The sequence below is a fragment of the Zosterops lateralis genome (genome assembly GCF_965231275.1).
Source record: "Zosterops lateralis genome assembly, chromosome: 1".
Taxonomy (NCBI): domain Eukaryota; kingdom Metazoa; phylum Chordata; class Aves; order Passeriformes; family Zosteropidae; genus Zosterops; species Zosterops lateralis.
The window spans coordinates 133,447,511-133,511,033 of record NC_139762.1 but is presented as its reverse complement, the minus strand read 5'-3'; the positions used below and the strand labels follow the sequence as shown (position 1 = coordinate 133,511,033).

General features: G+C 39.7%; 2 protein-coding genes across 2 annotated transcripts; one reads left to right on the top strand and one right to left on the bottom strand.

Annotated features, from left to right (window-relative positions):
• The first annotated feature begins 7,163 nt into the window (after positions 1–7,163).
• On the top strand, positions 7,164–40,584 carry DPYS (dihydropyrimidinase). Its single transcript, XM_083859395.1, has 10 exons — positions 7,164–7,579; positions 10,836–10,994; positions 13,143–13,322; positions 14,158–14,347; positions 20,942–21,098; positions 22,079–22,220; positions 25,880–26,022; positions 35,375–35,582; positions 37,687–37,792; positions 39,611–40,584. The coding sequence occupies exons 1-9, from the start codon at positions 7,310–7,312 to the stop codon at positions 37,759–37,761; spliced, it is 1,524 nt and encodes a 507-aa protein (XP_083715521.1). The 5' UTR covers positions 7,164–7,309; the 3' UTR covers positions 37,762–37,792; positions 39,611–40,584.
• Positions 40,585–48,306: 7,722 nt separating this feature from the next.
• On the bottom strand, positions 48,307–60,987 carry DCSTAMP (dendrocyte expressed seven transmembrane protein). Its single transcript, XM_083863924.1, has 4 exons — positions 60,740–60,987; positions 52,574–53,636; positions 49,151–49,471; positions 48,307–48,420 (listed from the first exon to the last, which is right to left on the bottom strand). Exons 2-4 carry the CDS (start codon positions 53,597–53,599, stop codon positions 48,349–48,351), a joined length of 1,419 nt encoding a protein of 472 aa, XP_083720050.1. The 5' UTR covers positions 53,600–53,636; positions 60,740–60,987; the 3' UTR covers positions 48,307–48,348.
• Positions 60,988–63,523: the final 2,536 nt, after the last annotated feature.

The window sequence follows — 63,523 nt, the reverse complement described above, 5'->3', positions numbered from 1 at the left end:
AATCACTTTCATCTGCCAGCTTTGAAGAATCTAGGTTATTGTGAGGCAAGTTTTCTCCTCATGTAAAGTTATTTAAACATGGAAAGAGTTTGTCATCATTCTTTTTCACATAACACACTTTTTTTGTCATTTGATTTGCACTGAAACATTATGGGGGGCTGACTGAGCTTCAGATGGTGCAAGGGCTTGTTTTGTTTTCAAAGTAAAGTTCATTTTCAGTACAAGTTCAGCAAGTGTTGCTGATAACTCTTCTTCCAAAACAGGTTGCTGGAGCGGATGCTGGAATTAGTTACTGTTTCGTGTGTTCCACTTTCCGCCCAAATGCCAAAGCATAAACTCGTGCCAAAGCTTGGGTTCAGCCCAGGGAAATCAAGTTCAGGTTGGGACAAAAATACTGTTTCAGTGAAGTTTATATAATAAATACTCACTGCAGATCAAATCATGGCTTTTCCTGTTGGCATGCGGTTTTACTTCCTTTCTGAAAAGTGTGTGTTTCATTCTCTTACGTGCATCTCCAGATATTCAGCTGTGACAGTTCTCCTGAGGAAGTGTTGCACATTTCCCATAAATCTTTGGTTCAGTCAAAAGTTTTAATTTTCCTTCAGTTGTGATGAAGCTTTTTGTGAAGTGTTTTTTCAGTTTGTGGGATTTTTTTGGCTGCATCTCTTTACTTCCTCCCTTGTGAGTTTCTCAAAATAAGCAGTTGGTAACTGAAATCCTCCAGGACATCAGCTACAACTCAATTGGCATAAATGGGGTGTGTTTTGAAAGGACAAGCGAGAAGTCTGTCTTGTTCCTTTACCAAGTCACCAAAAGTACATAGAGGTAAGCAGACTGATAGTTAAAATTCTCTCCCTTCTATCCTCCACTGGGATTTCGTTGTTGTAGTTAGCTTTTCCTTCATCCAAGTAAATTAAAGTCCAAAAATGTTGGACTTGATAGAGAGAAGTTTTATAGCACAACATTCATGTCAATATGTCTAGTTGAGGTTTCTGTTTATATGCAATATCCACTATCTGGTGAGTAGTAACTTGGGGGAGGAGAATGTAATATTCACTAAACTGAAGTATTTATCTAAGAATTCAGATGGTCCAGACCCTGCTCATCATCGTTGGAGGAAATAAGAGACATTACTCTGAGCAGTTTCAGTGTTTCCTAATCACATTTTGAGAAAGGGCATTTGCAGTAAACAGAATTTAGCTAATCTCCAGGCACAAATTGATGTTTGTGATACTTTTACATGCACACTGAAATCTAGGAGAAAAGTTTAGCTTCCAGCATTAATTTCTCCTCGTGACCAAGTTGCATCAAAAAACCAACTAAAAGACTCAAATGCAAGTGAAGTTTTTCAGATTGGGATTTTTTCAGATCACAGTTACCCTGTACGCTGCTTCTGCAGGAAAGAAATGGATGGAAAACACAGGAAGTAAAAAAAAATTAAAGATGAGTCACTGGATTTTAAATTTGAATTTTGGAAAGGTTGTAGTAAAACAGACTAGAAGCTCTAAAGGAATATTATTGTATTACATTGCACAAAGGAATTTTTTTTGAGACAAACGATTGCAGGAGACCTTCCCCAAAACAAGTCATAATCGGTAGAACATGTAAAATGAGGAATATATAAGAAAGAAAGGACTTACGGTTCAGTGTGGACTTCCTAACAGATAATAAGGGTTTCTTATGAAAAATGTTAAGGACAAAGAGGCTTGTTTCAAGGAATAAGGACATGATCCCTGAAATAAGCATATATTGTGCATATTATCTAACAGGAAGCAGGTGTCTGAATTCAGAGTAGAAATCTGAGATTTCATCACAGCATTGTTGACTTGTGGTGTTAGAGGTTTACTAGAATTGCATTTGCACCTTTGCAATGAAATAATTGTGCATTTCATGATGAAGGTATGCCAACAGAAGTTAAGAAATAGGTTTATCTGCTTCTTCAGGTGTATAAAATTGAGGAAAAACAACTGGGAAAATGTATTGGTTTAAATCTGTTGTTTTCCCTGTGATTTGTTAAGAACCACTTTGAACAGCCACAGTTGGAGGAAGAAGTTCTGGTGCACCAGAGGAAAAACAGGAGCAATATACAGGATAGTGAGGAATGTCATAAACTGACATCGTATTTCTGCAGTGGCATGGCAAGGAATGGAGATGTTCAGTTTTGCTTTCTCTCACCTGCTGTGTTGGCCAGCAGTTAGAGTTCTTTGTGTTCCTTCAGTAGATGTTGAGTTTGAGAGTCAGGGAGATTACAGCTAATATTTTGCAGTGTTTTTTAGATAATGCATTAGTAAAACTAACCATTTCCAAAGATAACTGATCCTTGTGCTTTTGTGGTTATGTTTCTTGGAGTTTGGAAAAATCCCACCTAAGAACTTAGTTTCTTTGAATGAGATCATACACCAGGAAGTAACTGATATTACTGGTATTATTAATGAATTATAACTGGTATTATTAATGAGTAACAGGTATGATGAGGGTTGTTTGTTTTTTTTTTTTCCCAGAGCATTGTGAGCCTTGGAACTTCACTGCCTGAGTTGAACTGTCTCACACATATTTAGAAAGTGGACTTTTTATTGGATCCTTATTGAGACAAAAGAATAAAGAGCGCAGTATGAAGGTCTCTTAGTTGGTCCTGTGCTGGATTCCTGGTCATTCTTTTTTCTTTATTGTTTGTACAGTCTCTGGTTCACCATTTGTGTTGATCAAAGAGGACAAGGCAGTTGGCCTTACAAAAATGAGAGAACAGTCACTACTTATTGTTGCTCAAAAAAATAGGATGGTCTTCAGCACACGCACACCTTTAGCTGCCTTGCTTTGTGTCGCACGTGTGGGACCCAAGGCTGGATGCTAATGGGCTGCATCACTGCTAATTTATTTGGGGAAAGACTGCCACTAGTATCTTAGATGTAAATATGCTCTCCAGTATTTAGGAGAGCATATTTATAATAGTTGAGGTGATTTGGAACTAGAGGATTGAACTCCTTTCTTAATGTTCTTTAGCCTTGTTTTATTATAGAAAACCATGGGGCATGCTTGCTAGTTTTGGAAAGCATTTACAACTGAAGAAAGCTTTAGAGATCAGGTTTTGAAATCTCACCACTTGTTTGTGTCTGAAAATCCATCTCATGAAAGTAGCCAGCAGACTCCTCTGAAAATTTGTGAAGTTTTGACAAGGGCACCTGACTGGTCTCACAATTATAAAGACTTTGCAAGTGCAATTACATTTAGACCATCTGGTTTTATTGAATGAGTATTAAATTCCCACTGCAGAGGAGTGTGAAAGTAAATCCCAGGTCAACAGACATTATGGATTTTTATAGGAGTTGCAAAGAAATGCCTACCGGGTATTCAGTCCTGACTTTCTGAATATGGGAAAAGATAACTATTCTTTCATCAAATCCAGTGTGCACCTCAAATTGACACATTTTTGTACAAATTCTCCAAAACCTAGTGCTTTATCCATCATTACTGAAAGTTGTTGGTACCATTTTTGTTAATTTTCTCTCATTACACATGTGGTTTGTGATCTAGTCTTTCTTCCTTGGAGGAAAGTTGTCAAAAATAAATAATATTATTCATCACCCATCTTCATTAGCTGACCTTTGTTCCTGCTGCTCATTATCAATCTGTAGTTTCTTTCACTAAATGTCTCTGTTCAAAAGCCTATTTGTCTGCTGCTCCTGCATTTTGAGATACATTTCAGCTTCACCAACTTTAATTTGAAGGTTAATACCAGCAAGAGTCCTGGAGTTCAGAAAAAGCTGAAGACTCTGTGATAAAAGAAGAGCTTTACAACACTAGGATATGGTAAGAAGAATGTGAAATTGAAGCAAAGGGGGGAAGACAAGAGTAAGGTGTGATAATTAAAGGAGAAGTTTAAAATTAATAGTATTTTATGTGGGGGCCGAGCAGTTAAAGGTTCCAGGATGAAGTGGGTAAGAGTATGTGCGTCTCAGAAGACTTTAAACGGATTGTGTCTGCATAATAATGGCTTTTACAAAATGTCCTCAAGTCTGCTGGATGTTCCAAACTTCAGTCGTCTGTTTCTTGCAAACTTTTTCCTAAATTTGCTAAATTACTTTCATTTGGTAAATCAAAGATACGGATTATATTTCCTTCAGGGTTGTTCAAATGGAATCAGTTAATCATTAGGCTACTGAGAAACCTCTTATGATTGCACTTCTCTGATAGCTACACTAAACAAGACACTCCATGTTTAGAGTTCTAGGATTATTTGCTTTGCTAGACTCAACAAAGTTATTAGCATACGATTCAACTTCAGATTTGTGAGCTTGGGAAGACTTTTGCAATGGCTCTCAAATCGTTGAGCTACTATGTAACATTTTAGGTTCATTAAATGTTTCCTAACAGGAAACTTCTCTGCAGGGTTGTGGTTTAAGCCCAGCTGGTAGCTGATCGCTGCACAGCCACTCGATCGATTTGGAAGGGTGATAGTGTGAAAACTCATGGGTTTGAGATAATGACAGTTTAATAGGTGAAACAAGAGCTGCACTTGCAAGCAAAGCAAAACAAAGGAATTCATTCCTCACTTTCCAGGGGCAGGGTGATGTTCTGCCATCTCCAGGAAAGCAGGGCTCCATCATCCACTAATGAAGACTTGGGTAGACAAATGCTATATATGCTGAATGTCCCTCCCCTTCCTTCTTTCCTCTTTATGTGCTGAGCATGGCACCATACAGCCTGAGGTACCCCTGTGGTCAGTTGGGGTCAGCTGTCCTGGCTTTGTCCCCTTCCAGCTTCTTGTGCATCCCCAACCTCCTCACTGATAGGGCAGTATGAGTTGCAGAAAAGCCCTCGGTGTAGTGCAGGTGCTGCTCAGCAGTGATAAGAACTTTCCTCTGTCACCAACACTGCTTTCAACACAGATGCAAAACACAGAGCAATACGAGGTACTATGGCAGAGTTTAACTCTGCCAGCCCAACCCACTACAACAGTGCAGAGTCAAACATTGACTACAGAGCAAAGATTAGTTTTAAACTCTGCAAAGAGAAGGATAAAAACACAAAATGTTTTATGGGTAAGTAAATACTACAAAGTCAATTGGGAGCCAGAAGCCCTGTTGGTGCAGCAGTTGTCTTCTCTCAGTATTTTAAGTATTATTTCTGTTCCACCAGTGGTATTTGAGACTATTTTTTCCAGGGACAGCTGAGAGGTGAAATATTAAATATTTACCAAATATGCATAAATGCAACTGATGTGAGATTATCTTTCTGGTCCAAATGGATTAAATAAAAGGGCTGCTTAGACAGAGTCTTGTTATATATCAATACATTATATAACATGTTCAAAACCACCTGTGGGATAAATTCATTTTTCCTAGGCACAGAATTGTAAGCTGTTGCTGGTTTGTAGGCAGCTCTGCAACTCTGCGATTCCGAGCTGGGCATGAAGTTACAGATAGGAAGGCTTAGGCATTTAAGAATAGAATCCACAAAGTCTAAATTATCCTGGAGGAAATCAGAGGAGGGGAAACAAAGTTCAAGCTGGTTCTTCCTCAGAAACAGACATAAAATAGAATTTTGAGCTGTGCTACTCTTCATGCATTTATGTATCAAAGTTGTATCAGCTCTTTCCTATGCAACACACACAAAAAGGGAAGTGGATATCCCAGTGCACGCTACTATCTGCTGTGGTGTGGCTGATCTGCCTTCAGACCTCCCTCTGCCCAATTTGGTGGAAGGATTTGAGCAGTAACTAGTTTACGACTGCCACTAGCCCAAGAGCCTATGCAGAGATGACTATCTAGTTTCTGTGAAACTCCTTTCATAAAAAATACTAAGTTATCATTGACCAGGGAGAAATGACAAGAAAGTGACTATTTTAGGTTGGCAGTTTAGGTACTGGAGTGGTAATGAAACTTCAGGCTGAAGTCTCTTTGCCAATAAATACTGCAAGATCTATTGATGCTGTTCTACATCAAATCATTAATTATCCATTGGGGTGGGCATAGGAACTTGGCTGCTATACTCCACATGACTACACATGATCAAATGAACCTCTGACTTTACTACTCCCTCTCCTCACTTAACAAAGGTAACTTCATTTATACAAAGTGAAACTGCTTTTCCAAATGAGTTTTGACCTGTTCTGTTGCTGCGTCTGGTTATGAATCCCAGTGGGTCTCTGTCCTGTTGCACAAACATGAGGTGGAAGACAAGATACGTTGTGATGAGCAGATAGAAAGGCAAATGTAATGTAATGCTCTCCTACCCATCATGAGGGATGGAATAAAAGTGACATGCTGCTGGGAAGGTGAGTTTTTTCCAAATCTTGTGTCCCTTGTTTAAATGAGTGCACCCTGTCACAGCCCTCAGAGACAGTGTTCTATCTTGCTAAATCATCACCACTGAACTGGAAGAGGTGAGGGGATGAAGATGCAAGTGCTCAGCAGATTTGGGGACACACTTGAGCAGTGTCATGTCACTGCTGAGTATGTAAATCCAGGGTTATGGGAGGAAAGAAGTGGGAAAATGCTATAGTAACTAGTGCCTCTGAGATGGTACAGAGTGGGTCTTTCCTCTTCAGCTCCAAACTTTGCACGTGGATGTTGGCTCATGCACCCTGGCTTCCCCCTCGGCCAGAGCGCTGTCCATGTAGTGTCATTGCAGGGGCAAGCTGTGTTTGGATCCTGAGGGTGATGTGTCCCAAATCCTTTGAGAAACAGCTTGGGAGCAGTGTGAACCCCTCCATCTCCACTGAAAAAGGAGATCCAAGTGCAACACTTGGCTCACCAGAGCACTGCACTCTGCCTTTACCTCTGCAAAGGCTGGAGCCACAGGCTGTCCAGACATTGCTGCAGGAAGCTCAGGTCACCCCTGGGCTCCCTGGCTTCTTCTGTGGAGACCTCAGGTCACCTTTGGTTCCCTCAAATGCAGCTGCAAAGCACTTAGTTTGCTTTTGGGCATCACAAGATGATAAAATAACCACATTTTCAAAGCAGCTCAGCAAGTTGCAAACCCCCAGGTGCACAGGGCAGGCTGGAGTGAGTGCAATGAGAGCAGCCCAGAGCCCCTGAAAGTGTGGCTCACTTGTCCAGGCAGAGTCCAGAGCAGAAAGGGCCCAGTGCCAGCACTCTGCTCCCATCTGTGTCACTGGGCTGCATGGGAGGTGGGAGGTGGAGCTGCCGGGGGCAGCGGGGGCAGTTCCTCCAGTGTCTGTTTAAAGAGCATGGTGTGGTGTATGTTTAGGGCCATTTGGAGATAACTGCTGCTCTGGGAGGAGGGGGCAGTGAAGTACTCTGGGGCAAGAGCAACTTTCTGAGCTGAGGCCTCACTCTCACCTGCTGGCATGCCACCCCAAACCCAGGCTCGGCAGAGACTTTTGATCAAAGGGGGAAAAGTTGTGAATGATGACCTCTCTGTGGTGGCTGATGTGTACGTGGAGGATGGAGTGGTGAAGCAGATGGGACCAAACCTGAATCCAGAGCCCTCGACTGGACTTGTTGTGCTGGATGCGACCAACAAGCTGGTGATCCCTGGGGGCATTGATACTCACACACATATGGAGTTCCCTTTTATGGGTAGCAGGTCAAAAGATGACTTCTATACTGGAACCAAGGTGGGTGCACATCTGTGTATGCATCTGGGCTTTCTCAGAAGGGATGTCTGCTGTTCATCCAGTGTTACTTTAAAAGTGAGAATAGATTGTGAATCAAGCATGGCCAATTCTTTCTGTCCCTTTGACTGGGACATTGTCATAAAGCAGTTGGGGTACTCAGAGGACCCCCCTCAACCAGTATGTTACTTGGGCTCGTTCAGAAACTACTGTTGTTGTGGGGGTGGAGTGGGGCATGCATTTACCCTGGCTGTCAGCATGCAGACTACAGCCTGCTTTGGTACATGCATCAAGCTTCATGCCTTTCTGAGCAAAGGTTAACTAAAGCAACAGTTTAATTCGCCAGTGCTGTTTGAGCACTTCTGTGGTAATCTGATCCTTCTCCTCTGTTGGCATGAGGGAATGCAGGCTTTTCTTCTGTCATTCACTTTGATGCTTACTGTGTCCCTCAATTAAAGTCCATTTCAAACGCACTTTATAAAAGTACCTAATTTCTCCCAGTTTTACACTTGGAGTGGAGGTTTTTTTCAGCTTTTTAGTTTCCCTGCATATGACTAGTGTATCAATTATTCATATTGACAGTATTATGCATCATCTCCATACAGTTTCCATAACTAAAATTTTCAAAGCACTTTTCTAACAGCTTTGTTGTGGAGACTGAGATCCTTTGTTCACAGAAAGGATCACATTGCTCTACTTGGCTTGTCTGCTAGCCATCACCTTCACAGAGACTATTATACCCAGTTCCTCTCACAGGAGAACTGGAGTTTACTAAAAAGCAGAAAATAAGTTTTTAAGGTTTTCTGAGTAACTCTGAGGTAGTAACTTGTAGGAGAGGGAAGCTGCAAAACAGAAGTTACATACACAAAACAGGATGTCCAGATAGCCACTTCAATGCCTGCAAGATTCTAGATCCAGCTTAGCAATCAGATGTCAAAAAGTTAGATATTCTTAACCCAGGTCAAAGTGTGGAAAATGTTCAGACCTATTCACAGAAGGTCATTATCTGACAAATATTTTGGCAAGAAATTCAGGGCAACAGAGTTGTATTCCAACTATTGCAAAATATGCTACAATGATTAGCTAAGATTTACCCATTCAGTTGAATAGGGAAAGGCACCTCTCCTTAGAGATAGAGGGGAGAAAAAGATGTAGGGACTAAAAAGAGACTTCCAGTGGAGTTGTGGAACCCATGACATTTTTTTTTCTTGAAGTCTATAAATTTTCTTTAAATCCTGTTTAACAAATAAGTCAATCAGTCTTGTTTAAAAATATTTGACAGTTTGAACAACTTTTCCTGGAGAAAATGTTTTGCACAATTCATTGGAGATTTACAAATATTTGTGTCTCTCCCCACACTTCTCTTTTTGCAAAATATACTGACATATTTACAATTATTCTTCTGATTTCTAAGTGAACAGAAGAAAGAAAGAGACTAGTTGTTGTAGAAAAAGGAAGAGTAACATAGCATGATGGACCTGGACAGGCTGGATAGATGGGCCATGTACAACAATAAAAAGTTTAACAAGTCCAAGTGCTGCATACTGCACTTTGGCCACAACAACCCCCTGCAGAGTTACAGGCTGGGGACAGGGAGGCTGGATAGTGCCCAGGCAGAAAGGGACCTTGGGCTACCTTGGGTTGACAACAGACTGAATGTGAGCCAGTGTGTGCCCAGGTGGCCAAGAGAGCCAATGGCATCCTGGCCTGGATCAGGAATGGTGTGGCCAGCAGGAGCAGGGAGGTCATTCTTCCCCTGTACTCAGCACTGGTGAGGACACACCTCGAGTGCTGTGTCCACTTCTGGGCCCCTCAGTTTAGGAAGGACATTGAGATGCTCAAATGTACCCAGAGAAGGGCAACAAGGCTGGTAAAGGGCCTGGAACACAATCCCTGTGAGGAGCAGCTGAGGGAGCTGGGGCTGTTGAGGCTGGAGGAGGCTCAGGGCACAGCTCATCTCTCTCTACACCTCCCTGAAAGGAGAGTGCAGCCAGGTTGGGATTCGTCTCCCAGGCAACCAGCAACAAGAGGACACAGACTTAATCTGCACCAGGAGAAGTTAGACTGGACATTAGGAAAAAATTCTTCACAGAAAGAGGGATTGTGATTGGACATTGGAATGGGCTGCCCAGGGAGGTGATGGAGTCACTGTCCCTGGAGGTGTTTAAAGAAAGATTGGATGTGTCACTTACCGCCATGGTTTAATTGATAAAGTGGTGTTAGGTCATAGCTTAGACTTGATCTCAAAGGTCTTTTCCAACCTAGCTAATGAATTCTGTGATTCTCTGATCCTGTGAATTTGAACTGTGCATATTTTGATCTGAATTGGTTGTTACTGTTTTGCAAAGGAACATTGTTCAGAGCAATGGGGAGGATTTCTTTGCTAATCTGGAAGAAAGCAACAGTTTCAACCAAGGAATTTCTGTATTGGATCAATATATTTTATTGATCCAATAAATACTCAAGGATCTGGTATCTGAGTAACTTTTTTCCCCTCCAAAAGCAAGAAAAGTAATAATTCAGTTCTCCATAAAGGAGAGTGGAAATTAAGGGTTAAAAAGCAATTTTTGATCACCATTCTGCTATTAAGTAACATTGTAGTTTATTTATTTAATTGATAAAATTTATGTAGAGGATGTAAATTCATCATTCTATTTGGAACCCTCTATACAGTTTTATTAAATTATATCCTGTTACCAATAAAAATACACTTTTAAACACTTCAAAAATATTTTGGTGTTCGATGAGAGTTTGGGGGTTTTCATTTTGTATTTTCAAACTCAGTAGGCATTTTGTTGTTGTTGTTGTTGTTGTTGTTGTGTATTTGCCCCTTAATACTTGCCTATCTCTTGGGCTTGTTTTTTCTACTACATAGACTGTGAGGAAGCATGTCTCAAGTTGACAATGCTCTTCTTCCTCAGTGATTCCACACTCATGAGGAAACTCACTGATGTATCAACACTAAAGACACATCTCCAAATCTTTGATAAGTTTTTGTACACGACAGGAAGCTTCTCCTTCAGCATGTGAATTTCACTTGGGTTTTCCTGAAAACACTTTTAAGAACATTCTTCTCAAAGCAAATGAAATTAAATCAAATCTCCATAATCATTTTTCAAGTCTGGACTTACTCAGGGGAACTCCTCAGTGGCTTTTGATTTTTCAGTGTATCCAGATTAATTGATGTAAGGGAGTTGGAGAGGGTAGGAGGAAATTTGCTTTCTTTCTGATTGCTAAATATTAACTTTCTTCTTTTCAGGCAGCTATAGCAGGAGGAACCACTATGATCATCGACTTTGCCATCCCTCAGAAAGGTTGTTCTCTTTCTGAATCTTTTGATACATGGAAAAGCTGGGCAGACCCTAAAGTCTGCTGTGATTATTCATTGCATGTGGCAGTTACATGGTGGAGCAACAAGGTAGACACAAGATTTGATTTAAATTCCACAAATTTGTACCACACTTGTTTCAAATTAGTCTTCACGTGTTAAATATAGCTTGCTGGTTAGTGTTTTTGTGATTAAAAACAACATTTGAAATAGCCCTTCTGAGAGTAATGTATTTGAAAAAACTCTGGAGATAGCCTATAATATCTCTGGATACTGCACAAAGTTAAAGGCAGGGATTGTGCAAGACCAAGGCAGGTCAGAGGAGGAAAGAAGTGTTTGCAATAGTTTTGTCTTTTGTTGCTTGAACACTTGATATTTTATGCTTCTGATGAGAGTTTTGGTGGTTTTGGTTTGTTTGTTTGTTTGTTTTGTTTTTAAATAAGGGTATACATGAAAAATATGGTACTTGACTTCATTTGTAGAGGAAGACTTCTTTTCCTGAGTGACTGCAGTAATACCCCCTAGAAAGTAAAGCAGCACTGTAGCTAATAGTAAACTGAATGTGAAATAATCTAAAAAACCTTTTTTTTTTGAATTTACATATGGGAGAATCTGCTTTGCTGAGTGAATGTTTGTTGATAGCCTGAAAGTTTTACTGACAAATTAATTTTTCAGGTGCTTGATATCTATCAGAATGAGATCCATGTTTTACAAGATGACCTTGGATTCTCAGAGAACTCTGCATCAGCACACAGATGTATTAAGTAAATTGCTGTTTTATATATGAGTAATTATTCTAATCATTAAATTCTAAAATATATGCACCAAAGCCTTCACTCTGCAAACAACACATTTTTGTTATTCTGTGTACTAAGTGCTAAAATAGGCTGACCACAACTTCTAACTTAGGGCAAAGACATGAAGTAAATTCTCCAATGAAATTTAAGTAATGTGCATTTGAAACAGCCTCAGCAGACAATAGTGGAATTGTACTGACAAATCCAATAAAACTGGGAGACATAAATCAATGAAATGTTCTAGTTTATATTAGGAATGTAACTGTTTTTAAAGGCCAAGATGATTAGAAATACAAAGCTTGGGCATTTTGTAGCTGTAAAAGTCCTGGGTGAAGAAGACTGATATTTCTGCCCATCTGATCAGCTCTCATCTCATCAGGATTTGAAATATTAATTAAAAGCATACATTCTTTACAATGCTTTCTGTTAGTTGTAGTAAATAGTAAAGAGGATAAATGACATGCCTCTATATTTGTGCCAGAGCAGGGCCTTTTGTCAAATATTTATTTGGTAACTCCCACTCAAGATGTGCTCCCATCCCTCCTCTGGATAACTAAAAGAATTTTCCTTGAGTTTTTTGTATATCTTACCCTTCTTGGGCAGACTCAACCAGATTATTAGAGAGAAGATGAAAAGTAATATTTTACTTTTTGAAAGAGATTAATCCCATGGAAATTATTATAGCATTACAGGTACATGTCAATTACTGTGACCATCTGGGAAGGGAGAGACAAAGTTATGTAATATATGTTTCCAGCTAACCAATTCTGCAAGAAGTCTTGAGATTAAAATAATGTGTCTTTCTTTCTTTGTGACAATGTTTTGCTGGGCTTTATAGGCTCTAGTAGAAGCAGGGAATTCTAACAAGTAGTAAATACAAAAAAACAAACAAAACCAAACAAAACAACCCAAAACAAACAAACAAACCTAGCAGGCCTTCACTTACTATTTTGGAGCTGTTCTGTTTGACAACAAAATGTTTCAAAAGGCTGTGTGTATTGTTTAGAGTCAGGACAAAGCTCTAAAAGATGAAATCTTTTCTGTCACTTTGTTGTTTCCTAGAGGCTGCAGCCCATTGCAATCCAATTTTGAAAACCAGTTTTGCACAAATGTCCATGTTATGTGAGTTGGATACATTGACTGTAAGATTAGAATGGGTGTTTTCAATATCAGGAGGTTTATTTGAAACAAAATTCTTCCTCATTACTTTCTGTGAAAAGCATTCCCTCCTGCAATTAGCTCATGCTTCCAATATTTGCACTGCAGTACTACCCTTTTATATACTTTGAGAATCAATTTGATACAAGAAGAATAGTCTAAGTTAGTTTTTAAATATGTGACTTGGGCTATTTGCACTGAACATACATTTGATGGATAAGTGAAGGCTCACCCTACAATTAATGTGTAAAATATAATACATACTAATTGTTGTATTTTTCAGGTGAAGCAAGAAATGGAAAGTCTTGTTAAAAACAAAGGTGTCAACTCCTTCAAGATGTTTATGGCCTATAAAGATGTATACATGGTCAAAGATGAGGAGCTGTATGAAGCCTTTTCCTGCTGTAAGGAGCTTGGGGCAGTTGCTCAAGTCCATGCAGAGAATGGGGAACTAATTGCACAGGTGCACATTTGACATTTTGTCCATCAAAATCAGGAATATAGATGGTCCTAACCCTAGGTCTCTCCAGACACTGTCAGCTCATATAACAGAAGCAAATCCAGAAGTATGGAGAAAGCTTCACTGACAGGGCACAAAGGTCTCAACATCCCTCTATGCATAATTAGCTTCACTTTATACTTGCTACTGCCACCTTAGTGCTGTGTGGAGGCACTGAGAGTTCTGAGGCCCCAAGGGTATAACTGCACTGGTTATACTCCACATCAGTGATAACTCAAGTGGCTGTAGTAGAATAGTTTCTTCAACTATTCCAGTCAACAGTGCTTTGACTCTGCCCTGGGTCCCGTAATGGAAATTAATTCATTGCTAAATAATCTCAAATCAGCAAATCTTAAATTCCTCGAACAGAGTAGGGACAAAACTTTTTGCCTCTTAAAACCTTGGAGTTTTCAGAGACTCTGGATATGCATCTTTGTGCTTATTAATGATTTTTCCTTTTTTTGTCTCCAATGAGGGTTAGTCATTGGACACCATTGGCCATGATATTTAAGTGCACCTATTGAGAAGGGCGAAGGGTTTTCAAGAGCAGTGATTTAATCCTGCAAGCCAGTGAAGTGTGTTCTCTGAATTTACTTAGATATTCTGAGACCTGATTTTATTGAGAGATATATTAGATTTCAGATAAAACTACAGTAATCTATTTTGGAAAATAATTGTAAGGGCCTAGTTATTTTTTTTTCCTTGAACTGGCTGCAGTGGCTGGTTCAGAATCCATTTGACTGACAGCATGCTCATGACACCATAGATACACTTTAACATGCTTTTGTGCTGTCTTCAGGGTGCAAAGAAGATGCTGGCAATGGGAATAACTGGCCCTGAGGGTCATGAACTGTGTCGTCCTGAAGAAGTGGAAGCTGAAGCTACACAAAGAGCCATTACCATAGCAAATGCTGTAAACTGCCCCCTTTATGTAGTCCATGTGATGAGTAAATCTTCAGCAAAGGTGATCAGCAATGCACGAAGAGAAGGTAAAAGTCCTAATTCTTTTATGCTTGGACAATGGTGTCAGGGGCAGGGTCATGGAAAACCAAACACAGCATTAGTGTTTTATTTTTCATGGGTGTCATAAGCCTCAGATCATGGGCGAATTTCTTGGAGGGGCATCTCTAAATGGCGAGGTTGGGGGGATGTGTGTGGATGTTGTTGAGCCCAATGGAACAATATGGAAGAACAGCAACCAGAATTGAGACTTTCCCTTCTCCCCAGAGCAAACCTCTTTCTCTTTGTATTGTACCTCCAAGGTCAAAGTGGTGGCCAGGACAGCATTATTGCATTAAAAATTATGTGACAAGTTCAAGACAATAAATACTCTGCTGTTCTCCTGAGTTTGTCTGCAAGACTTTACCAGATACCTTGATGAGAAATTCTATAACAGAGACCACACCATATTTTTACAGACTGTGTCATGATATGACCATGACTCCTATTCACCAGGCACTTAAAAATCATGTTGAAGATGACAGTGTCTGAAAGCCTTGATTTCCACCAGTGCAGGGCTGCTCAGGTTTACACTGCAGTGTTCACAAATAATTCTGGTCAGCCAAGGGGGCCTGACTTTCCTGACCACCTGTTAGGTAGACTAGAAGCAGCCTGAAGGCTGTAGGTATTCAGGATATTTTGACTTCTTATCCATAAGTTCATCCAGGGCAGCATGTGGAACAACAGCACTATGAGGAGACATTTTCAAGGTAGAAGGAGCAGGACAGAAGCCCAAGATTTGGAAGACCTAAAATTATCTGTCCTCATTATCTTTTTACATCTTTTTACTCTGTTTTTACATCTTTTGCATTTACAGCTTGTTTTCACCTGACTTGATATGAATTTCCTACAGATCTCAGTTTCCCTGTTTCTTGTCTTTACATAATGCCTACACAGGGGGCATAGAATGTTAATATTAAAATGTAGAGTATGAGATCATGATAAATCAAAGCAGTGTGATGTCATTGTGCTAATATAGATGTATATGGTTATGCATAATATGTACAACCATGACTTCTAGTAAGATTTAGCAGTAATTAGGGTTAGTAAAAGAATTTACCAGAATATATTTTATTGGCACATCTTTTTGTACTGTGCTATATTGGATTCCTCCACTAGATGCCAGTGCTGCCAGGAATGTGGATTATATCCATCAGTTGTTTGTGCCTTCACAGGCGTCGCGTGAACATTGACTACAAGAAGCTATGACAACAGTTGAAATACCCAGATTAAAGATGCAAAACTGCCTGTGAACATAAAAGGGCTAAGACAGTGTTTTATAATACACTGTTCAAGTAAAGAATTTAATGCTGACAGTAAATACTGTAAAATATTGATTAGGTGTGTGGTGTAAGAATAGTCTGCAGAGCCTGTTTGATTACTGAGGATAGATGTACGCTTTTCCAATATGTACTAAGAAAAGGTCGGGACAATTGATGCACATTGTGGTGCAAATTGTATTTTATAACTTCCTGAGCTGATGCAGATTCACCAATGCTTGCCTTTGTGCAGAGCAACAAATATCTTCATAATCCATATTGATCTGCATAGAAGTATACTGTTTAGAAAAAAGAAATCTAAGATTGATTAAGAAATTTCAAAAGATAACTAGAGTACCACAAAGGTAGTTACAAGAATTGTAGTTTTTCATGAGATTGATCTGTATAAATTTTGGTAATTGGCAATTCACTATTGTTGGTTTCAGTAGAAATGATTTCCCGTTTTTCAGTAAAGAGTGGTAATAAAAAGCAAGGAGTTCCAGACAAAAAAAATATATTCTCAAAGTATTGTATGAATGACATAAATAAAACTCAAATATTTTGGTGAAAGATGCTCAATTTGGACAGGTTAAAAACCACTCCAATGTGAAAACTGTGTAAACTCTTAAATACTGTAAACCTCTCAAGCATTTGAAATATTCACTCTAAAACAGTTTATTCATCTTTTTGAGATTATTTCTCCAGGACTTGATGCTAGCTTCCTGCTATTCACAATTGGGAAATTTTTCATGTTCTTTTCAAGCACTTAGCATGAAATACAAAGTGTGTGTGCATATTCATTGCTGCCCATGTCAGAGGAAGATTGATATTCCTTCCAATTCTGTCACTGACCTCAGAAGGGGAAAAAGGGATCTTCAGTGAATGAAATCTATTTTCTGGTTGACAGTGTGATACCAGAATTGAAGCATTGCTTCTCAAATTCTATGGCATCGTGATTTTCCTAGTCAAAAATGTAAGTCAGAGCCCAATTCTTCCTTGTCCCTCATTTAGCTGTACAAGGTGAGAGCTAATATTAGAGGCTGAAGACCTGATAGAGCTTGGTCAGGACAGTAGGCATAATTCTGTTGTCTTCAGTGAGCTATGGCTGAGACCTTGAAGGTTAAATCAGTCATACCCACTGTAAAGAATCAGCAGTTCTTATTGTAGATTAAGCAAAATTTAAGAGAAGGGGGTGAGCAAAAGTCTTTCCTTCTCTCTTCCATGCCAGAGTTCACCATCTATGTCTGCTCTGATCTCCAGCAACACCACTCAAGAAAGGAAACCTCCAGATTATAGCAGCATGTTTTTCAATTACATCTTTAATAGCTGCTGAATGTTCAACAGGGAATCCAAAATTCCACATTGTGACCATTGTTGGAGAGGGACAGGCTAATTAATGCCCCCATCCTGTTCTTTTTGAGGGGCCCTACCAGCCTGTTTGCCAAAAGCAATGGTTTATCAGTTCTCCACTGAGAAGGGGCAAAGATAGCACCTCTCTGTGAAAACAGTCTCAGTGCTTGCTTGTCTCAGTGGGCTGCTTCTTCATCCCTGCGCAAAACATGGTCTTGAATCTTGACACAGTAGGTAGAGGAACTGTATTCTTTTATAGAAGGGCAGTCTGATTGTGCATGACACTCTCATTCCCTTAAATGGGAAGACAAAAATGATTCCATTCCTGCAATTGTGTAAAATCTTCCCTCCAGTGAGAATAGAAGGGTGTAGAACTCTCGTGTGAGGCAGTGCAGCTCCTTCTCCTTATTAGGATTACCTGATGTGAACTTACTGGGGAAAATTAATGTGGCCTTGTCACCCATTCCTACCACCAGAAATGCTTGTGGAGAGAGTGAAGCTAATAAAATAGGGGCACATGATTTATACTATCTCCCCCTAAAAAATGCTTTCAATCTAAGCTAAATCTCAGCTAAAGCTGGAGACCACAGAATCATAGAATGGGTTGGAAGGGGCCTGAAAGATCATCCAGTGTGATGATTAAGGATCCTGTCCCTTTTGTCATTTAATGTGCTGCTACAGCCGGGAAAAAGGGACTTTCTAGTCAAGACCTGGAGAGCACAATCTTACTGAAAAAGTAATTTTTAAAAAAAGTTTCTCCTTTTTTAAAAAGTGCATACAAAAATATGTCCTTGTTCAGATTCTAAGAAGCTCACTTGGGCTTATCAGATTCCTACCAACAGTCACAAGTTATGTCTCTTCCTAGTGAGAGGAAAGGCACATCCATTGCTGAGGGAATACAATTTCTCAAACTGATTCTGAGCACAGGAATGCAACTAAAAATGTCAACATTTTAGCTGTCTCGTGCAGGACAGCTCAGGTCCAGACTGTATACAGCCTAATGGATTCAATACTATCCTTGATTCAATAAACCTGCCTTGCAGTTCTGCTTTTTTCAGAGCATAACTTGTGAGTATCTTTGTACCATATGACCTTAACTTAAGTGCTTCTAAAACCTCTACTAGAATAAGAACATATGGACCAGTTTTTCAGTCTGTAAATGTTGGTTGGTGTTTATAAGTATTGGAACTCTTTTTGTGTTCTGGTACGTGGAAAAAGAAACTGCAATTGAATGCTCTTCTTTTGGATAAAGTAATATATTAAAAATAGCTCTGGCTATCCAGTTTGGACGTCTGATAAAACAGTCACCAAATACATAGTTATTTACTAGCTGCTCAGAGCTGTCAGGAAGACCAAACAGCAGAGCACTTGGTGGTTTTTTGGCTTTATTGAATGTTGGAAGATATAACAATTTGAAAGACACGATTTATTACTGCATTACTTCGCTTCAGTGCCTATAGGCAGAAGCCAATATAGCTAGAAGAATCTTAGTGCAGAATTTCCTTGTTGCCAGTTGAGATAAAAGAGCCTTAATGCAGAATTTCCTTTTTACTAGATTTAAAGCAGAATCTTGATATTATTGTATCCTTCAGTCTGTCTAGTCGTGGCCTAAATGAAATACAGGAAATTGCACATTCAGCAGAACTGTCCAGAGGTAGTCTGTTGAAACTGCAGTGCTCAGACTCAAAATCACTTGAGGGAATAACTTCTACTCCTCCCCACTCATGGGAACAAAGGGAGCTGGTCAGCTCAAACTCTGCAGAAATACTGTCATCAGCTATGGTACATGAGTTAGAATCAGTTCAGCGTATCCAACTGGGAGCTTGGAAACTTCTTTTCATTTTCATGTTGTGAAACTATGATGAGAAAATTATTTTCTTTGAAGTATTGAACAAGCAAAAATGTCTTATTTTCCTGCAATTTTAACTCTCATAATTTGTAGCTATGTCCTAATGATTCTGAAACCTGATAGCTCAGGTTTACTTTGGATGAAAGCTTCTTTAGCTTATTCAAATGCAGTAGGAAAGACATGAACCACACTTCCCTCTCCCTCACCTTTCTGGTGGCTTTGATCATGAAAAATCTGTCTAAAGACTAATTGGTAAACATGACAGATTGGTTATATATACCAGACTTTCTCTATATACATCTAGACTGGCGGCAGCTTATCCCCAAATACAGTGTTTGGAGCTGGGCAAGGAAGGCCAAGAGTTCCTGCAAAAGTCAGGGAAAACCCTGAACTAAGGTGAATCAGGTTTCAACCTAATTTCATCCATTCTCCTGGTTTTATCCATGTCTCTTCTCAGGTTTCATCATTCAGCTCTGAATTAAGAAAACACTAATCTCTCAAATCTTCTCGTCATTGAGTGGCCATATTATTTCCATGCATGGCCTCACAGTCAGTGCTTTTGAGTTCTGAAAATAAGATGCAAAAAACCAGTAAATAACTGCCAAAGTCATGTTTTCAAATCTAAAAAATGTTGGTTTCCCTCTGAGCTCAAATATTCATCTATAACATATATTGATAAACAAGACTGTGAACTTAGAATGCTCCAAGCCAAAGCATCAATATGAGATAAGCACATTCATCATGTCAGAGCAGACTGAGGTGGCTGTAGGAAATCAGTAATGCTAATAGGGAGTCTTTAGGCTGTGGACAAAGTTGTACTAGGTAGTACTTGGAGTAAATGTACAATACAGTAACACCAAAGCAGATCTTGGTACCATGTAGAAATAAAATTGTATGAGGCTTTTTTACAAATCCACCACCAAAGATTTCAGGAATGTCACTAGTGCAATGAGAAAATTATTTGGCTACCTATGCCAGAAGGAGTTACAGCCCAGTAGCTCACAGAAGAAGCAGTCTAATGCACAGGGAGAAATCTGCAAAGCTTTGCTTTTTGTTTCCTAGCAGTACCATGACTGTGTGACATACACACAGAAAGCCAGACAAAGGTCACAGCCTTGTATCAACTAACAATCACCAGCTGTGGCCTTGCTGGGGCAATGCAGTGATGGTTCTAATAAAAACTGTGCCTGGAGTGAAATCTGGCCCCCAAAGCAAAATGTCCACTGTCTATAGGGATCAGGGGAGGAAGAAGGCTCTTGCTGCGACCCAGCAGAGGCTGCCTTTAACCAGCACCAACTGGCCTCTGAGTGGTTGTGGAAGGTCCCAGCTCATTCTTGTTCTTTAGTGACCGTAGCAGTTGGAGGCATCACCACCTTTCAGCTACAGAACTGCCAGGGAGTGAAACATCTTGCTCTGATGAGTTTCAAACCCATGTTTCCCAGGAGAAAAAAGGAGTTAAAATATGCTAGCTTTGTCCAAAGGCTAACAGCTAGTCTGGATTGGTGTCCTCTTCTGAGGAAAACAGGATACTGTGCAGCAAAGGATAAAAATTTGGGAGAAAACTTTTAAAATTAAGTTATTTATAGCTTTTGATTTGGGAAATTTTTTATAATTTCCAATTTATGTCTCCTGCCCTATTGTTCTTCCTGTCATAATTATAGCCTGACAATTGCAAGTGCCACCTTGCAAAGCCTGTATGCTGTATATATTAACTTACACTGTTATGTAGTCAGTAATTTCAGAGCACTAATCAGGTGCTACCAAGTATATGAATCTTAAACATAATTAATGCAACTGAGAACTGCATTCCTTTTGAAATCTCAGTCACATTCCTAGTAAAGAATGTGTAAAACCCATTATAGTATATCTGTCAACAATTTAACTAAAAAACTTGCCCAAGCAATGTTCTTAAGAGGAAATATATTGGGAAATCACTAGCAGAATATTCAGAAAAAAGATGCAGTATTATAGCTTAGTGTATTTTATCCTTCCATATGTTGGTGTTTAATTTGAAAAACTCATTCAAATTTAAATTCATTGCCACCAAAAAGATCCTCAACAGAGGAAATACAAGCTATGCATTTTTATGCTGTTTGATGATGATATCTTTGCTTTACATTTTTCAGGAAAAGTGGTTTATGGGGAGCCTATTGCTGCAAGTCTTGGCACCGATGGCACCAACTACTGGAATAAAGACTGGGCTCATGCTGCAGCATATGTGATGGGACCCCCACTGAGACCAGATCCATCTACTCCTGGTTTCCTCATGAACTTACTGGCCAAGTAAGCAGATGAACAAATAGTGACCACTGATACCCAAATACACAGCAAATTTTGTTAGGAGTACATAATAACAGGCTGATTCTCTGGAGGCTTTTTAAGTACAGAATGTTACATTATGAGAAAGAAGAAATGGAAGGTGAAATCACAGATTAAAAAAAAAAAATAAATCTGTTTTTGTATTTTATTTCTCTGAACTCTTATGGCCTCCTGTCCACATTGGATTTTATTCAATAAGTCTTGCCTTGTTCATACCACAGCAAAAATTGTAGCATGACCAGTAAGGCTGTAACTCAATGGGAGATATATAAAATATGAGGTCACAACTAGATTTTCTGAGGTTTGTTGTCAGCTGCCTTTTTGACTTGAAATTCAAATACTACATAAAAACTAAGCCTGCTAACTTCTGAAGTTACATATAAGGTATCCACTTCATAGCATCTACTTCAGAACAAAGTAGAAAAAGAAGTATCTTTTGAATACCTCTACTTAACAAGATGTGTGTTTTGCTGGTATTTCGTTACTAATAAAGGCTAAACAAAAGGTTGAATTTGAACAAAGAGCATGTAAAGGTATGCCTGAACACTGGCTAACTGTTGGGCAGATCCATAGTAATTTCAGAGATCATATGGAATGACACAGACTAAAATTGCCCAAAGTGAGGATGAAACCAAGCTGCTTGCTTTTGGGCAAAGTGGACACTCCTTCATTTGTGGGATGTCTTTGACATATCCAGAGCAAAAGTGTCAGTGTTGGTGGTGTTTTCTTCTGAGGCATTTCTGAAGAGGAAACTGCTTCATAGGATAGCTGGCTGTTACTGTGGAGCCAGGCTTGGAGGAAGGAACTGAGGGCAGGCTGGCAGGCCATATCAGTTTTTGGCATGAAGGTTGGATGCTTTGATCTACCCAGCCTTACAACAGGTTTTCCTCTGTGGTACTGTCTGGTACATTCTCTGGTTCATAATGAGCTTTGTTTCTCTGCAGTGGTGACCTATCTGTGACAGGGACTGACAATTGCACCTTTGACATATGCCAGAAAGCTCTGGGCAAAGATGACTTCACAAAAATCCCTAATGGAGTGAACGGTGTGGAGGATAGGATGTCAGTCATATGGGAAAAAGGCGTTGTAAGTATATCAAAATGTCCAAACATAGAAGTAATTGATTTCTCTGACAAAACATAATCCCTCAGCGGGTTTTAACTCTTCAGTTTTATCAAGTGTGTTTATCATTAGATAACTCATTCAATTGAAAACTATAACAAGTCCTTATTAGCTCTCACTTCGTGCTCCTGGAAGGTGGGAGAAGATACTTGATGTTTAAAATGTTTCACTAAAGAATGATTTCTATTGTTTAGCAGTAAGGGATTGCTATTTTTTCAGTGATACTGCAAGTATATTTCCTTGAGGCATTTTTTTCAACTCATGAAATGAAAATAAAAGGAAAAAGGTGCCTAGAGTTTCCACTCTATCATTTGTGTATTTTTTCTTCTTCGATCTCTCTCAAACTTAGCCATGGGAGGAGTTTCCACAGTGGTGTGCCTATCAGCTTCTAGTTTATGCTTTAAGAAATGCTTCTATTATGTGTGGTTCAGTCATGTGGTAAGACAAAATGAGCACCTTCAAGTCCCACTGACTTCAGATTCTCAGTACCAATACAAGAATGGTTAGTGCTTCTCAGAAAATGTCTGATGAGGGGTGAGGTAAGGAAAACTCTCAAGGAATCAGCTGGGTATGAGCTGTTATGTTTGCTCTGGCTAATGCAAAACTGTTACGTTCTGGAAGGTCTAGCTCTGTTTAAGTTCTCTTGCGGTAGTAAAATTATGTTGATATTGCACTGTGAAGCATATCCACTTGTCACAGTATAATTACCTACCTCACACACTTGGTAAGAATGTGGTTCATGATGTCTCTTGTTTATCTATCTGTCTTTGGGATTCAGTTCCAGTTAGTATGTACAAAACATACACACTTGTGGCTATGCACACCTGTGGCACAGCTCCACGGAGATTTCTTATGGTGTAAACAGAAGTCGAGTTGTTATAAATCAGGCCGTAGATCTGGTGTTAATTTAAAAATTGGCCAATTGTTTATCGTAACAAAATGACTACTGGAACAACAAAAGGGTCAGGCTAGTCTGGAAGGCTTTAGGACAAGCCAGAGTAACAAAATACGTATTGTACTATACCAGCTCTTCTCCCTTTAGGAAACAGAATCCCTTAGGGAAAAGGCCCCTCCCTCAGGCTGTCAGTCTCTTTTATATACTCCTTTCTTCCAGGGATTGGTGGATTTGGATCCTCAAGATGATTGATTCATTTTCCAGGGTTCTGTTGGTCCTTAGCAGGAGCTCCTCTGGTTCAATCATTCTTTCCCGCCTTGGAATTGATAAAAATGAAATTTAGAATGTTTATCTTGTGATGTAACAGTGAAAGGCCACCTCCGTGGCACCCCTCAGACCACCTTAAAGGCAGACCTCTGGGGCAGGAGCCCGTTCCCTTCAGAGACGCTCGGTGCCGTGCCCCCCCACCCCCAACAGCGGAGCGGGAGGGACCAGCGGAGCCGCCGGCTCTGCCGCCGACGGAGCGGGAGAGGAAAGAGCCGGCCGCCCCGCCCCCAGGTTCGGCGCGGAGAAACCCCGGCCGCCCGCAGCCGCGGAGAAGCCCCTCCCAGCCCCGTCCGCGGCCCGAGAACCGGCGCAGGGGAACCCAGAGCCTGCGGAGCCTCCCGCCCCGACGCGGCTCCAGCCGCGGAGCAGTCAGCTGCCCAGCACAAGAGACCCCGGCCGCCCCCCCCCCAAAGCCCGCATGTGGCTTAGCCCGCTCGCGGCCAGCTGCCGCTGCTGGATAGCGCGTCCCCGAGCCCGCCGGACCGCCGCCCCGTTCCAAAAGAAAAGAAACCCACGCTCGCCACGTTCCACCACCATCTCACAAGAACCGGCCCGAACCCCCGCAAATGTTGCTGCCGCTGTGAAGCAGCGTGAGACCCCGACACGCCATAACTGCGGCAAAACTGCCACGCGACCGCAAGAGCCCACGGTCTCCGCCCGCCCCGGCTGATCCCGCATGCAAATAAAGAACTCCAGGTGCATCTCGGGATAACGTTTAACACCAAAAACCCCTCATAAAATAAAAACCAAGCAAAATTAAAAGGCACAGAAACGAATTCTAAGCCGTGTAGACCCTGAAATATCAAAAGAGCTAATTTCTCCGGTTTTGCTTACTAGCTGTAACTTAAAAAGACTAAACCAGAGATGAGACCACAGGAGAAAACAAAAGAAACTAGGACTCTGGGGTTGCTCCCAGCGAGGGCGAGTTCTCCAACTCTGTTGAATTGCCTACAGCAGAGCTGAAAAGGACCCTTCTCCTTCACGGCTCACGGGTAGCCAAAAACCCCTCGAGCAAATATTGAAAGAGCTGATTAATAAAGGCATTTTAAGGAGATTAATATTTTCTCCACCCATTTTTATTCATAACAGAATGATGGGATGATGTTCTGATTTGGAGCCTTCTATGAAGGAAGAAAGATCCTTTCTTTCCTCTCTCTCTCTCTCTCTCTCTCTCTCTCTCTCTCTGGTGTCAGCCTTGTAAATACTGTAGCAACCCTTTAACTGTAATTTCTTACACTCCTAATTATTCAGAACTTATAGTGACAATTATACAAACTTGCAATTACAACTATACAGAACTTATAGTAACAACTCATACAAAATTACAGATGGAAATGACACTTATAAGATACATCTCTATACCCTTATAGCTAAAATGTTCAACTCTAAGCATTCATGACGTAGTGGTTCATATGAAACTGAGACATGAATGTGTTCAGCAGTGCTGCTTTTGAGCAGTGCATCCTGTTGGACAAGATAATTTTTTAAAAGTTCTTCAATTGATAATGTCAATTGTAATGTTTTACAAGTGTTTTCACTTGTAAAACATTACACAGCTGTGTGAGTTGGTCTGAACAGCTTTCCTCCCTTCCCACACACTATTAGAAAAGCAGTGTTCACAATTTTCATTGTACTTTTCATCTCAGAAGACTGCTCACTGGCCACCATAAACATGTTTTTATGACAGTCTGATTCCTAGGCTGGCCTGTGCACAGTATTACTGCCAGTGTAGGTGGCTTTCCAAACAAACAACAGTCATAAAAGCTGAATTTAAATAGTTACACAGCAGTGGACAGTCCCAAGACACATGTATATCCATTGTTATTTGCTATTTTGCTAAAATGTCGCATCATCAAATCTGGTTTTTGTACTACTTGATTGCAGCATTTACTGATTACTGCTATACTCTGTGTTATTGGTAAAGAAATTTGCAAATCAGTTTTCCTGTATTACACATTGTACCTTGCCTTGTTGTTATCACCTTCTAGGCTCCCCTTAATACTGTGTCACCGTTTTCCAAAACCAAGATGCTTGAGAGATGTTACTTGAGAGGTGTTTCCTGAGAGAAATGCTGAGCAGGACTACAGATTTACAGCCAGCTAAAACATTTGATTTCAGTTGACTTGAAGCTGCATTCACAGAGTATTTTGTTTAAAGTTGTCTTTTTCTTTTCTCTTTTCTGTAGGATAAAGTAAGACAATGTTTCTGTATTTAGTGCAAGTACATTGCATTATGGGTATTGGAGACAAATAGTTACTTTTACTTCTAAACTCTTTAGTATGGCATTTAAAAAAAACCTGATATGGTGTCAAAACTATGTCATCATAGTTTTTCAACTAGAAGAGTTTTTCATTCCTTGTTTAAAAAAGTAATGAGTTTGCTTTTGTGTACTCTTTTGCAGCACAGTGGAAAAATGGATGAAAACAGATTTGTAGCTGTTACCAGCACAAATGCAGCAAAAATCTTTAACCTTTACCCAAAGAAGGGCAGAATTGCCGTGGGCTCTGATGCTGACATTGTAATTTGGGATCCTAAAGCTACAAGGTATGTATGGGAAGTTATTTCCCACTGCCCCTCAATCCATCCTTTCTGCAGGAAAAAAGCATCACAAAGCCTTTGTACAACAATAAGCTTTTGGGTGAATTATGGTGGTTTTAAATAGCACCTCGTGTGAATTAATTAAAGGGTTTTTTCTCCCACAATAGTGTATTTAAGATGAGATCTTTGATCTCTGGATGGATTAAAAAGCATTCTCTCTGATTGCTGACTAAGTGCAAAAATTAAAAAGTCTGTGCATTATGCAACCAGGGCTTGGTATCCTAAGAGTAAAAATAACTCCTTTGAGATTTTAGTGCAACTCTTTTTTAGTGCTGGAGTATGTTTGAATTCCTCCACTGCAAAGGGCAGGGAGAAGAGCCTGCTGCAGCATGACCCATTAGAAATATGTTTTGAACTCAGACCCACTTAAAGCATGTTCAAAAGTGGATTAAACTTACTTCTGAAGCTCAATCTGTTCGTGCTTATGCTTTTATTTGAAGAGTTTTTTGATTGTGTGCACAGTAATTCTGCTAGAATAGAGCTCATCACACCAACAGATGCGCAAACAGTGTCCTGGTATCTCATCCAGCATGATTTGATAGCATGGTACATTTTTGATAGAAAGGGCATGAAGTGTCTTTCTAGAAGCCTCAACTCACACAGCATACTGTGCATCACAGTTGATTCCTGTGCTCAGGTGTATTCACACCATCAGCCAACTCCATAATCAGGGCTCTATAAAGATTTCAGGAATTATGTCCTGAGTCTTGCTCTGGCTCTTGTGCCCATTCTGGTCATGTTTAAACTTCCTGGAAATGGTCTGGCAGCTCTGTCACTGAGCCAGATCACCTGGGGAGTTTTCTCTCAGCTGAGATGCCTATGAGATCTGTGAGTACACCTCCACTGTCCCAGTGCTGTGCAGGGTAACTTAAGTCTGCAGGAACTTTAACAGCCAAGCCCTAGCTCTGACCACCTGTGCACATAGCAGCAGCAGAGGTTAGTAAGTGTTCTGGGGTGTTTTTCATCCTGGGCTCAGCTTTAGTGAGCTGTATGACCATAAAACTCCACTCTCAACCTTTGATTTTTGAAAAGAGATTAATACTCTCCTCATGGTGTAGGAAAGTTCTGAAACGTAACTGGACGTGTCTGATTTTATAGACAAATAGATAACATGCTCCACCCCTCTGCCCAATCCTAGATTTACCTTATGCAAGCAAAAGTCTTTTGACCAATCTTGTGGTTTTTTTATTTTTGATATGTAATTCTCACTCATATCAGTATATTAATGAGTACCAAAAACATGTGAAAGTGTGAAGTCTTCTGTGTTTTAAGCTACAACATTTGAGGATATGGAGGTTGCTATTCAGAAGTCCCACAAAAAACCTGACAAGCACCAGCAAAAGAAGTTTCAGGAGTGTCAACAACCCAAATAAATACAGAGGCCTGCCCAGTGCTGGGTCAGGGAGATTTTCATGTACACTATGCCTTCTGGCATGTTGAGCAAGCATATTTTGAGATACCAGCACTGAGCTATTTCAGGACAGTGAAGCTATGAACTCTGATTTAAAAAAAAAAAACCTGAAGGATTCTTTTCTGAACTCCTTCTGCTCTGCCTGGGGACAAATGAATCTAGAAGAATAGCAGAGTTCTGACAATGTTCTCAAGGTGCTTTGTCAGCTCCTGTAATTATTTATCTTTTTGCCTATCAAACATTCCTTCTGCTTCTCCTCGCTCTCTCCTGAGTACTCTAATTGCCTTTTCACCCACTGCAGCTGTGAAGCATTTTTTAAATATTTAAACTATATTTTCTTAATGACCAAGCTTATTTTAAGTTCAGCAATATTTTATCTTCCTGATCTGGTATTGTTCCCATTGTTTATCTGTTTGGGTTTGCTGGGAACAGTCTCTCTGCAGCTACAATTCTGTGAACTATATGGGAGAGTACAAATAAATCCCACTGGAACTTGTCTATTAATTTCACTACAAATCCTGACGAGGGCATAAAGAGCCCAGCAGAAAAAAAGGGATCTAGCTAATGGGTTTCAGCCATTTAAGACGTTACACAAGGCACAGCCTCCTGTGCTTTGTTGATTCTGGGGATTGATTTTCAGTTTCACAATAGGCTTGTTCCTGTTTCTTGCTAAGTTCTTCCTCTTTTGTGCATGAACTTTTTTTCTTGTTTGCAAGCATGAGTCTTGCAAGAGGGAAATGCAATTTTCCAGTTCTGGTTTGAAGCTGTTTTTCTGTAGTCTTGAAATTCTGATTGATACCAGCCTAATGAGTTAGACAATTGCTGAAGTATTGCTATTAGAAATTGATCTTATCGCAATCTGTCAGAGGAAGATTCTAGAGTAATTTAGAAAGGTAGTGCAGCTCTTTAATACAAAAACTTGTATCCCTACAAAATCAGCTGCATTTCCCCGCCCACATCATTGCACAATAACATGCTGGGTGTTATCTGAGCATTCAGGATTTTCTAGGTTACAAAACCCTAGCGAATTCAATGTAACAGCTCTGCAAGCTGGGAGCAATTGCAATTTAAGGTTCTGCTTCCAGCACTCTGCTGCTCTAGCTGAGTCTTTCCTTTTAAGTGTCAGCTTCATTGACTGGCCTATTTCTGTAGAATTTTCTGGTAATTTCTGTACAAAACATATCAACAATTATCACGTTTGCTATTGTGTTTAAAAACATTTAAATATTGGATTTAGTAGGTCTGCATGACAGCAAGCTTTATTGAGAGGCAACATTAAATGTACAAATTGGTTAGAACTGCATTACAAAAAATGGGTTGTGAGTCCTGCCAAAGCAAGTCTTTTCATTACCTTCATTATACTTATTCCATTCATTAAAGGCCACAAAAATACAAAAGAGATCTGTTGGTTCATTGCAAGCCATGTGCTACCAAATATCATATTGCAGACCTCAACACCCTCAGCATCCCAAGTACAGTCTGTGCAAACAGGATTGTTCTGCGAAAACTCCTTGAGAAAATGCATGTAGGCAGCAAATGTGTACTCACTGTACCATCTTATTTTAATCTGTGCTTTGACCAAGGCTGTTCACTGACTTCTTTCACCTGCACACAAATAATATAAAAGCCTCAAGTCTGTGGAACAAAAGCAACTGTAAAGACTTTTTCAGGAGGAGAGAGCAAAGTAAGGGAAAGGGAATTTCACCTGTCAGCAAGTCAGTGTCCTCTACAGCTGATGCCTTTAGCTATTTGAAAGCAAGCAAGAGTATAATATCTCTAGGGTTTGTTTCAGAAATGATCAGCAAGGAATCTAAATACTGCAGTACCCAACTCAGGCAGTGAAAAGAGCTGAGCATCCCTTGTAAAGTAGGTGCAGAAGGTCCTAAAGATCTCATAAAGAGACATCCAGCTCCCAGCAGATATTAGGGCTAAATTAATTCACTTTAGCCTGCTGGAGCCTTGCAAGTAAACTCTGGATCAGGCCCCAAAGGCAAGATCAAACACCCATAAGGATAAAAAACCTGTCTCAAATAGAGTTTAACTTTCTAAGTCCAGCCACTTCATTATAACAACTTGTAAACTGGGAAGCCACACTCCCCAGGGTTTTTCCCTCATTAAATATAGCTGAGAACTTAGATCCTTCTGATTGCAAAAGCAAAGCTGGCTGTGCAGGTAGCACCATCCTCTTTGGGCTTTGCTGGAGTGGCTCACTTTGGCAGCCCCAGCGTGTGCCCCACACGTGCTGGTGGAGCTGGGCTCAAGCCCTGAGCAGGGCAGTGGTGGCTGCAGCCCCAGTACAGCTGCCAGAGAGGGGGCCTGCAGGAAATGTGGGAAGCCTGAGGTTGGGGATGGGAGGGAGGAAAAGGACAGGTCACTCTGTAATCTACCTGCCTGACGTGACAGAGGAGGATGTGTTTTCTAGTTTGTTTCTAGTATTTTTGCATATTGAGGGAAACAGTGACTGGATGTGAATCAGCAAAATGTCAGAGCTCCCCTTTCTGCTGGCATATGTTCCCTCAGTGCCTTTGCTTGCATGTGGATATGTTCATGGCTAAATCTTTTGCATTCATTAGAACCAAAATCTGCAGCCTACGTCTGTCTCATTTGTAGTCAAGTCTTCAGCCTCAGAGGCTTAAGTGGGGATGTTACAACATTTAAACACTTTGCCAAGTAACTGCCTGTAATTTTTAGTAACATAAGAGAGGAAGAAACCAAGATGTTAGCAGAAGATTAGAATAAATAATGCTGCAACTGTCTTACTCTTTTGATAAATGAGCATAATTTTGAATACTGAATATATGGATGACTGCATCTAGTCACAATGAGACAAAATGAAATAATGTGCCATACAAATATCTATGCATAGGGCAAGTATGTACTGGCATTTTCAATAACCCCATGCTGTTTTGCACAAATGAAAGAGGTGTGCATGTATGAATGTACACTAATTCACCATAATACTGCCAAAGGCGTCTTATCTCGAATTAAGAAAATGAGGAGAAGGAAACAATAGGCACAAATTAAAATATAGGAAATTTCATTTCAACATGATAAATAATATTGTTTTTCTGTGATGATGATCAAACACAGGCACAGGTTGCCCATAGAGATTGTGGATTTCCTCTTTGGAGGCACTTAAAACCCAATTTAACATGGTCCTGAGAAGCCTACTCTGACTGACCCTGATCAGAACAGAGGGGTTGGAATAGATGATCTCCAGAGATGCTTTTCAACTTCAGTGACACTCTGGTTTTGTGAACTGTAACAAGATAACACTCTCTGAGAGTGTATGATATATGTTTCCCTAGTAACTTGCTGTCTCCAAAGTGTCACTTGGTCTCTTTAAAGAAGTGAATCTCAGAAATGTTACCCAAAAAATTAAACCATTCTTTCTTTGCCCCTTACATAATTTTGACTTTTTTCCCTTGTAAACACTTCAAGACCTTCTCTAGTCATTGAATAGACTAATTTGCGTTCTCTTTTTGTAAGCTTTTCTGCAAGCTAATTTCTCATTACTGCTTCTCTCCTGCCCACAGTTTTTTACTTCCATTCTGTATCAGCTTGGAACAATTAGTAGGACCAGACTGGATAATATTGTTGACAAATGAGCTACTTACCATAATAAAAAAATTATTTTGTTGTCATTCTCTACCCCCCTATAAAATGATGAATTTTAGGAGACATGATTGCATGAAATAAAGATCCCACTACTTCAGATAAGTCTCTTTAATCTGAAGCTTCTAAATAATAACTTCCTGCCTCTTCTTGCATCTGTTTTTATCTAAAAATCTTCTCAATTCATATGACTACTCAAAAGTAATGTTTATTGAAGATGTTTTTTAAGAGGCTAGGAACACAACTTTATGAATAGCTGCCTGCATATATTTGCGTATGCAGTTATTGCAATTCCTTAATATAAAGTAGGCCATAATCCACATTATAGGCTTGCAGCTAGCACTTTTGCACGTAGATTTTAAGACTTATTTTTCCTCTATTTTCTTTTTCCTGTTCTTTGCTTTTCTTTTTAATAAAATTCTTAATTATCATTATAAATGAGTGATGACTCAGAAAACACAGAAAGGTGGAATATTTACTTTTTCTAGATTTCAGAAAAGCAGGTTAACAAGATGTAGCGTTCAAAGGCATCTGAAAGTGATAAGAAGAGACAACTTGCAAAGGCTGATACTGTCCTTAGCAAAGTGACATTTCTTACCTACCCCCAGCTCTGAAAAGCTCAGAGACACTGCACTCTAAGCATTGAGAGAAGTTGCTTACAGCTCAAATACTCACTTCTACATATGGTGGCTTTCTTTGGTAGCTGTCAACAAAGGAGCTGTTTTCAATTACAGACTTTATTACTGTGTTTTAAATTGGGTAATTAATTGATTATAAAATAGGTATTCTCCTTTTACTAAGATGTTGAAAAGCTATTTTTGCCAAAGGGCTGTTGTCTACAGCTTTCCTTCATATTCCTGTATCTGAAATTTTTAAAGAAATCTGGGTGAGGTATGCAGCCATTTCCATTGAATGTAATTAAATTCTTCATTTACTTGCTTACGTGACCTTGAAAATGAAAGGAACAATCCTTATAGTAGTCAAAGTTTTGGTTCTAGAGCTGATGTAGCTTCAGGTCCTATGCATCACAAAAGGTATAAGATCAATCTAATGTTTTCCTTCACCCGTGTCCCCCTCCTGGCCAATTGTAACTCACTGTTTACTCTTTCAATCTCTGACTGAAGCATAGATAAGTTTCTTGAGATAAAAACTGGTCTCTCTAACTCCTTAACAAAATTTTAGGGAATAACTTGAGCTGACTACCTGTATAGTCTTGAATTTCACCCTACATGTTGCTGCATTAGTCTTAGCTGATGCCTTTTTCAAAGTTTCAAGCTGCAGTTTGTGGTTTATTTAGTTACAATACTCTCAAAGTGGCTGTAAAGTCCTTTCTCACACAGAGCACAAATAAATTAAGTACTACTAGTCACTGAATCTTCACACAGTTAGAGCAAATCTGTCAATTGATCTTAGACTAAATTACTCTTTGACACTAAATTATGAAGACAGAAGTATGGTGGTGAAAAAAGACAAATTCAGAAGCATGTCTTCTTCTTCTTTGGTATTAGAGTGGCAATGTATATATTAGTAGCTTCAAACAGCTTTGCAAGCCAGGTGTATCAGAAGCAGCTGAAGTGAACTGCATTGAAACACTGATGTAAGAACAATATGGGACCTGATGTCTTTAGAGTATCCTCTTTGTAGAGGAGAATGTTCTTTTAATTGTGGAAGTAATTGTTCTGATCTGAGTCTCCATTTGAGAAAGGCTTGAAACAAGAGCCACTGCAATTTATAACCAAAATTAGAGAATTTTTTCCAAATTTTATTTTAAAAATACGATACAAATTTTTGAAATCTGGACTCAGAATCTGTTCTTGTGCTGAGAAACCCCTATGTCAAGCACATAGGATGCTGGAGACAGCTGTTAAGTTGTACTCTGCTATGGTGGCAGTCTTGGTTTCTTGGATTATTAGTAGGTTACAACTGGTTTTGCCATTAGTTGAGACCAAACATCAGAAATTTGCTAAACTGCCTGCTACTGAAATTGGTGATACAGCTGTAAATAGTCTGTTACATAAGATTGCTGAATTGAGAGCTTCAGACCCAAACATACCATCTAGTTCTATTTGGTTGCTTGCTTGCTACCTGAAACTTTTACTGAGATTGATAATGTCAAAGGGTTAAATCACAGGCAAATTTTGCTGATTTCCATCAAGGAAAATTCAATTCACCTTCAGAAAGGACAGTGTGATCTACAGCTTGTTTTAACAGAAGAGTTACAAATGAATTCTATTGAGGTTTATTGTCAAGGCAAGCTCTGGAAATGTGTTTTGTCCTATTGCAAGGTTTAGCTGTACAAATGGATATTACTTTTAAGTGTATCTTTTCATTTTTTATCTTTCAATGAAGGATGTACTTACCTCTGAGGCATGGTTACCTCTAGTGATCCTGTTCTAGCACATTTAAACAGCTCACATATTGATGAAGGATCTTGCTTATTTTTCTGCGCTTCCTCAAATTACCATCTCCATTTTTCTTCTCATGTCCCGGTGCTATTGTGCAAGTAGATAGCATATATATGCAGAGAATGCTAAAAATTATTATATTATAGTTGTTCTTACTTACTGTTCTAGTAACTGGACCCATAAGGGTAATGCAATAAGCTATAGGAGTATGATCACAAGCTCCCAATAGGGCTATTCTAACAACCATGGATAAATCTGTCTGACAGCATTCAATAGGACCAGTGAAAACAAGAGAGGTTTGATTTTTTCCCAATCTGAACCTACAAGATGATGCTGATATTGATGAGCAGGCATGCATAAGTTTTCTGTCCAAGGTGTGTTGTATAAGACAAAGTTTTATTCCTATGGGTAGGCTGGTCATAGACAGTACTTACACATATATAGCCTTTGAAATGTCAGTTACCACCAAGATTTAAATGTAGCCCTTAGCAGAACCAATTAATCTTAGTTCAACCGAACGATATGAAGAGAAATTAAGTATCCTTCCCTGAATTATTTTTCCTCTTTATAAGTAATCATTTTGGATATTTAATATGATTATTTTTGAAAATGGCTATACTTCAAGTAAGATACAGATTTTTTTGTGATTTTCTCATTTTGATAAGGGTATTGACTAAAGTTGAAAAAAAAACTTCTCCAAATTGATAGATATTTTAATCTACTGATATTTCATATTGGTTTTGACTTTGATAATTCCTTTGCAAAAATACATAGTCTCTGGAATAATATGAATGCATGTATATGCATTGTAATATAAGCATGATAGATTTTTGTTTGCATGAACACCCATCCTGGAAAAAGCCAGACTGGTTGAAGAAAGCATAAAGCTTCTTTCTTTTCAAAAGCTATAAATGACAATAAAAATAAAAACTCTCTAAATAATAGATATAATCTGTAGCTTGGATACTGGAAGTTAATAAAATAATTTAGTGAAATTCAAAGTCTGTAATTACAGCATATAGTAAGTAGCTCAGTAGGAAAAATGGACAATAACAGAGGCATACACAGCCTGGACTTTCAGATAGTAATGTCAGATCTAACATTGGCTCTGCCTTTAAAGTAGCCAATTAGAGTTAGAAAAATTGTCTGGAAAAATGGAAATCATATATAATGAGGTCTATATATACAAAAAGCAGTAACACCATAATTCAAATGAGTACTGTTGAAGTCTGAATAATAATTTACTTAATACCCTCGGAAGAAAGATATGTAGAAGTGTGATGTCATTATTATTTAGCAGCATTAAGATATTTGGACAGTCGGTCATTGAATCAGTCCAGCTCATACTTAAGCATTACCAAAAGCCATTACCATCTACTGACTTTCCAATGAAATGGTCTTTGTGTTATTTGTGAGACTCAGTCTTTGAAACATTGCAGCCACGCTTTTCAAACTTGAAATTGCAAGTCATTCCAGCTAAAAGGTCAGAGCTTTTTCTGATTGAATTGTGCATAGGTATTTGCTTGACAAGGCAAAATGAAATCATGTTATCCAAAGAAAATATTACAACCTGATTTTTTTCACACTGATCTCTTTTGTAGTGGAAAATTTTGCATTTAAAGGCTGCTGAGTTCTGTCCTTTTGACTCCCTCTTCATTCTTTTGAAATGCAATTACTGTTCAATGAAATGTTATTGCGCTATCCTATTTTTACAGCTGCTCTATGATGTACTGTACAGTGTTGTAGTTAAATAACATTGCTAAATTTTCTTCCTATATCAATTTATCAAAATTTTATAATGAAGTCAAATGCAAGGATCATAGTAATTTTGTGTGTTGTATTTTGTGTGCTGTTTTTGTAAACACAGGACAATATCTGCAAAGACACATCACCAGGCAAATAACTTCAATATATTTGAAGGAATGGTCTGCCATGGAGTTCCAGTTGTGACAGTTTCAAGAGGGAAAGTGGTTTATGAAGGTGGAGTTTTCAATGTCACAGCAGGAGAAGGCAAATATGTCTCCCGTCCACCATTCCCTCCATATGTATACAAACGAGTCAGGCAGCGGGAACAGGTTAATTAAAATAATAAATCTCTGTAATGCCTTGTACAACATGAGGATAACTAGCTCTTGGGAAGAGAAGTTTGGGGATTCAATAGTAATTTTCCTTACTAATCAAAATATGCCAAGGTGGGAGGAAAAGAAACAAAGACCCACTCAAATTTTATTGCTCTTTATCTTACAGAAAAATATCATGTACTAGTTCCTGCTCTTAAAGTAGTCTGAACAGCTCATAAACCAAGCCTCAGTGCTTTTAAAAATAAGCATGTCCTACTTGCAATGAAAGTGGACAAAGTTTTGCTTCTGAGCAAATCTTTGAACTGCTATATTTCATCACTGATTTCACTAAAAATCAGAGAGCTCAAATTTCATATGCAGGAAGAAATATCATATGCAAATTTCATATGCACCAAGGAAGAAATCAAAAATTTTCTAATTCTCTCATGGATCAGATATTTTGAGCTAAATCCTGCAGAGTGTTAAACATTTTGCTGTGTTCCAGCAAGAATGGGTTAAAAACTGAACATGTGCAAAGGGCACTCCTGGGCCAAGCAAGATAGCCCTGTTCAAGCTTTTGTTCTCTTCTATTTTTTAAAGAGAAATATTTCAAATACATAAAGATTGAAGTTTTCTTAGCGCAGGAAAAACACAATCATGGAATGATTGTATGTGGTGCATTACTGAGAGCTCTGTGAGCCAGGGAGTCTTGGACACACCCAAATCCAACTCTGCCAAACATCCAAAATAGACACAGTTTTATACTTTTCTTGTTACATAAGGACGCATGTTAATCATTAAACCCCATTGTTCCATTGATTCTACCCAAGCACAAACCTGTAACAATCGATTCTCATGATTCGGCTGAAGATTCTGGTTTAAGAGAATGATCATATTTAATTATCAAACTAACGTTAAAATTAACAATAATGTCATTTATCGTATTAATGATTATACAGGTATAGATCCACCTGACCTATCTAACTTTTATTCCCAAGACCTAAGTATTTTACTAAGAATCACGATCATCTCCCCCCTTTCCCCCTTACCTAGTCAAAGTTATACTTGATTTGGTTAAAACAATGGCATGAAAATAACATCCTGGTGGCAGTGAAGCCAGTGTTCTGTTCTTGGGCCCTGCTACCTCAGAAATCATTTTAACCCACACTATCAGTTTCAGTGTCTATTTACTGTGCAAGCATTCATGATGCTTTTGCATCCTTAGTGTACTGTGAATAGGATTTTCAAAATCACACTGGGTAAGTATGTTTTAAAATCATCACCTGAATCAGTGGGATTCACTGCAGGATCTAAAATCAGACTGTGAAAAACAGACTAGAATCCATGTGAAATAAGGGCCAATGAAATGCCCCCAAGATAATGCTGTATATTTCTTTCTGCTGTTGTTTTAATGGACTGAGAAGGGCATGTAAAAGTGGCTGAATGACACTTTCCTCCCAAGACCACAATTTCACAGGATGTAGTGAGCTGCCTGCATGTTCATACACATAATACAGTATCAAAACTGAACTAAAGTGAAATTTATAAGAAATTTGATAATTACACAATTCTGAAAGACTTCCATAAACATAGTGGTTTCCACTTCCCATCAAAGCTAGAGAGAATTTTCCCTTAACCCAAATATCAATTGCAGCATGTCTTCAGAAATGATTTTTCAACCAACGCAGCCTCCTGTAGCCAGCAGCTGGAATAGTGAGTGATAGATATACACACAAGGCACAATTTGCTTTGTTTCATTCATATTTATTTACCTGTCTTACCTGACATATTAAAAACATTACTGGAAAATATGAATACTCTAACAAATAGGAGAATCCATAAAATGAGGTGGAACATGTTGTTGTTTCTTTAAAAAATGAATTTAGAATTGGCTTGTTACAGTGTTGAACAGATTTAGCCACCCAGCTCCTAAAGTAAGCTGAGAACTAAACAGTTTAATCCCAGTGCAAGAGACCTTTTCCAGAGAGAAGTTAGATAAAAGTATTGAGATGCACTTCATAGAAAGACGGATTATCATAGGACTTCGATTTCAATTTTGTCCAATTAGTAATTGCAAGAGAAGAAAAAATAGTGAAAGATTTAAAACATTTCATTGCAGGTATGTCAACCTGTTCCTGTCAAGAGGGCACCATATACAGGCACAGTCTCAGGAACATCCACCACGCGAAAATAACAAGCTCATTCCCCAGTTTTGGCTATTGCAGGTAACCATCTATTTTGGTTAATGAAAACTACTTAATGCTTCTCTGAAACTTCAAGAAAAGAAAATTGTAGCAGGCTGTCTATCTAGTGACAGGCTTGTCTGAAATATACCCTCTCAGAAGCTGATGTGTCTTGGTATCTGTAAATTCAACAAAAGTGTGACAGCCTTGGAGAACCTCTTTCTGATTGGAACCTCATTTAAAAGTTGAGTCGAAAGAAACTGACAGGTTTAACTGCTAGACTGGGACATGGGTATGAAGGCCCATACAAAACCTGAGTTGAGGTAGTGACAGGAGTACAAAACAAAGCATAACTGTTTGACTTGCAAATTTACAGAAAAAAACCAAAACCACAAACAAAAACATCTTGATGTGCAAAATTAAATTTGTTAGTTTCCCTGTGTTACAGACAATAACCCCCCAACAAATATGCTGTTTGGGTTAAGCTGACAGATTTGTTTTGCAAAAATAAAAGCTGTCTTCATGAAAAGTGAAGGCTCCAGAGAGACCTTGGAGCAGCCTTTCAGTGCCTAAAAGAAGCCTATAAGAGAGCTAGAGGATATTTTTGCAAGGGCATGGAGTAGTAGGACAAGGTAGAATGACTTTAGACTGAAAGAGAATGTAGGTTTAGATTAGATATTAGGAAGGAATTCTTTACTGTGAAGCTGGTAAGGAACAGGAACAGGTTACCCCGAGAATCTGTGGACGCCCCAACCCCAGAAGTGTTCAAGGCCAGGCTGGATGGGAATCTGAGCAGCCTGGTCTAGTGAAAGGTGTCCCTGCCCATGGCAGAGGGATTGGACCTAAATGATCTGTAAGGCTCCTTCTAACCCATGCCATTCTGTGATTCCACAAATAAAGGTGCTGCAGCCAGTGCCAGCAGTGTTTGAATTAGTGTGAGTTCATCACTGCTAACAGGAGTAACACCCAGCATCTCCTCTTCCCTCCTCTCCAGTGTTCACAGTGTGTAACTTGGTTATTGACAGTCCTTGTATATGCCCTGGTGCTTGGCAGATCTTTCTGTGAGCAGAAATCAATTAGCTTTGTTTTCTGGGTTTGTTTCGTGTTGCCTGCGTGAGTTAAAGTGTCTCTTAGAAGAACCAAGGAAAGATCAATGCAGTGCATCATATGAGTGGGGTGAGGCAGCTGGGGACAAGGACTAGTGACAGCACCTCACTCTCTGTTTAACAAGCAGATGAAATGCTTCAGGAAAAGGTAAAAACTAGGCAAGTCCTTCAGCAAGCACAGTCGAGCCATGCTGCTGCTGTGTGCCAACTGCAGCTGAAATGTTGTCTGCTACAGCAGGGGAGTTGATTAATATGGGTTGGGGGAACAGTGACTGACAGGAGGCATGCCAAAATCCAAGCTGAATTTTGGGTGTATATGTGTACCAGCAATGAGATCAGCTAGTTTGAGAAATTATTTCCCAGAAGGTGAACAGAAAACCTCAGTTTACATATCATATAAAATGAGTCTGTTCTTAGTGCTATTTAATATGGGACAGGAACAAACCTGCTATGGTAGGCAGGTGAAATGAGCTTTTCCACATTTCATGGCATCATTACTTTAAAGCTAGAGTGAACCTCATCCAGGGCATCAGTAGCATCAAGAGAGCACAGTATCCTATTTGTTTTTCTCTGTCCTAAGGGAAAAGCTTTTCTAATACAGAGGACTAAAGGCTAAAGCTTCTGTAGAGTGAGGGAGCAATAATCCTTCTTTCTAGCTCCTAGCACTCCTCCATTATTACCTCTGAGTGACAAATTGCAAAGAAGAGATTTTCTTTTGAAAGATGATATCGTATTGTCTTTTTCTTCTCTGCAGATAAAAGGAAATGAAAATGACCTTTCTTCCCCCCACCAGCAGCTCCTTCTGGGTCCAGCAATCAATCCACAATCAACTTCTCAAGACCCAACATGAAACAATAGTAACAAATAAGCATTATACTTGGTTTCCTACATAAAATTGTCATTGAGATTTATGTTTGAAAATAGATCTCCAATTGAAAATAGATTTCCAATTCAAATAATTGGAAAATTATTTTTAGGAAATGGAGTATATAATAAAAAAAACTTACAATTATAATGTGACAACTGTTTTGTACATTTTTAAAGGTATGTAAGCTTAGGATAGTATTTCTTAATGTTTATCTTTAGAAGGTATCAGCTACCCAATAAAGTAAAAGCAATGAACAGTGGTGTTGAAGAGCATTTTTTAACCTCCTGCTCTGTTGGGTGCCAGGAGATGAATCCTAACTCTCTAATTTCATATGTTAGGAAGATCTCTGTTTTGCTTGGCAATGCAGAGAATTCTGAGAGCAAATGCTGGTGTTTTTTTTTTTTTTTTTTTTTTTTTTTTTTTTTTTTTTTTTTTTTTTTTTTTCCCTATCTGGAAGGGGTCAGTAGAGAAATATGCTGATTCAGGAGAACACTCACTATTTTGGAGCTGCTGCCACATCTCCATATCACTGTCTTTAAAGAACTTTATATATTTTGTCCCTGCCAACTGCACCACCAATCTTTTTTTGGTGGGTTCAACTATTTCCTTTGTTGCATCCTAGGCAAACCTATATCAACCATACTCATGAACTCACCTACAGTAATAGTTTTGTTCTGGCTTTATGGAGAGACACACCCCCATCACCTAAAGGATTATGAGATCACCAGGGCAAAACCATAATGCATTAATCTCAAAAAATCTTTTTAATTGAAAATGTGAGGTTTTTCCCAATGTAACTAATACTTTGGTTTTTGTAGGATAGGATTCTTAATTTTAAAAATAAAATCTCTTTCACTCAATTTATCTAATTTCCATTTTCATAGGTTGTACTTTCAGAAGCATGATTCTACTACTGTGTCTAGACAAATTTTGATTTGTAGAACTTGACTGTTGTTTAAAGTTGCACTTTCATATGTAATAGCTCTTTTTTTCAAGTATGTGTCACTGGGAAAAATTTAGGAGTGTCATGGTTTAATGCCAACTGGCATCTTAGTGCCACACAAACATTCACTTGATTCCCCACCCAGTTAGATGGGGAAGAGAATCAGAAGAGTTAAAATTAGAAAACTCTTAGGCTGGGATAAGGACAGTTTAGTAGGTAAACTAAAAGCTGTTCACAAAAGCAAAGCAAAACAAGAAATTCACTCCCCATTGTTGAGCAGGTGTTCAGACATCCCCAGGAAAGCACTCTGAATGTTCCCCCTGCTTCTTCCCCCAGCTTTACATGCTGAGTGTGACCATATGGTCTAAGGTATTCCTGGGGCCAGCTGAGGTCACCTGTCCTGGCTGTGTCCCATCTCATCTCTTTGTGCATTCTCAGCCCTCTTGCTGATGGGATGGGGTGAGAAACAGAAGAGGCCTTGATTCTGTGTAAGCATTGTTCATTGATAATCAAAATATCCTTGAATTATCAATTCTGTTTCCAGTACAAAGCCAGAACATAACCCCACACTAGACCACTGTGAAGAAAATTAACTCTACCCCAGCCAAGAACATCACAGAGAGAAACGAGGCCAGCATAAAATCACCTGTACAGCAAGTTGGCTGTTCTATGTGTAGAAATAATATCTGTACTGTGCAACCCACAGGCCAAACAGGCACAGAAAGTGCTGCATATTTCAAGACATACACATTAAACCTATGATAATTACTACTATTTTTGACAGTGGAAAGCAGACTTGCAGTTCCTGCTATATTCATAGGCATACAGTGATGTATGAGCTTGTAGGGAAAGCAAACTCCTATTAGGTCAGTAGTTCTCATGTCTCTAAACAGCAAAAGATTGATTTCTTTGTAAGATGATGGAGGATAGTCATGGGTGGAGAAGGTCTAGCACTAGTTCCCATTTCTCAGATTTGTCTTTGGGATGGCAGAACATCAGAAATTCCAGCACTATTACAATGACTATTACAAGGAAATAGAGTTCACTGCTCAGTACAGACTTCTGTAGTGTCATGTTGCATCTCAGTTTGTTGTCCAGTCTCCCTTTACAATCAACAGAGAGAAAGATGCTTCTGCAACTTTTTTGTCTCTGCATCAAGATCTCACAAAGGTTAGATGAATCTGTCTGGAGCTGTTTTTTGGGATGAGGTGGGCAGTTTTTTTTGGAATGCTGGTTTGTCTCCATTGGCTACAAAGATGATACAGGCTGTGTAACTGTGGTGCAGATTTCTACTCTGCAGCTGCCTTCCCCTCAGTCCATCTTTGCCTCTCAGAACTGGAACTTTCTTGTATGAAGGATGCCCGTCTTTCTTATGTTTTGTCTCATCAATGGTGCAGGTCAACAATGAATCCATTCTTTCTAATTAATCTTTTGCTACATTGGAAGAAGAGCTGAAATTTAATAAAAGTAATCTCCAAAGTATGAATATGTATTAGCTATGGAAAAATGTATGATATTTTTAGGTTTCCTACTCATTTTTATTAGGTAAGAAATGAATGAGCTTCCTCCTGTATAATTAGCAAAGAATTCCTGTTCCCTATGTTGGTACTTACTCCTCTGTATCATGGACTCTTCTTCCTATAGGGCTATACTATTTCTGGTTAAGAAACACCTACTTTTTAATTCCAGTGAGTCTTAACTATTGTGCAAACAAGAGAAATCACCTGCATATTGTGAGCTGGAATTTACACCAAATCATTTGCTGTATTTTTACCTTCTTGGGTGCAACAAGCTATTGAGTGTGTCAGGTTTGTTATATTTATGAATATTTGTTTTGCCACGACATGTGCTGGTCCTAGTTCCTGAATCCTGCCTCAAGCCACAAGGTAATAGCCCTTGAGGAGCTTGACTTCAAAAGAATTTCAACTGTGCCATTCAGGCACTCCTACAAAAGTTGAAATGGTCAGACTGCAAATTTCTCACATCCTTGTTCTTTTTCCACTTACATGGGCTAGGCTGTAATGGTGAGATCTTCATAGGGATGTAATTTTGGGACTGCCCAGGTCTCTATTCCAAAACACCAAATAGGAGTGACATCAGAGCCAAAAAGAGTAGCATGGGATTTTTTAGTAGGCATATAGTTTGGGATTCAATGGGATTACAATTATGTCAGCACAGGTCCTGAACTGGAGCCCTGGAAGAAGCACTGACTGGTCTCTCAGTTGTATCTCAGTCTCTAGACCCTGACAAGACTTCTGAATTCATTCCACAGTTCTGTCCCTGAGCTATCACTCATTACATTCTCAAGTTGTTGCTCTGTCTGTTCTATAACTGTTGTGCTAAGACAACAGATGCCACACACCAGGTTGGAAAGGTGGCTTACAGATGACTTCTGCAGCCCACACCATTCTTTTGAGCCTTTCATGGGAAAGTAAGACAAAAATTGCTTTTCCCAGATGTTTGAATCCTATCTCATTTAGCCATAATCCTCAGGCTTCTCCACCACCTACTGAGAAAATTGTTTGCTTGCTTTGACTCTTCCTTCAGTCTGTTGGTCACTCTGATTGCTTTGAGAGGTTATACTGCTGCATTAAAATCCTTTTTATCTGGAGCTTAGTCTGAGCAGAGAAGCCAAGGAACTGTTTTGTCAAGGCTAAAACACAGAACATCCTTTTTTTGCTTAGCACTTCTCCTTGGAATGCTACTGTTTCCCCTCTTTCTTGTATGGAAAGGTTGAAGATTCAAACACCTTGTTAAAGTAAGGAAAAAATTCTCTTACCAAATTTTCATGTCTCTCCCCACCCAGACAGAAATTTAGGATCTTTGTTACTCAGTTCTCCCTGGTGATGTGGATTCCAGAGGCAGGAGCAGAAAAGCATTTTAGGAGATCTGATCCCTGCATGCACAGTACTGCTTTCATTCCCATCATTTGCCAGAGAGCCTCATACAGTGTGTGTTTATTGCTGGCACTCAGCTCACCACCTGTGAGACTCGAGGCTGTGGTGCAAACACCCACCCACACCTGCAGCGCTTCTCTCTTCAGCCCCAAGCATCAGGGGATGGATCTCTGCAGAACGGCAACTCTGGGCCCTGTGGCTGCTCTGGGCCACTGGAGGGCAGGGCAGGAATGATGTATCAGCAGGGAAACGAGGAGAGGAGGAAGGTGCTGCTGTGCACAGCAGCACCCGTGAAGCATGTTCACATTTGCCTCTAAAGTCGATAATAACATCCCTCTTTTCAGGCTTTATTTCATCAGCAGTAGAGAATGATCTTTTGATCCTTATTCTCCACTTTTGTGGTGGAAACAGACTATTCTGATTATTCATTTCTTTTTTTAACTGCATCTCTGGCCTATTTAAATCACGATGAAAACAGCGAGTCAATGTGATAATATTGAGAGAGCAGGGGTCACGGTGACAGCAGTTATAAACCCAGCATCCTCTGACTTTGCACACCAAGCTGCTCACATGAAATGCTGCAACAAAACTAGCACAGAGGAAAAGAAGCTTTTAGTTTGGCTTGGCTTTAGTAGCCAGCCAGGTTGGGGGGTATGGAGTGGTGATAAAGAGAGGTCCTTAAACGCTGTTGCTGAAAGGAAATGTCCTTGTTTGTATTTCACTCCAGGAGGGTCAGGAGCACTAGCATGTCTCTCTGAATTACCTTCACAAAACAATCAGGTCAGCCTTTCATTAATTTTACAAACCATATTTGATCCAATTGGAGGATTTTTCACAGTAAATCAAACAGCTCCTTCACTAGTGAAGGACTTTTAAAAAGGAAGTTGAGTTCTGCTGTGTGCTGAGAAAAGGACAGGGATGACTGGGTCAAAAGCCAAATCCAGACTTCTCAGACTCTTGTTCTGGGTGCTAAATGTGTTTCTGACAAGCCCTAGAGAGTCATTTAGAGACAAAGTCCAGTAACATGATATTAATCGATATTAAAAATTTCTATTAAACCAACAAATGAATAAAAATCCTTAATTTCAACAGCACATCTAGTTCCCTCGTGCTCACCAGAAAGAAAAGCATTGCATGCTTTTATGGATGAGAAAGAGTGATCTGTTTGAGATGAAAAAAGCATACTAAAAGAGGAAAGAAGACTATGAGTGACAGAAGAAAAGAGCCAAAATAAAATGTAGGAAATCTGAGGAGAGGGCAGACAAGAAGAGGAACAGAAATGTTTAAAAACATTTCTGTTTTTAAAAAAAAAAAAAAAAAAAAAAAAGAACAACTGAGTACTGTGGTTGAGGGTTATGGTTAACAAAGAGGCCAAGGAAATAGCTGAACAACTTGCAGAGGAGACAGTTGAAGATAAACAAACCCTCGACTTCCCCTTCTCATAGGAGAGAAACAAATGAAAGAAAACAAAAAGAAAATGAGGTCTAGAGAGAATGAGAAGTATGTTTCTGTGTAATTTCGGGGGAGCCACAAACCTGCCTTTTCATCTGCACGGCTAAAGAAAGACTCTGGGCAGCTGAAGGAATAGGTCCAGTACTGTAGGTCAGGGTAAGAACTGTCCTACCTCAGAGATAAAACTCAATGCCTTTGAGGCATAGAAGGTAGACTTGATTTAGAAAAAAAAGGATTTAAAAAAAGATGCAGAATGTGCCATTTTCCCTAAGAAGCCAGGCTTGGGGAGATGGGGGAGAGCAAACTTATCTCCTTTGCCTGCCATTCAGCTCATGTTCAGCATACAAGTATGCATGTGTGTGATCACAGAAACAAAGTGTGCATTAGTGCACTCAAGTATGTGATTCTTGTATGAGTGAAATGGTAACAATAATTGTCAGGTGGCATCCTTGATGCTGGCACAGCATATTCACAAATTAAAACAAGCTTTTGCTGTGCATATCTAGTATTTTTCCTGCCATATGCTGTGTTAAAGTCAATAATCACAGAATGGCTGAGGCTGTTGGGCAGCTCTAGAGATATCTGCTCCAGCTTTGCTGCTCCGAGGTTCTCAGAGCCATGTCTAATGGGTTTTGAGTATCTCCAAGGATGGAGATGCCATAACCTCTCTGGGCATCCCATTTCAGTGTTTGACTACCCTCAGTAAAAAAGCTTTTCCTGTGTTTCACTGATATACCAGTCAACTTCCTGGCCTTTATGTTTGGAAGCAGCTACCAGGGGAAATTTTTCCATCACCTTCCCACAGGTTGAGATGTGTTTGACAACACTGTAATTTCTCAGATTTTCCTTCTTGCCCTGCTTGAAAATGGGAGTGATACATGCTCTCTTCCAGTCCTCAGTAATCTTTCCTGATCACTATGATCTTTTACAAAAAATCAAGACACTTTTCATGGACATCAGCCAGCACCCTCAATACCCATGGATACCTCCCATCATGTCTTAGAGTTTGAGTGCTCCTGTGTTTGTGTGCTCTCTAACTACAAGAGGTAAGTCTTCTTTGCTCCAGCCTTTCCTTCAGGTCTGAGAGGTCTTCTATGATCAGTCTTACCTGCAAAGACCAAGGCAAAGACATACCTTGGGCTTTTCCATGTATCCTGTCAGTGGTAGTGGGGCAAAGCATCTAGGTAAAATATTACCAGAACTGAACATATTGTGCAGAATCACAACCAGAATCACTCAAGAAGGATTGTTTGCCCTTCAGTTTGAAGGGCAATCTAAGCAATATTTAATTGTCCTGACAGGTAAGGAGGGAGCATACACATTCAACATTGGCAGAATTTCTTTAGGTAAATAAAAAAATGTAGACATGGCATAGTCCTGAGGAGGTACGACAGAACCCAAAATCCTAACCGATAAAGGCACCTCTCCCAATGATTGGCCAACATCTGAGTCATTTTGATGAACCATTCCCACGGGCTGCAAAGCTTTTCCTTGCTCCTTGTAGAACAACAGAGTGAAAAGTTATTCTGAGCGGCAACGCCATCAAACAGGAAAGGCAAGAAACTCCAAACCAAAGTTTTTCTCCTTATGATAAGTGCATGTTGTTTTGTGGTTGTGCTGTCAATCAGACTTGCCCCCATCTTTGGGCTTCTCACCAGCTTGTCCTTTGGGATTGAAAGGAGCATATCCAACTCCTGTCAGCATTTAGTCAGAACTCTGACAAAAATATTCAGCTCTTATTGAGATGTAACTCTTCCCCTTTCATCTGCAATGATAACAAGAGTGTGATCCTCTTATCAATAGTACCTGGATAGTTATTCTGTTCTCTTAGTCCAAACTTAGAGCAACCTTCTAATTGCTTCACCCTCACCACAATGCTTCTTGCTACTGGTGCTTCACAGTTACACCTAAAATACAAGCTGACATTCTGCTACTATTCAGGGCTGTCCCACTTTTTTTTTTGTTCCAGCAAAAAGGACAGAGTCAGGCCTCTCAGAGACATTCAGCACAACCCTCAATAATGCATGGCTTTAATCCAGCACTGTTTCCCAAAGACAAGTTGTTGTCACACCAGCAACCTGAACCACTTGCATGCATGGAGAAGTGAGACTTTGGAAGGCCTGAAGAGAAACAGCCTTCATGTTTTTCTGTGGTTAAGTGGGAAATAACTTCTGACACTTGCTACTGGAGAGCTTTAAGTCTTAATTCATTCAGATAACAGAGACATTGATCAATGGCTGTCCTGAAACCATGCATGTATTATAGAAGCAGAGAGCAGAATTTCCTATTATCCAGACTAAAAAAAGAAATTGGCTGTGGCTGAAAATCAGAAATACACTGCCTGTTAGGTACATTTTTTAGCTCTGCATTATACCTCTAAAGCTACCTAAGTCATTCCTATGTCTTTAGGCATTTTGCATTTGTTCTTGTATCATATGAAGGTCACATCACCAATGTTGGTTGAATAGGTGATGCTCTTCACTATTGCCTCAGTTTTATTTTGTTGAAGGCAATGGTGCTTATGCAATATAATTAAGTCAATTTTGTCTCTTCTGCAGGATTTGAAACATTGTTCACTACTTAAATGCCTCACCCTTTAAAGATACCTTGTTTGCACCCACAGCACCTGATTCCTCTCCATTCTAGTTCTTGTGACCATTCTCACTTATACCTTCTACATGACCTCTCTCATGATTATCAAAGGCATTGTACAATTTGCACTAGTGATACACTCTACGGATATGTGAAGTGGGACACTAAGACCAAGTAAGGAATTCTGGGTGAGAGACTAGGTAGGAGACTAGAAGCTAAGGATGGCAAAGATCGAGGCTGGAGGTCTTGAGGCTTGAGAAATAGTTAAAATGTCTAGAAACATCTAAGTCCTGGTTCTTGGCCATCCCAGAAGGCAATGGACAGCCTCTGCTGTGTCTTCTATCTTCAGTGTCTGGCAAATGTGAAGAAGACAAACCTGCTGCTGCCATTACATCCTTTATTAGCTCAATTCAAAGACGTTTCTTCTGTAGTCCTAAAAGTTCCAAACTGTTTTATTGCTTTTAGACAGAAGAACAGATCATCCATGATTTTCTCAAAGTACCAGATAATGCAAACCCCAAGCTGAAAAACAACTGTTAATGTGATCCAGAGCAATCTGTGATGAGCTGCACACTATCCACAATAGCATCTTTTCCAAAATATTGCTGCTCAGCCTTTGAGTGTGAAATTTTAACATTGTAGAATTAACATTTCATAGGAAAGATGGTGCAAAATACAGGTGGAGTTAAAGCATCTCAGCCATATTCAAAGATTCACTTGATCTTTTTCACGTCATCCTATCATGCTTCTACAGTCCTTCCTTTCTTCCTCACTGCCTCTCTTGCCTGGAGTATTGGAAACCAAAAGTTGACCTGAAAAGACAGAAATATGCTCTCTGTGATAGTATTACTGAGGTAAGATCACCCAGACACTAATACCCCATATAGCCACTACTGAAGGCTGTAAAAAACCCCAAACTTAAACAAACTGTATATGTCTGCAGCTTTCTATCTGGAAATGCCATAGGTATATGCATGTGTTTTAGTTATTTCTGTTACTGCATCTGTGTGTGTATATATATATATATATATATATATATATACACACACACAGAGTATAATTGTTTTTGCAAGCAAAAAGATCTGTTTCCTGTTAATGGTGTTTGTAGTCACACTGTGTTTTAAAACAGAAATATATCACCTTTCATATTGCTAAGCAATACTGGAACATCTTTCAATACAATTAGGACTGCTCTTCCTGCCTAGCACTTGCTGTCTGGATTGCAGGAATACTCTAAGTGCTTTTTATATGTTCATGAAAACAAAGTATTTTCTCTGGAGGACTCTGAATCTGAGAAGTATTTTCTTGCCAGCACATAGTCGTTTGAGTGTACCAATGTCATGTCTGAGGCATGTGTGCTGAAGTACAGAACAAAACAATTAGATGATCTAATTTTACCATCAGGTAACGTGTCTCTGGCTTCTGAGCATTGGGAAAAGTCTATTAGCACATAATTGAAGTTAACAAGTGTTTAAGTATTTCCTGGAACTGCCTACCACCCAGTGAGAAGATTTATGTTTTTCCCCAGAGCTCATGGCTTACCATTCTTGCAAACGTGTTCTTCCCAGTTTTCTCTTGTAGCTTGGCTCTTTTTTTAAGTAATTTTGCATGTAAATAATGTATCCGTTTCATCTCGGTATCAGGATAAAAGGAAGTTGACACAAGTATTTTAAGTTGGGTCAGGAGGCCAGAGAATAACCCAAAAATTATTAAGAAGAAGATGATGATTCCAAGCTGAATCCATGTCGTAGAGAGAGCGAGCTCTGGATGAGGGATGCAGTTATGCTTAAAATAGGAGATCTTGAAAGAATCAGTCTTTGAAATATTCTCTTTTGTAGAAATTATATAGCTTTTCTCATTCTTCTGCACAAGAAAAGAGGAAAAACAGTGTTGGTTATAATACAGATTACCTCCATTCTAAATATTTCTCTTTCACTGGACATTCAGATTTACAAAGGACCCTAAATCATCTAGACCATCCAGTGTCTATATACAGTATTCTCAAAACAATATATTTATTGCTACTTATAAATGCTTTGGACTCTATTTTCATAATTTTTCTTGGGAGAATGCCCAGCATTTTGGACCATTAAAAACATATCTTCTCTGATATGATAGTGACTTTGATAGGGAAATACTTAGCTAGTCAGGTTATAATAGTTTACTATTTTTCCACTACTATGACTCTGCTCAGATGCCCTGTTGGAGGGTCCTTTGTTGAGAGTAAAACTGCAGGGCAGAGCATCTGTCCATTTGGTTTTGCCTCAGCAAATGATCAGCAGTGTTTCCACACCATCTAGAAATTAAACTCCAAATAAGCTTCTCTCCTTCCAGTAAGAGAGGGACAAATGCAGAAATTATAGGTTGAGATAGCAAGTTACTGAAAGCAGCAAGCAACGAGATGCACCGTAATAGCAGCAATATTATTAACAAAAGTATATGAAAAGAGAAGGTGATTTACCTACAAAAGATATTCACCATCTCAACTTAGTTCCATGTGGCCCTGGGATAAAGCCAAGATGGTGGCTCTTCCTATGCCCAGCACCACATGGCTGTCCCCAGAAAGAGACAAGGTGGCAGGCACTCACCACAGCAATCTCTCTGTCCCTGAGCCCCAGACAGTGGGAAACAATGACATACAAACCCCTGAAATCATGACAGTCCCTGCCACACTGTGTCACCACTTTGGATGCTGGACTCAACTCTGTGCAGCTGCTTCCAGGACCAGCCCTGGTGCTCTTGACTGCTCCACCCAGCTCCACTCAGGTCCTTCCAGCTCAGCTCAGATTTTGCTGGGCTCATCTCACCTTTGCCATTCTTTTCCCTGCAGCTGTCTCCTGCACCAGTGCTGCTTTTAGCCCTGTATGCCTGAGAGGAGTCTTGGATGAGCAGGAAGGCAATGGGCAGTAGAGGACAGGAGAGGCAGGGGCAGGGCTGATCCCAACTACCATTCCAGTGGAGAGAGGGAAGCAAAAATGTTGCACGTTCAGGGGTGCTCACACGTTCTTCAACCTGAAACCACACCTGCAGTGATGTTGTGGGTGGTGTAGAACAGCAACCCAGCCATGCTCACACGGCACTAAGCCCTGTCCCCTCTGCAGCCACACACTGGCCCAGGCAGTGCTCTGACCAGAGATTCTCACACAAGTGAGGCTGCCTGACCTCCTCTTGTAGCTGCCTTTGCTTAGCTGATGTCCTTCACTGCTTGTGGACTGAAATGCTCAATAAGAAAGGGTAAATTAGACATGCTGCTGGGACCATACTGGCAGGCAGCTTTCTGTTTGGTGTGTAAGAGCACTGCAAGGACACTGAACAACCCAGTCTCTTTTCTGATCGTGTCAGAGGAATAATAAACTCTTCCTCGTGGCTTTTCTAATCACCCTACAGAGGCCAGGCACTTCTGTTAGGTGTTCATTGAGAAATCAAGTTCCCAAAGCATGCTACTCATCTTCAGCATGTTAGCCTTTCCTTGACGTTATCCTGTTTCAAACTATCTCAGGACACTTTATCCCCAAACCAAACCAATGTATAGGCAAGGAAAATCTTCATTAGGAACTCAATATGAAACAGGGGTACTAGTGCATGAAGAACTTTATTGTTCATGCTAATTAATAAACACCTCAAGTCTCTGAGTCTGTCCTGCTCACCCAGCTTCATGGACTCCTGAAATCAGCAACCCTGAGGCTTGATAGAACAAATCTGTTGAGATTAAACCTTACATTTTAATGTAATTAGCTTTCCTTGGGGAACTAGAAACAATATGATGATGGCATTAGTTTTCTCTTTTGAAGGAATCAATCAGCTTTCCACATGAATGAACAATGCACATAAAGAGAGCAAATTCATAGTACAAGACCCATAAATCAGCCAGACATGGCCAGGCTCAGGACTTCTGCCTGTGGGTAGTGGGACTAAGCTCCTTTGCCCTGACATGGGTCACACCCAAGACAGGTCATGATAAGTGGCTGCCATCAAGGTACAAAGAATAGAAACACAGGCAAAACCACACACAGCAGTGCACAGAAAATAGTGAGACTACAACAGATTGATGAGGGTTATGATCAGTTGGGTTCTTATTATCTCCAGGAATGGAGATCTCACAACTTATCTCAGAAACTTGTTGTATTTTTTGACCACCTGAAGAATAAACAAAAAACCCCATGTATTTCCTTCATTTTTTGCTAATTTTCTCTTCTCCCTGCACTGTGCACCACCGAAAAGTCACAGAATCATAGAACAATTAAGGTTGGAAAACACCTCCAAGATCATTGAGTCCAATCTTTGACCAAACAACACCATAAAAACTAAACTTTGACATGTTTCTTGACAGTCAAACTGTTGAGTGAATGGCCCATATGGGGCTCAAACCCACAACCTTGGTGTTACTAACACCATGCTCTAACCAGCTGTCCCTGTTTTGAGCATGAGGTTGGTCTTGATTGCCTTGAGGCTTATCTTCCAACCTAGTTAATCTAAGATCTCTGTGTTGCTGCTGCTCCTGCTAGAGGAACCTGGAGATTTTGGCAACAAGCTATTATTTCATGTGTATGTGGCCATGCATACAAGTGATGAGGTCCTCACACTACTCAGTTAAAGAAGGATAGGCATCTTTTGCATAAGTGTCACAGTGACCTTTGACTATACAAGTAGTGCTTCATGTGAAAAATGTCAGTTTTGTGAATTTCCAATTTTCAGCTTCTGGTTTTCTTCATATATATAAATGGAAGAATGAAAGTCTTTCTTCTAAAATTTACCGATCTCTAGAAATATGACAATGCTCTGGAAAGGACTGCCTGGTTCCATCCAACATATGTAACTGTAGAGGCAAAGACCCTTTTTGAAATGAATGATATTCCAGGAAAGAACTGATGGCTCATTGCTATATATCTGCTCTTGCAGCTGCTGACAATGAAGGGAAATTTTTAACAGCAAACTAAGAAATATATGGTACTGATGAGTACTTACATTCTGAAAGAGACTGAGTTGAATGTCTAGATCCGGTACTTCTTGGAGATATTTGTTCACAGAAATAATTAACAAATAAAACAAATAGTCTACTGCAGCAAACAGAAGCCAGACGCAAAGATGAATAATTACAGGGAGAAAAGTATACAGCATTTTTTTCCTGTCCTTTCTGGTGAAGAAGAAGGATGGGATTGTCATGTAATCTTGTCTCTCTTTTCTGTTAAGTGGCAGAAGACAGGGTCTTTGCTGCTGCTTTTGGTGCTCATCAAATGCGATGAACTGTTTTGTGATATAGGTATTCTTGAATTTGGTACTATGAGAACCCACAAATTTTTTGATAAAGAGGCCAGTTCCAAAAGAAACTAGAAAAACCCCAAATATAGGCAATACTTTCTGGCCTATGTAAGGCAGTATAGTCAACATAAAAGATATCTGGTTGGCAATTCTCTGGATTTCTTGCTCTGTGTCATTTAGCTCTTTTTTTAATGCATGATCTGAAATTGAATAAAATGGTGTGAATTCGTGATTTAGGGCCATTATATCTCCAGATAGGTCAGCAGGAAGCCTGGCCATCTTATAAATCCATTTTATTACCTCAATATAATATTCTATCAAGGTAAATTGCTCGTGCTTTAAATGACAGGTTATACTGTCTGCCAGAATCTTTAGATTGTGAAAAATATTTTGAATGATGCTGGCCACCACAACACCTGTGCCAGCAGTAATAAGAGCATCCCTGCCATTTTTCAGTCCACAAGAAAGGAGGAACAGAACACTAAAACAGCGCAGGTGCTTGAAACAGAAGAGCATAATAGAAAGCAAAAACCAGATGAATCCAGAAATCAATAAGGGCCCCAAAGAGTGTTGTGCCAAGGAGAAGTGCATGCTAAGGAAAAATAGAAAGCTGGAGAGAAAGCCAACTGCAGAACAAATTGCAAAAAGCTGCATCTGATACTTCCAACCAGGCTTCCTTTCAGATATAAAAATCTCCCATGCGTTCCGAGCTATTGAGATGAATTTTTGCATTTTCTTCTGATTGTTGCTGACACTGCAATGGCTCAAACTAAAAGGAAATTAAAAGAAAAACACTGTTATTTACAGGGTCACACTACTGGGAATGATGTGCTTTTAACTGGCCATCTGATACTTCTTCACACTGCAAAATATGCAGGTGTGACTCCCATGGGGCTGAACCACCACACACAAGACCAAAATATTTGTCCCCAGTGTCACAGATACAAACATTGACCAGGTGACTCTAAAAGGATTTCTATCTTTTGTCCTTTTATGTTTTGCACCCTTTGATTTCTCATTAGCTACGTAGAGATAACGTTCATGTGCATATGTATGTGTGGATGTGGATGTGAGTGTACGTATAAGAGACACCAGCCTCCTGTAGTACCCACTGCTCCCCACAGATGCTAACTTTGCTTTGTAGGCACCAAGAAGGGAAAGAGAGCAGTAACAGAACTGAAAATTCCTGTTGGTAGCCTCATGAAGGGGAGCATGGCTTGATCTGCAGGGAGCAGCCAGAGCAGCTGCCAGGGAGGGAGAAGGTGGTAAAGCAGCATTTGCACACTGCCCAGGGCTGGGGAATGAAGCACAGCTTCTTCAGGTGGAAGTAGGCTAGTACAGAGCAAAGAAAGTGTGCCTCAGAGGCACCATTCCTTCTTTGGGTCTCTCCTGGGATAGCACACCAACAAATTGGTCTGTATAAAACAAGATATCCATCAGCCAGCAGTGTACCTCATAGCCAAGAAGGCCAATAGTATCCTGGGGTGCATTAAGAACATTCACAGCAGGTTGAGGGAAGTGATCCTGCCTCTCTGCTCAGCTCTGGTGAGACACATCTGGAGCTGTATGCACAGTTCTGGGCTCCTCAGTACAAGAGAGACAGGGAGCTCCTGAAACAGGCTCAGTGAAGGGCTGTGAAGATGATGAGGGAATCAAGGGAATCTCTCTTGACTGAGAGAGCTGAGCCTGTTCAGCCTTGAGAAGAGATGACTGAGACGGGAATCTCATCAATGTGTACAAGTATCTGAAGGGAAGGTGTCAAGAGGATGAAGCCAGGCTCTTCTCAGTGGTGCCAAGCAACAGGACAAAAGGCAATGGGCAGAAACTTATGAACAGGAAGTTCCACCAGAACTTGAGGAAAAACTTCATTACTCTTGTAAGGTCCCCAAAAACCTTGCTCAAAATGGCTCTTAAAAGGGCTTACAGTTGTTCATGTAAGCTCTGAGTTAGACACATGGGATAGATATGGACGAGACATTCTCAAGAGGTCAAAACAACTAAAAAACTTTACTGGCAGCTTTAGAAAATCAGAGAACTTTGGCAAAAGATTTAGTGCAACACTCAATCTACATAAACAACATTAAACACTTCTCAAAGCATTAGCTTAGCAAATTCTAAGCCTGTTTGATGTTAAGTTACACAAAAATTCTGAGAAGAAGGAATTAGAAACAGAGAGACAGAAAATACACAGAAGAGGGGCCACATAACTACCCCTCCTGGGTTCCAGTGGTGTACAGCTGATAGAAATTCCAAGGGGAGGTAGAGTCAATATATGCTTGGCTCATGTTCCACTTTCAACACCCCTTGGCCCTTCCCCCAGGTAGGACTTCCAGTCCTTTGGCCACTTAGGAGCTGGGTGAGGGGCTCCAAGGGAGGGGTGTGCAGCATTGTCCCTAGTGTGCCACTGGTTGGCAGCCACTGCCAGGCTGCAATACAGAGATGGGGCTGTAGGGCAGGGCACTGCCTTACCAGGGCACATATGTGCCCCAAAATATCCTGAGACATCAATCATTCCAGCCACTCATAACTGTGAGGGTGACCAGGCACTGGAAAAGGCTGCCAGAGAGGCTGTGGCATCTCCCTCACTGGGGAGACTCAAGAACCACCTGGACACAATCATGTGCCATGTGTTCTGGGATGATCCTGCCTGAGTAGGGAGGTTGGACCAGGTGACTCACTGTGGTCCCTTCCAAACATTACCATTCTTCGATTTTGTTTTTAACCCTTTTTAAGCCTAATAGCTTGTGCTTGTCACCATCTCTCCTGCTTACCAGCATGCCTGTTATGTAAATTACAGAGTATTTCTGTGATTCAGTTCAATTTGATGGGAGACAGTTCAGTGTTCGTATATTTCCTTGTTTTTTTATAATATAATATTTATAGTGCAATTTGTCCAAAGATGCAAGGTCAATTCATATGCATATTAGCATTTTAACATTCTAGAACAAATGAGATACTAATTAAATAAAATAAACAGTGGTAAATTTATCTTAAATAGAGATCAGTTGTCTTTGTAAAATACATCCTGAAGATATTACTTTGTCTTTTGCTTAGCTTAAACACAGCAGGTTGCCAGGAAGTAAACATAATATATATAATTTTGTACACATACTGTATTTTATTAGCATTAGACTTTATGAATCCTGCTAGCATTCACTGCACCATTTTCCCCTCCTTCTCATTGTAATTAGTTATTAGTTGTGTCATTATCTCCTTTGTGCGCAACAGGAGCTGAATATTATGGGAGCAAGCATCCATCACCAGCTGGGACCTTCTTGTACTGATGTGCTGCTTTTCCTTGGCCTTACTTGGACCTGATCCTTTATAGTGCTGAGGACTATCCTGAAAAATGCTGAGTGTTTTCTGTGTTTAAAAACTTCAGCACAGGTGAACAGTGGGCAGTAGGCTCTCTGGATGGACTTAATTCCTGGCACTATCACAGGGCCTGGGAAGGCTGAGAAAATTGCTCCCCTCCAGTCCCCTCCAGTGAACTCGGCTCTAAATGAAGTACAAGAGCAATTAACAGGTCCTTCACAGGAGCAAAATTAGTTAATCAATGTCTCAGAAGTAAGTAGAAGTCATCATGTTTGGGAAGGTGCTGTAAGTGAAATGGGGAGGAGAGAGAGCTTAGGAGTCACCTGGCTCCAGCTCTGCTATGAGCAGAGCTGCCCTTCAGCTTATGCGAATGGTCTGGTTTGTCCTCTTTCTACTGAAAGACATTTCTAGGAAACATAATCAAAAAGGAGATGCTTATGATACTGAAATCAAGCAGAACAAACCTTGTCAGCAAATCCTGTACCCCTGTGATCAGATCGTTAAACAGTGTGTGCTGCCACAACTTCTTTGCAGATCTAAGAAAAATTGCCTTGCACAGTGAACATATCTGGCATTCTCTTCTTGATTTAAGAAACCTTAAAAAAATAAAATGCCAAAAGGCTAGCGTTTATCTAATATTGTCCAAAACATCCGTGTAAGAAAATAAACACATTTTGAGTTTTCTTTAGCAGCACCAATTTCACAGCTGTTCTGAGGCACAGTTTTTACATGGTTTTGAGCATTTGTATGTATGGGTATGGCAAATTTGGGGTAATGCTTATAAGCATTCAGTAAATTGCTGCAATATGTGACTGGGATTTTGGTATGACTGGCATCCTTAGATTTAATAAAAGTACTTCTGGACTGGGAGACTGGAGGCTTGCAAAATATGGACAGAACTTGAAAAGACTCAAAAAGTCTCCTTTTCTGAGGAGATTCAACCTGTCACATGAGATCCCTGCAGTACTCAGAACAAACATGGTAGGTTTGCCCCTAACCTGCATGAATCCAGAGCTTTAAGGCAGGAAAGGCATTGTAAGGACATGGTGAATTTTGGAGCCTGTGGCATGGGTGCTCAGATGTTTCTTCATGGTCACTGAAGGTCGCAAAGGGAGCATTCTCATCCCCTCAAGACTCATCTCTAAGCTTAAACTTTTCCAGGGTGAGAATCAGGCTCACAGTGTTCATTTCTGTGGCTTGTCTGACACCTCAGTTTTTCCCACATAAGGCATCAGCAACAGGGATAGATATTCAGTGTTGGGTACAGGAGAATCACTCAAAGGATAAAAACTGTAAATCTAAAAAAAATATTTGAAGGCTGAACATGCTTATATTAGCAGGCAGTTAAACAGCTGTGAATGCTAGAGAAAGGAAAAAATACTCTAAATTAAGAGGTAGAAATACATTTTTGGCATCACTAAAGAGGTTAATTCAGAACTTAATAATAAACTTTGAAAGCTTTCTGGAATGATTCCTCTTAAAAACATAAATCACAAAAGGTTTCCTGAAGCTGTTCGGTGCAGTTAGGAATTCTAACAGGAGGCTGACAAGAACAAAATCTTAATTTCAATTGCAGTCTGAAGCAAAATACTTTTTCTTCTGTCCAGCAACATGAACTAAGGTGGAGGCTGCTACCATTATTTATGTAGCATAAGGAAATAATTATTCTTGGAAAGCTGTTTCTTGCTCTGAATTGCCAATTTCTTTCCACCATAGTTTCTAGTGATGAAAAACTCCCACTTCCACAGAGGGGAGCTGGAAACTCTTGTGCGCTAGTTCTGCTTCCAAAACTGATTTTTTAGTTGGGTCCAAGGGGAACCTCTCTATGCTTTAGTTTCCCTCTCTAGGAAATATTTACTCAGCTCTGGAAGCATGATATTCTTCTACCATATGGCATGCTGGCAGGAGTAATTATAAAAAACAAATTCTCCAAAGGAGCTTCTTTGGCAAGGAGGTTGGGCCACAGTTCTTAAGACTTGTGATGTACTGAATTTAATGCTCCATATTTAAAAGGTATTTTTCTAGTTTAGTTTTAAAATAAACAAGAAAATATAATTTATTTAATTTTAATTTATTTATTTATTTATTTATTTTAATTTCTTTTAAATAAGAAAAAGACCTTTTAAAAGAATATCTGTTTGTGATATTCAGGTATGGCTACAGATTTGATGAAGCAGAAGATAACTACATAGCATCAAGAATCCCTAGAAAATGTGCTTCCAGCTCAGCCATGAGCCCTATGCTAGAGCTAATTTTTTTATAGTACATGTTTTTGCTATCTTTGATTTCTTCCCTGCCTTCTATCGAGACCCTTCCATATTTATCCTCCAAGTAATTGTGGCTACCTGTGCTACCAGCTTGGTCCTGTCCTAGTCCCTTGCTCACTCTGCAGCTGATGATGGCTTGCTACAGATAGAATGGAATAGAACAGGGCTATTGAGTTGGAAGAGGCCAACAACAATCATCTAGTCCAACTGCAATTGATGAAAAGTCTAAATATTTTCAGAGAGTATCTGTGAAACCTTTTCTACCTAGGCTATTGCTTGCTTAGAGGTGAACAGCAGGTCTACATGTCTAATATATGGATCAGTCACCCATGCAAATACCTTGCCAATTTTTAATACAATGGGAGAAGCAGGTATCTCCTAAAATATATATAGTGGGTAAAATAATGAGATTTACTAAATAAAAAGGGTTGGGTTTTTTTTTAAGAGACGCAGGTGATTTGGCAAAGCATGACAAAAGGAGTCAGATCTCTAAGTCTACTTTCTATTTTGATACAGACCTAAGTCAGGAAAAAGCTTGGGGCCTACAAGTGTCATTGAGTTAGGTACTGAAGAGTACCTATATGGTACTGAATAGTGCCATCCAGTTTTTGCAACTTCACACCAAGTCTGATATAACTTTCTCTGCACAGCACTGTTCTTTGGGCTCATCTCAGGAGGAGTATGGATGTTTGGCAGGCCCTTTGCCCAGAACAGTGTACCAGATCTTTATACATAAAAGCAAAATTTATTAAGAGAAACATTAGGTTAAATTAGGGAAACTTAGATCCTATTGATGCCCAGCTTCATAGTGATCTTTGCCTTGCTTCAGCTACATAGTGGTCTTGCCTCATAAATCCTGTCAGGATTTTATATGGGCATTAGAAAAGAAAAAGCACAAAATAAGAATATAAACCCAAATATTTCCTTTTTTGCCAGTTTCAGGAGCCTTCTTTTCTAGCCTGAATCATTTACATTGAAATATAAAAAAATTACTTCCCTTTTTTGGATACCATCAAAAAATCCACTGCTGAACTATGGCATAGTAAAAGGAAAAAATACATGAGGGAGTCCCACATTATTTCTTTTGGTCAATGCAGGATATTCAACAGAGAAATTAAAGTTCAATCAAACATCCAGCAACATTACTGCAGCTATCTCCAGGGCTTCATTGACACCCTCATAACTTCTTAAGTTCACATTATTTGCTTTTAACTGCATGAGGAAGGAAAGTAAATGGTATTAACCACATTAAACAGAAGGGATGACTAAAACATCTAATCATATATGTGCACATAGGAACTTAAAATACCAAACAACACAGCAATGCAAATATAACAATTTATACACAAGGAAAAACCAAACAAACAAAAGTAGCAACTGAGTGAGATCTCTTTTTCTTCATGTATTGAAAATAAATAGCTTGGGATAATTCTGAACACTGCAAGATATTACAAGTTTTTCAGGTTGCCACAAATTGATTGAATGTCATCTAATATGAGATGTCTATAGCACTGGAGGTTGGACTCGATGATCTTTAAAAAGGGTCCTTCCAACCCAAGTCTTCTATGGTCCTGTGATGTTCACACCTGAGCTGTCTGTATGTCAATGAAAAAGGCCGTTACCCAGAACCATCACTGCAGAGCTGTTTTAGAAGTCCAGCCTCACAGAAGATGGATTGCATTCTATGAGAACTTTAGCTCAACTGTAAAAAGTGTTAGGGTTACTCAGAGCTTTCCCAAGCCTGGGAGACGAATGTCTCCCCATCTTTCCTAATTGTCAGCACAGGTTGTATTTGACTAAGCTGGACACTCAGAGAAGGATACAGAAAATGTGTTGTGGACAGCCATAGAATATGGACAGCTATGGAAGGGACATAGAACAAGAAATCAAATTTTCTCACAACTCTATGGCTGTGTTAGGAAGGTGTGATGCAACAAACCCACAGACATATTCCTCCCTTAAAACACAGGAAGGAGTGTAGGCACAGTTTGGGAAACCCAAATGGCAATTTGCTTATTGCCAAAACAACTCTACAAAACACAGAAAATTCCAGTGTGAGGAAAGGAAGAGAACATATGAGATTACACAGTTCCTCTCCTACACAGATAGCTCTATACATACTTTTGGGAGAGTTTAGGAGTAAATTGTTTCACCAACTTTAGGAATAGACTCTCCAATGAGTAAGGTGACAACAATTAACTTAAAGCAAGTCCTTTTACCTTAGAACAGCTAGCTCAGTCCATGATTACTGTCCAAAGTTCCTTGATATTAACCTTAAAGTGTTACTTACAGACACTCCTGTAACACGCTTGAAGGTTCTTCACAGTGCTGTGTATCTCCTGACTTTGGTGGAGAACTGAGACAGACAGTAGTAAAAAAATCTCACATGAGTAATTTTTTTTTCCTATACACTCCCTCAATGAGTCAGACACATTACAATTTTGAAATTGTTCTGATTTTGACAAAGATTCACAAGGAAGTAACTTATGCACAAGACCAAAATAGTAGATCATTTTCAAGTGCCACTTTCCATCTTTTTTTTTTTCTGGCAGAGTAATAGATATCAGAAAATGAGATCAGGGCCCAAATTTCAACAGTTTAATATTATATTGAGTAATGCCTTAGGTCTAGAACATTTTAGCTATTTTGGTACTTCCTTTGAAACTAGCAGCAATTCAATACCCAAATAAATTTAAAGCTCTAATAATTTTCACCTCAAAAATGTTCCTACTGAGATCTGTGGAAATACTTTCGTAGACAGTCTGTCAGAATATGGTCCTTAGATTAAGGCACACCTTAAATATACAATAAAGACACAACTTATATACAATAAAGATAATTTATATACAGGAGGGTAGAACTGCTATGCAGTTAAGAGCTTTAACTTTGGCTCTTAAACTTCTATTTTAAATCTACTATTGGTATCTGCAGACACAGTTTGCATGTGCATTTGAGTTTACAGAGGAGAAAGACAATTCTGGATACTCATACTCCCCACTTGAAATGGGTCACACACATCCTACCAATTATTGGATTGATCTATTGAATCAGGCAGTGCTTTTATTCAGTTGTCATCAGGACCATCTGATAAAGAGGACAACAGATTTAAAGCAAATCAAAGGCTGATACACAGCTTCACAAGGACAACAGCAACAAAAAGAGCAAGAGGATTGTTACATACATATGATACCTTTTCAATAATATCCTTCATACACTGCCTTTTTCAGCCATTTTCAGTACCAACTTGCAATTATGGTTTTACCATTTATGTTTAACTTTTCAAATTCATTTTTCTCAGAAATGTTGTAGGTGGTTTGGTCCATTGCAGAGATGTCATCTGCTACACATAAGGAATTCTAAATTGGAGACTGACTCTCATTTAGACTCTGATTTCAAAGATCCAGAGCTGTACACTAGTCTCAGTTCTGTCCTCGGACTCTTTGCAGAACCCAATCAGCAACTACTGTAGTGCTGGCATGCACATTATCTATTTGCCCTTCGTTAAAATGTCCCTGCATGTAATTTTCCAGACAGCTGGTTTTCCAGCAGATACTGATAGCACTGAAGTAGCAGGTTGAGCCCAGGTTTCCTCCACAGAGCAGTCATACCCCTGCCCTTCCAAAAGCAGCTACTGAATGAATTCAGAAAGCTGGCAGACAGAAAGGTGAACATAGCACAGTGTTCATAGCATCTAAATTATACATAATGTAGGGCTATAATTAGATACAGTGGACCATCTATAACTGCAGAAGGTCTCTGGTTATTATAGGATGAATGGATGAAATGATCTTTTAGCAGAACATATTGTTCGTATTATGAAATAAGGAAATATTCTGTCATGGGATGCAGGTAAGTGCATATATGTCAGAGCAAGACTCCATTGAACCCAGCATCTCAGCCCTGATAGCAGCATATAGCAGATGTTTACAGAATCACACAATGAGGAATATGAACCCTTTGGACATGGTCTAAGTGACCCTGCATGGCAGGGGAGGGAGAGGCAGAGATGACATCCAGACCTTCCAACCTCAATTATTCTTTGATTCCATGACAGTTGAGATTTCTCTTTTCATTTTTCCAGCCTCTGAGGCCAATCAAAAGGGCAGCACAAGCATCTGGAGTATCAGGCACTCATCTTAGGTTATTAACATCTGCAAAGCTTCTGAGGATGCAGCCCTTCCATGTTAGTAATGATGTTATACTGTATTGGCCCCAGCACAAACCTATGGGAGGCACCACTAGTGAACTTTGTGTAACTGAACTTTGTGTTGCTGATCCTTGGGCCCAGTTCATCCAGTTTCCAATCCAACTCGTTGTCCATTTGTCTACCCAATACTTTGTCAGCTTGTCTAGGAGAACGTTATGGGAGACACTGTGGAAAGCCTTTCTGACGGTGAAAAAAACTGCATCCACTGGTCTGCCCTCCCCCACTTAGTCACATCGTTGCAGTCTGTCACATTGGGTAACCCTGCATTTCCCTTTGTAAATACATTCTGAATACTCACTGCAAGTGGTTTACAAGATTAGTCGCCTTGTAACCTTCCCAGGGAACAAAATGAGGCTGACTAGTTCCCTGGATCATCTTCCTTCCCTTCTCGAAGATGGGAGTTACATCTGCTTTCATCCACTCTCCAGGAATGTCTCCCAGATCCCATGATGTTTCAAAGACAATCAAAAGTGGCCTCACAGTGACATCAGCCAGCACCCTCAGCACCCATGCGTGCCTCCCATCAGGTGCCATGGTTGCACATTTGCCTAAATGTGCCCTAACATGATTCTCTTCCACCAGGGGTAAGTCTTCCTTTCTCCACACTTGTCCTTGTAGCAAAGGCCTGGGATTTCTAAAGGCTGGTCTTCCTAGTAAAGGCACAGTTGAAGAAAGCCATTTTTGCACTCCCTTGGGCAATATATGAGAAAGAAAGTAGTTTATGGTCATCTGGATGAACTATTTACACCCCTTATGTTTTCGAGAACAAGGAGTTGTATGGGCTGGCTTTACCCACACCCACTGATTTGATTCAAGTGCTGGCAGTAACTGGCAGCATTTCTAGTGTCTCCTAGAGAATCAAATGTG

Excerpts from the sequence above, each read along its gene's own strand:
- DPYS (XM_083859395.1), top strand. The coding sequence starts at position 7,310 with ATGCCACCCCAAACCCAGGCTCGGCAGAGACTTTTGATCAAAGGGGGA. Across the intron at positions 10,995-13,142 it reads TTACATGGTGGAGCAACAAG|GTGAAGCAAGAAATGGAAAG; the intron begins GTAGACACAAGA and ends TGTATTTTTCAG. Across the intron at positions 13,323-14,157 it reads ATGGGGAACTAATTGCACAG|GGTGCAAAGAAGATGCTGGC; the intron begins GTGCACATTTGA and ends TGCTGTCTTCAG.
- DCSTAMP (XM_083863924.1), bottom strand. The coding sequence starts at position 53,599 with ATGCAAAAATTCATCTCAATAGCTCGGAACGCATGGGAGATTTTTATA. Across the intron at positions 49,472-52,573 it reads AACTCAGTCTCTTTCAGAAT|AAGAATGAGAAAAGCTATAT; the intron begins GTAAGTACTCAT and ends TTTCTTGTGCAG. Across the intron at positions 48,421-49,150 it reads AGAACACGTTTGCAAGAATG|GTCAACTTTTGGTTTCCAAT; the intron begins GTAAGCCATGAG and ends CTGTCTTTTCAG.